The following is a 63,963-nucleotide window of genomic DNA, read 5'->3' as shown; positions in this document are numbered from 1 at the left end:
GTTGTCCTGTCATAGGGTTGGTGTCACATGAGTGGGTGATGTAGATATGAAAACTGCCGGCTAAGGTGTGTGTGTGGAGGTTGAGTGTGTGTGCTGTGTCCACTGCCTGCCACGCCTCCTTCTCAAACTCTCCACTGTCTCACCGTAACCTCTCGCCTCTCCTCTCTCCCTCTCTATCCTCTCCCTCCATGATCTCTCCTTCTTTGTTTCTTTCTCTCTCACTCTCTGTCTCCCTTTCTCACCTTGTCTAGCCCTCTCTCTTTCTCCATATCTCTCTCTCTCTCTCTCTCTCCAGTTGTCTCCCCCGTCCCCTCCCTCCTTTCTCTCTCCTCTCTCCATCCGTGGTGGTGATTAGGGATGCGTGGTTTAGCTCACTGAGGTCCCTGGCTAAATGTTGACTGACCTGTAACATGAGAGAGGACATGGAACACACATACAGTATATACACACACACAAACACACACACAAACACACACACCCAAACACACACGCGCACGCGCACACGCACACGTCCACGCCCACACACGCACAGGCACATGCACTGTTACAGGCAACGCTCACACTACAGTGATGCACACATACATAGCAGTATATGGCCAAATGTGTGATTATATTAGCCTGCAAGTCTGTGTGTGTGTGTGTATGTGTATGTGTGTGTGTGTGTGTGTGTGTGTGTGTGTGTGTGTGTGTGTGTGTGTGTGTGTGTGTGTGTGTGTGTGTGCTTCTGCCTCTAGGCACCTATCCCTACAAATCCCTTTTACAGGATCCTCTTTTTAAAGTCTTGCATTCCCCATTCCCCATGCCCAGTGTGTATGTGTGTGTGTGTGTGTGTATGTGTGTGTGTGTGTGTGTGTGTGTGTGTGTGTGTGTGTGTGGCCAGCAGTGGAGCTGCAGACAGAGCTGTGGCTTCAGTGCTTAGTTCCTAACTGAACAGCTTTTTAGTGGAATCCTGCTTTCAGGCTCAGGCGCCTGTTGAGCCCAGCATGTTTGTTTTCCCAGAATGACCGGACTCACGCACGCCAAAATTAGCAAAACTGCTAAACAGTGTCATCGGTAAGCCTGGGGTTGTATTTTTCACAACAAAATCACCATGAGAAACATGGTCTGTGGATGTTATTGTATTCATCACCTAGATGGGTTGTAAGACAAATGGGTCAAAATAGCAACATTTTACCAATTTATTTGCCTATAGACCCTTTCAACAAGAAAAACAACAACAATGCTTGAACGTTCAATTTTGTTCCCAGTCAACTTCCGCTTCATTAAGATAACATATGGAATGTTAAAACAGAAGCCTTGTGGGAACAACTATGATGCTGATAATGGAACTCTCTTGAAAAGGTCAATAAGAACCTCTCATTTCCATTTAGAACTATGCTAGCTCAGCGCTTGGCAGTCTAACAAATGCAATATTTTAGAGATTTCCCAGTTTTCTTTTTAAAGCATGGTTTCATTTGCATATTCATCCACTATGTTAAATATTTCCCCCGTTCCCAATCTGCTTTGAGGTGCTTTTTTATTTCTTGTAACACTCTCAAAGATCCACATACTCCCTTTGGAATGATTTGCCTCTCATGTGCCCTCCATACATGTGTATTTCTCTAAATATAACTTGCCAAACCCTTGGGTAGCTTCCACAGAGGCAACTCAGAGGTGCTCCAGTAACCCCTTCGGCATATGAAAGCAGAGGTGGGTAGCCCGATTAGTGAAATTTACTGTCTTAAGCGCACAGGTAGAATCACCAATACAGGGTAGGACTCTTACTTTCTGAAGTCAGGGTTACCTGCTGTACCTATGAAAGGTCCTGTGCGTGCGTGCGAGCGTGTGTGTATATGTTTGTTTTTGACAAGAAGGCCTGCAGACATGTACTATGAGCCAAAGTCAGCCAAGGGCGTGTAATTACACTATTATGAATAGTTGATCAACAAGGACATACATCCAACACTAATTATTTTTGCATCAAAACAGATTAAGTGACTAAAGTAAAAAGTAAAGCAAAGTAAAGTAAAAAAACAAAAATTAAGGATGATCTGATGTCCTTTATTCTGTTTTAAGACAAGAAGCATTGTTTTGAGGCAAAGCTGCAGTGAGTCTGCTGACTTGTGAGTTTCAGTACATTAAGCTGTGGGGGATGATGAATAGGCCTGGCCTCACTTCCTGTCACTAGGCGTACACCTGCTGGGGCAGTGTTCACTGGGGAAAGACATAAACTAAACAAGATGAAGATTGACTGCAAAATATTATTGATCCGTTGCCAAACTGCTTTTGAAGTGCTTTTGAAGTAGTCTTGATTGAATCATGGAGTTGATCATTTGTGACGATTGGGAGAATTAACAGCTTCAGCAAGGTTTGCTTGTTGTGCATTGTAAAGGCAATTGGTTTCATTCTGAGATTAACTTCCGTCAAAATCACAAGTGAATTATACTTCACAACATTATTTACGATCGATTTTGTTGAAAAGTTTGATGTTTTGGTTGCCTGTTCCTTCAGTAATTCTCCCATCTTTATACATTTCGAAACAACTTTCTATTTTCTTTTTGGCACCTTCTTTGCTATAATTATCCAAATCCCTTTCTTGTCCCTAACAAGATGATCAATGGAGGTGTATGTCCAGCTTACTGACAGATGCTTTGAGAGCTTTTGGATAACTCTGTTTTGCTCCAGTCCCTGGAAATGAACCTTGTCACCCATCTTTCACGGCTACACATTTCAATGGCTACCCGGTGGACCTGAATGCTTTAATCAATATAGAAGACAGGGATGGTTGGTTTCCGTTGTTCAAAAGAGGAAGAGAACTTAATTTGATTTGTTATGTTGATTTTATTCCCCCACACGCAGGCGATTTATCAATGGTAGCATTTCTCCTCTGTGTCTCTGTACGAATAGGAGGGTGCAACTCACGTCTAATTACTGAAATTAGTACCAGCCATACAAGTGCTTGGTAATCAGCTTTGACAGAGCCTCTTATATGTTTGTCCTTGTTTCTATTCTGGACCTTCCTTCGGTCAGCCTTTGAAGTGAGTGAGCCGAAAGCGTGGCGCAGTAAACAAACGAGAAAAGGAGAGAGTGGGATGGAAGGAGGGAGAGAGAGAGATGAAATTAAAAAGAGAGAGCAGGAGAGGGGAAAGACATCGAAACAATGAGGGAGGAAGGGGAGAGAGAGTGAGAGAGACAGAGAGAGTCATGTATCTCATGCTAAAGAAACTGTGTGCAGGAGAGAAAAAAATAAACATGATAATCTGGTTTAATACTCCAAACGTTTCATCTTGCACTCTCTTTTCTCTGGCTATCACACAGTGTACATCTCTTCTTCCCTTTTTCTCTCTCACTCTCTCTGTTATGCATCTCTTCAGTCTATCTTTCTTTCTATATCTATAGTACACTGTTCATAATTACATAGCTCCAACAGATGAAGGTATGAGGGATTAGGATGTAACAGATTTTTAATAGTTGCCATTCACACTGGCCAGAAAGATTTACATCAACATATTTCTGAATAACACATACTGCAAGGATTATCTCCTCCACTCCAAGATCCCCGACAAAGAAGCAAAACTGAAAATCACCCATGTAAACGTTCATAAGCTGGAGAAAAGAAAAACACAGCACTGTTGAAAATGTTCAGCCACGTAGTGAAGTTATCCATGGTATTTCCTAATCATCACCGCATCTTAAATCTTTCTCAATAATTACATTATTCTCTATTTATCAACAAAGCACTTTTTGATGAATAGATGTAAAAAAATAATACACTAAAATGAGAAAGAATACAAATCTAGAGGAAAAATATAAAAAAAAAAAACTGTAGCATGTACCATTTGACAAAAAATATGACAAAAAAAATGCTTTTTTAATTGATTAAAAGTTTTTTTTTATTCATGTTAGGGGTTTTGACACTAAGATTTAGTCTGCACACAAACACCACTGTGAACAGATGCTAGGCTGATGCTATCCTCAGGCTTCAGCAATTACAATAAATGGCACTTTCAATAACGAGCAAGCTCGACGTTACGTTATGTGTCTCATAATGTGATAACACCACTGATTCGTCTTTGTGAGGAGGACCATCGCCTTAGGCAAAGGGTAAAACATGTTATGTTATTGTTATTGGATTTCATAATAATAAACGATAACAATGAATGACCACACATTCCTGGTATTGTGTGTATGTGTGTGTGTGTGTGTGCCAGTTCTACTGTGCTATTGATGTGTTGTGGTAATTTTACTGAGGTAAAGGATGCTGTTGTTGTCCTGAGAGGGATCACCTGAAACAGTATTCTCTACCCTCACCACTAAACCTGCTTTTAAAGTTTATTTTAAAAACAAAAACCTAATATACCAGCCACACTGCTGCTACAATGTCAATGAAAAAGAGAAAAAAAACTTAAAACTTTGGAAACTTCTCTTCATAGACTGTACGAAAGAACTATTATCACAATACACAGAAGTAAAATATCTTCAAAGCTGAACATAATATGCGATTTTACTCTCACGAAAAGTTTCAAAAATGGCTGGCGATTGGGCAACAAAAGAGGCCAACCATCATCCAAATGATGCCTCACAGCAAAAAAGAAAAAAAAAATACACATAATAATAATAATAATAATAATAATAAAAAGCTAGTAAAAATCCTTCCCCTTTGATCAGCCAAACTGTTACATTCATGATGAGAGGAGCAAAAAAATGAATCTATGAATCTATTTGTGGTTGTGTGTGTGTGTGTTTGTGTGTTTGTACAGTATGTCTGTGTGCGTGTGCATGTGTGTGTGTATGTGTGTGATGAACATTTCACTTCTCTGCTCTGTGTGTGGGCGATTAGAGTGCTGAACGCCTCATTGCACAATCAATACCAGCAGTTCATCAGCAACAGCGGGCAACCAAAGGGGCTTTTTCTTTGGCTGCTTCCAACAAGACAACTTGATCTCTGTTCTCTCTTTTGTCTCACACATTATGCAGTGTGTGTTTGTCCATCCATTCAGCATACTCAAAAACACACTCTCTCACTCATAGACATTCACCTACATGCAAATATGTATAGTGAACACGCTCAAATGCACATAAACACACAAATGCGCTCACACACACACACACACACACACAATTCAAACAATATTTTACTTTACACCTATTTTAGCAACCACCAATGCACATACATGTCTCTATAAGAGAGAGAGAGAGTGTGTGTAGAGATTGCTCTTTAGATAAAATGTGTGATTTTCTGCGTATGGCTCGCCTCTATTTCCTTGCTTTTAAGCACGCCCAGTATGATCTGCATTCCCCGTATCATAGCAACCACTGTCCTTTATTTACATGAAGCAACTAGCCACATTTTGAGATCTGACAGATTGGTCCACCTACTTCAAAGAGTCGGGGGTGGTTTTGTAAAGGTCTCCTTCCCCTAATGGTCTAAGCATTTACACAGCTTGACAGCTTTGGTCCCAGAGACGTTGTAAAAAATATTGTTGTTGAAAACTAAATCGAGCGACAGGCAGAGAGCGAGAGAGGAAGAGAGAGAAAGAGAGGGAGAAGCACCTCTTGTGCATGTCGGAAAGCATGGCCGACTTTCTGGGAAGAGAAGGAAGGGGAAAAAAAACACTGGCGAGGTCTCCCAAATATTTGGTAGTCAGATGAGAAGCGTTGGGTTTTGTGGATAGTCACAGCTGCTGGGGTCAACACTCACTCCTCTAAGCCCTTTTCGTGTGGCTCTACTGCCAGTATTTATTTATTTATTTTTCTCCGTTTTGTTTGTTTGTTTCTTACACATATACAGAGAAACTCTGGTCCGAACCAGACGTCACCAAAGAGATAAGAGCGAGAGAGATAGAGAAAAATAAAAACAAGCTCACTGTCACAATTTTTTGTGCTTCAACCAAAAAAAAAAGAGGCCAGGAAACATAACCATGTAGCAAGTAAACAGGCGAAGGTTGCAGGATGCAGTTTCTCTGTCTGAGCAATAGGGATGGGATGCAGAGGTGGGCAGACACCTTGCAGCGGGAAAGTTGGAGGTGGCCAGACATCTCCCGGCCGCAGGTTAAGTAGCGTCAGGTGGGCAGAGCCGTAGGACACTCGGTGGGATCTCAAGCTACGGGGGAGAGATGAGGAGGGTGGCGGGGGCTCTCGCAGGACACGGAGATGGGGGAGGCCAAAATGTCTAGACACCCCCCAATCTAAAACTAGAGGGGCAAGCCGTCAAGGATGTGGGCTCTGGATGGGGACGAGAAAGAGAGAGTCACAGGATGGGGGCAGGGATGAGGAGAGAGGGGGTGCGGGTGGGGGGTGTTTTCCAGAGGTGGAATGCGGGCAGGGGGCACAGGGGGATTGGGTAGGGGGTTGAAGCGTCTTGTCTCACTCACGGTAGAACACGTATTCGGTGTAGCTGGTCCAGATCTTGTCGTCAGTCTGCTCGTGGGCGAACGCGCAGGTCCCCGTGGAGTTGCAGGCCACCATGTGGAAACCGGCGTCGGCCAGCTTGTCAAAGGCCTGCTCCAGAAAGGTGAACTTCAGGTAATAGCGTGACGTGTAGCGCTCGGGCGGTCTGTCAGGGTCGCGGCTCTCGTTGAGCGTCTCGCCGAACACCTCCTTGGCTAGCGACGTCTTGCCGCACACCATGATGCGCGCCACGCGCCGGAACTTGGCGTCCGTCTGGCTGTCGCGGCCCAGCGTGTACGAGCCGCGGTAGCCGATGGTGATGAAGCCGGAGCGCTTGCCGTCGCCCGAGCTGGACGCCAGGGTGGCGCACGCGGCGGCCGCTGCAGCCGCACCCAACGAGGCCAGGTTACGTGCCGCCACGTCGGCGCTCGGGGAAGACTCCTCGGGGTCGCTCTGGCACCCGTCGTCGCCGAGCGAGTTCTGCTTGCTGATCTTGGGCGCCAGCATCTTGACGAGCTCGGGCAGGTTGAAGAACTCGGCCTCGCGCTGCAGACGCCCACGCTCGGGGAAGTGGTCGGGCAGCACCAGCTGCTGGTCCCGCATGTAGTCCAGGATGTAGCGGAACAGGAAGCCGTCACGGTCCACGAAGAAGCGGCCCTTGGTGTCACGTGCCAGGCCCTTGGTGCTTTTCTGGCTGAACATCTGGCACAGGAGCGAGTCGGGCACGCTGATGAGTGTAGCGTAGCGTGTGATGTACACCTGGCCGCCCACATTCAGCTCCACAATCTCCGGGAAAGGCACCTCCTCCCCGGGCAAGCCGCTGGAGTTGTCCGGCAGAGCCATAGCTGAGGCGGTGGTGTGTGCGTCAAAGTGTATCCTCCCCGCAAAGCTTCCCTCACACTCCTGGACAAGAGAGCAAGGGCCACCCCTACTGCCCCTGTCTCAAAGCTCGCGCACTGCTCCCTGACTAATGTACAATTTTACGTGCACAGCTGTGGGCGACATACAATCTAGCAGCCAGCGTTTTTTAACAGTTTTCCGAAGGGAATTGTGGCTTTAAGCTATTTTCCTCATAAAAAAGGTGGGTGTAATCGCTTGAGAGAGAGAGAGCCCTAGGGTACAATCCGATAAAAGGTGCTTTAATGCAGCAGGCGCTCCCGGTCCAGGATGGGATTTTCGAGCGCTACGGTTCGCTGTGGCACGAATGTGCAAAGCACAAACTCGACTCTAGTTAGGATCGGTCAGCGAATTGTGGCTTCTTCATGCAGGGCAAATACTAAACAAACCGTCGCAACTGCTTCAGCGCTGACTCGACTATGTTGATAGCCTAAAATACACTAAGATGAGGAGAGTTTCTAAACCGTGACTGTTTTATCCTACTGCATAGCAAGCTTTAACCTACTACACTACTCACCACAGTGCACTCTCCAATTTTGCTTACTGCATTATTACATCGTCAAAGCAAAAGAGTAGACTGTCATTTAAACTATCACATTGAACGAGGTAAAGAAGCGTCGGTCAGATGGTAACTTGCCAGAGCTCTCCTCCGTATCACGGTGTGAGGTATAAGAACTTGTAGAGCCCGTAGGAGAAGCAAATTGTGAACATGTAGTGTCCACCAACAACACAATACATAACGATCTCCCAACCGTCCATTGTTGGGATATTCTCTCGCCCCGTGAGACAGCCAAACCTCTACACCCTCCGCGATAGCGCGTCTCGTTTCTCGCACTCCGAGCAATGGAGCCCGTAATAGTCCTCTTGCAAACTCCACCTACGTGACAGTGACGTCGCTTCATATCAATCCTTCTATGTGGCTGATGTTTACTTCCAATCCCAATCCGCCAACAACGCTGGCCTGGCCTAAATATTCTAAACAGGGACACACACAACACCCAAAAACATATTTATAAAAAATCATCACTATCAAACTAGAATCAGGCTCAAATTGTGTTGATGACTTTTACGCAAAAATATTACGGAAATAATGCAAATAATGAATTATTAATGCAAATGCCTCAATATAGGCTACCAATTTAGTATGTCGGTGTTGGCTTGATAAAATGAAATTGTTCAGAAATTTTAATTGGCCACGTAGGTTTGTTCTACAATAGTGACACCTTGCGATAGTTGGAAAGCAGTGAACAGTCAAGGTGACATTACGGTAGCTGCATATCGAAAATGCTAAATATTACATTTAGGCCTAATGATCAAATTTCAGGAGATTATAATAGTCAGTGAGTGAATGAACAACTGTATTCTTTTTATATACATTCTGAGTTTACCAAAACTGACTAGTTGTTGCAGAGACATGTACACACTGTGCCCAGACCCCAGTTTAATTCACTGACATTTGCTTGGAAGTCCAATTATAACCCGCCCCCCCAAGCCCCCTAATATATTATGCATAGTTCCTGCTGTATATAGCTTTACATTTAGAGTACATGTATTCATGACCTTAGGTAGCGATTATTACATCAAGCAATAGGATGAGAGTGCAGAGGTTCTAAGTGTAGTAGTGTAGAAGGAGGAGGTAGAGGTGGGAAGAAGGGGTGGGTGGTGGGGGGGTAGAGGTGGGAAGAAGGGGTGGGTGGTGGGGGGTTATGGTGAAGTGTGCAGACAGCAGACCTGCAGTGTGGACATTTCACGAAAACCTCTTCCCTAATAAATAACCAGTACAACAAACTATATTTGTTTTTTCTTTAATCCTGTTTACAAACAGCCAAAAACCAACCATATCAAAACCATCTTTGGTGGAAGTAACAAGGCTGTCTGTCCTAACATTCACCAATAAGGGATCAAAAAGGGTAAGCGAGAATATAATTAACATTTCACAGGAAGCACTCACACCACAGCCTCTACAGGGGTCACCATAGGTCATGTCGGAGCCAGCTGATTGGCTGCCAGAGGTCGCTGTCCTATCCGTGAAAGTACTTGCCTCACTCGAGGACAGTCTCCAGGGCAGAGTGAGTCACACCCCAAGTGAAAATTATGATCTAGCAGAGTCATCTCTCCTGTCAGTGCAGTCTGTGATTTAAATGGCCCCTTCATAATCCCCAGCCCTCAACCCTCATGTTTTTCTGTCTGTCCTCAGTTGCATCACTCTCGTCACCGACACTTGGATTGCTCATTTCTCATTATGTCAGTCAGTATATGCCGCAAAGTAACAAACAGTTCAATGAATATGTACAATGAATTGTGTAAACAAAGGCTATCTCTCTCTCACTCTCTTTCTCTCTCTCTCTCACTCTTTCTCTCTCTCTCACACACACACACAGACTCTCTCTCTCTCTCTCTCTCTCCCTCATCACACTCTCATCACTGACAGGCTGGCTGATGTCCCACAGGTGCAGCTGGTTGGCAGCCCAGGCTGAGTCCCTGTTCAGAGGATAAAAACAAAAGACAAGGTTTCAGATGAATAAAAAAATAGACTATTCACCTGGCCATGTTCCAGAGTGTTTTTGTCCTCTTTGAGGGTAACTGTCATTGTGGCATACACAATAATCACAACAGTGAAGCATGGAAATATCTGCTTTGCATACAAACTGAATGAAGGGCAAAAGCTAAACAGTTGATCTCCATAATTCAACAGACTTCTCTATAAAGCTGACAGGAATGCCATAGGCTACCCTCTGCAGCTGCGAAGCCCAGAGAGGAGATGGATGGTGTAGCTAAACTATGACAATATTTTGAGAATATTCCCCAAAGATTCTTGTGTTTTCTTAACAAGAGGGCCGAGGGTCACTGTCCCCAGCCCTGAACATGAATTTATTCTGCTTTCCTCTTTGTGTTCAACGTGAAAAGCGGTGCAGTTTGGGTTATACACACACACACACACACACACACACACACACACATCCTTCCCTCTATCGTCGGCTGGTCACATTTCTGCACAGGCCTCGTAACCTGTCATATCTCATTTTGCACAATGATCCAAAGCCGGATCCTTGCTGAGACTAAGTATAGCCCTCACATGAAAAAATAATTCTGTGTTATACATTTCCCCTCTCAGGGTGCACCGAAAGTCTCTCACATGTGCATTGTGCACCTCCAATACTGTGAAACTGGAGAAGTCGACGACTTGCTGGTATATTATCTTTCTTTTTTAAAGCTGTGACTCAGTGATACCATGTCTTATTAAAAATGGAAGAGTGGGTTGTGTGAAGGAGGAGAGGGACAAGGAGGCAGCCAGAACTAACTGAGCTGTAGTGCTGAACCAGGCACTTTTCCCATGGGAAAGCACTTCCTTCAGACTGTCAGTGTAGAGAGGAAAAGGGAATGAACTTCCCCAAACCCTGAACTCAAATAAGAGAAAAAGACCAAAATAAATGAACACAAACAGGACATTTGCTTACAATGCTTCAATGTGCTGTGTGCCCTTTGTGTGTGTTGGAAAAGCTTCATAAATAATAATACGTTTTACTCTAGACATACACATTCAACAGTTAGAGCCCAAGCTATTTATCGGACAGACATCATCAATCTGTGGATAGCTCTAATCTTACAGAAGGCTTAAACATAGAAACGGTTTGTCACATTCTGATGTTGCATCAGAATATTAACCTCAGTTGGCCAATGACACACTGTTCCATGACTTGTAGTAGGAGGTGATGGTCTCCCATGACAACGCACAACCAGGCACCAGAGAACAAACTGACAGTGTCAAATGTTGTTTCTGCCATCTACTGGTGTCTTCCTGTATCAGTGGCAGAAGAACACTTTTATGGCCAAGGATATTTCAGTAGGTTCACAGACTATGACAGAAAATGTAATTTATGCAACCTAGAGTTCTTCAAGGCCTAGCGTGGTCATAGTTCATAATTGCTCTCAAGTTTTTTGTTCAATTTGACATATGAGGCTTTAATAACCGAAAGTCCTCTAAAATCCACACATCCTGGCAAAATTCCTTGCTCCAGACCACCAAAAACACAACAGCTGTTTTTCAAATCTTCAATTTAGTTCTACTGAAGATGTGGAAAAGGCAACATAGCACACTTTTTCACATACCTTTAAAGAACTTGGGATATTCAGAGAATGTTCAGAGAAATGCAAGCGCCATTCTGCCAGGAAGACTCAATTCTATGTCACTTATTCATTCATTAGGCCTACTGCTGATCAATCACCAGTCTACATTGGCCTTAATAATGAATCGGCTCATGCACCTGCCCTGTTGCCTTCAGGTGCCGATTTCCGATGTAGCCACCTTTCCTCCCTAACCACCACCAGTTTGGCCCTTGTCCAGCCATCCGGTGGGTAGGCTCCACCCCTGCCATCTCGTTCCGGCAGGATCTGCCAGGTGTCTCGCTTAGTGACCTGGACCTAGGACGGGGGCTATGCCAAATACTCTTTTATTGTTGCTTATTGTATTTATTAATTTGGTATTCATCCATTTGCTTATGTCTTTCTCTATGTCTTAAATCCTTCGATGGATTAATCCTAGGACGGGGGCTATGCCAAATACTCTCTCATTGTTGCTTATTGTATTCATTAATTTGGTATTCATCCATTTGCTTATGTCTTTCTCTATGTCTTAAATCCTTCGATGGATTAAAATATTCATTAACTTCAATCATGTCTTCCTGGGAGTACTGAATGCAACCTTGAGATTGTCCCAGAATGTGAGCAGGTTACTCTGGTCGACATGTTTATGTTCACATTGCCTTTGCTTCAGGGTGTGGCCAAATGTATAGGCTAAATCGAGTTCAGCAGTGAAGCACTGGTAAAACTATGGTCGTGGAATAGACTTCCCATGATGCCTGCCCTTCTTCATCTTCATGTCCCCAACCATACATCTTCCAACCTACACCGTCAAGTCTTTACAGTGCGATTTAAACTTTAACTTAATATTTTTCAGGGGCGGTTTCCAGGACGAGGATTAAGCATTCCAACAGGAAAGTGGAGGGGGGTGGGGGGGTGGTCCTCTGATTTGTGTAGCCAGCCAGATAAAAGATAAATAACCCATTAAACCTCAGATTTGTATTATAGGCCTCTCATTTCTTTTTATGAAACCACATTGAAATAGGTGAAACAGTAGGCTAATAAATAATAGGCAAGTCGTTTTGTTAATCAACTGGACCCATCTTAACCAACCTGCATGTGTTACAGAGCATATGAATATCAATCAGATATCACTGGCACTGATTTCTTCTTCTCAGGTTTTATTGGCTATGATAGCTGTAAAATAATAATAATAATAATAATAATAATAATAATAATAATAATAAAAACTACCCTAAACGGACAGGAGTCAGAGATTACTAAATCAGAGACTTTATAGAGGAACATATATATATATATATATATATATATATATATATATATATATATATATATATATATATATATATGTTCCTCTATAAATTATAGCCTTACAATTATAGCCTGAGCCAAAGATTTAGTCAAAGTTCTTTCCTCTATCATATATATATATATATATGATAGAGGAAAGAACTTTGACTAAATCTTTGGCTCAGGCTATAATTCATAGGGAGGGAAAGTGAAAACCAGCGCCCCAAGTGGTTACGTTCCTATCGAAGAGCAGCTCCAATGTTAAGTCCCATAGACCTATTTTAAAAAAAATACTGTGAAGCCAAATCAGCGATCTTATCCACCAAAAATATTTTTCAGTGTCTATACAGTAATAATCTTCTAACTGTGAAAATGTCAGAGCTTATTTTTCCTTATTTTAAAAAATCGAAATTGCTCCTTTTGTTTCATAAACGAACTACAAAAAAGCCACGTGACTTTACCCTTCCACGTAGCCTGGTTAGCATTGCCACTTAACACTTACTGCCATGTGAGTAGAAGCACAACACCAGTTATCCAGACATAAAGGTTATCACCACGCGGTTTACATCACCTTCCGTTATTACAAAAATATGTAAGCCAGTTAAGCAAATTGCCGTATTGATCAGTTAGAGATTAAGCGCCCAAACATGTGACATCACATGCAACTGTAGTTTGTTATCACCATGTTACGACAAAAACTCAAAACAATTCAACTGATCCTAAAAATAAGGTATGACCACTTGAAGCAATAGAGGTTACCCCAGTGCCTAACATATGGAAGGCATTAAATTAAGATCCCAATGTGCACCGAGATATATTTTTTCTAAAAAAAAATCCCATCCCCTCCGCTAAACTCTAGGAACGCAACCACTAGGGGCTAGATGGCGATGAGATTACTTTCCCTCCCTATTCCGGACACGAAAGAGTGCTTATTTGACGTCACCATACTACAGGGGTTGGGCTAACAGGAAATCTCGCGCGCAACTGTAGAGGAGCGCGTGAGGACAACGATGGCGGAGAGGTAGGAAAGGTAGTAACCTTTTAAGGGTTTGATCATTTGAGAAGTAACATCGCAATCTACAAATTCGTAACTGTAGGATTAGAACAGTGTTGGATTTGATTGATTTGACATTCCCGGCAAAAGCAACATCAAGAAGATGCCGAACATCAAGATTTTTAGCGGTAGCTCGCACCAGGACCTTTCCCAAAAAATTGCCGACCGACTTGGTTTAGAGTTGGGGAAGGTCGTCACCAAGAAATTCAGCAATCAAGAAACATGGTGAGTGTGTAATGCATGACATTATTTATTTTACTGGACCATCAGGAGTTATCATTTTACAGCATCGCTTGCTGTAGAGGCCACAAGTGTTGCCATTGGGTACCAAGAGGCCATGTGGGTAATGGAGTTTACCGAAGAGAAACCAACACTGCGAGTGGAATGGTTGAAGCATGTGCCACCACAAGTCCCATAATGCAATTTGATTATACGTCACTGGTTGGTTAAGCTCACGAGTTTCATGTGTTTCTCTGATGCGTGGTCCAGAAATGTTTCATCATTTTCAAACATCGTCTTTTTCCCCACTGCCTGTCAAAGTTTAATGTTAATGTTAAATTATATTGCTTTTAAAACGGAAATCCCACATAGTTCAATTAAATGATAATGGTGTTGTGTAACAAACAGCTATTAGAAGTTTCCAGAGCTGGAAAACTAGACAATGACTACATTTCAGGGTTTTAGAAACAGAACTTGCGTAAAGCATAATAACCACACCCTTACATGCTTGGTTGTATGTAAATCTACAGTCTCATATCAGGTCTTACTGAACACACACATGTAGTGCCTACCAAATGTAATTTGGTTACATGCAAAACATGCATTTGTGATAGTAAGAATTGCCCTAACCACAGTCAGATGCATACATTTAGATGTTAGTGACATTAACTACTAATTATGCTTTATTTTTCCTTCAGAGTTATAATATAACTACACATTCTTCAGACCTTTTACTTCTTTCATACACATATATGTGTTTGTGTCAGTGTTTTATAAATGGTTCTCTTTGTGTGGCCAGTGTGGAGATTGGTGAGAGTGTGCGCGGGGAGGACGTTTACATCGTGCAGAGCGGCTGTGGCGAGATCAACGACAACCTGATGGAGCTGCTGATCATGATCAACGCTTGCAAGATCGCCTCCGCCTCCAGAGTCAGCGCCGTCATCCCCTGCTTCCCCTACGCCCGCCAGGACAAGAAGGACAAGGTGGGGGTGAGGGACGTTCACCTGAAATTATGCCCCATCCACCACACTGACGTGCACTCCTGTCCTGTACACTCAACTGGGTTAAAGTGAAATAAAGGGCACTAAACGGAAAAGGGATAGGGGAAAAAGCTCTCTGCACTAAGGCACTCCTAGAGTTAAAATGTCTCTATTTCACTGACACATCCTAACTGGGCAGTTAAAAAATGCCCATGTCTAGTGGCTTGTACCTGGCTTTTATTTTTCCTGCCCCTCCTTTATTGTACTTTCCCTCCCGTGTACACCAGAGAGCTCCTGCAATCACATCAAGACACTATAGGATAGAGCTCATCTACAGCCTATGTTTTAAATAGAGGAGAGTCAAACAGTTTAAATTACACAGAAGTAGAAGTCTAAAAAATGGTTTGTTGGATCACATTGGGTTGATTACAGGCATGTGTTTTCTGTAAGTACCTTACTTGTCATTATCTGTAGGTATGGATTATTTTATGTGTGCTATATGTTTTCATGTTGGTTGACCATGAGTCTAGAGGTCACAGAATGTTTTTGCAAGCGCTGCCTTCACTCCCAGGTTACATCATGGCATGCAATGTCTTGTATTGGGACAGTAAGATTGCTCATGAGTTCTCTATGATGGAGAAAGGCCTGCAGAACGTGTGTGTGTGTGTGTGTGTGAAAGTGAAGGAGACAGAGATAATGGTAATGATGTTACATTCTTGTGGACATTCATGACATATTTCTGGATAATAGTTTCTTGTTTGTTAGACACTTTATTCTGAAAACAAACCAGCACAGAGTGAACCTGTCCTTATCTCTTCTCGTGACTTGCTGGAAAACAGTTCAGCCCTTTCACTGTAGCGCAGCTGAGTCCATTTCAGATATGCACAGGAGTGGCCGATCAACAACCAAACCTATTTACATTACACAACAGGATGCAGGATACATGGACTATGCCTAGATTGGCTGACGGCAGTCACAAAGATGCCACATGTTGTACCCCGGATCCATAATAGTCCTCTTTCTGAGTACCACATGTGCTGCCAGCAGCCTTAATGCCCAACCAAAAGTACAAAATCACCAATACTGGAAGTTTAAATGCACACAAGTGCCTTGCAGTTTGTGGCCGTCTATATGGAGAAGCTTGGAGGAGGAACTCTTTTTGGCGAAATATTCACAAGGTGTTGTGGTACAAGGTCTCAGCTCATTAATGGACAATCGTACCCACAGATTAATGAAGGACTTTGTTTCCCTCTCTGACGAGGGGCTGCAGGATAACAATATGTTTCATTGTCTAAACATAGACAAAAATGCTACCAATGTTTACATTTAGAGTGCCCCTTTAATGTAGCCATACGTGCTTCCTCCATGTATGAAAAATGTGTGCTCTTACTACACTCAACATCGGTCTAGGTTATTTAAATGAAATTCAGTTATTTTAATTCCAGTTGGGTTCAAATTCAACAGTTTTAGATGGCTGTATATTCTGGGAATGAGATCCTTATTTAGTTGTTGCACTGCTGGAGGTGATGGGCTGGAGTTGCCTCTAACCAGCCGTCTGTCTCTATTTAGAGTCGAGCTCCCATCTCCGCCAAGCTGGTAGCCAACATGCTGTCTGTGGCCGGGGCGGACCATATCATCACCATGGACCTCCATGCCTCTCAGATACAGGTAGGCCGCGCTGCTACACTCCACTTGATGGAAACTCCAATTAGAGGGACATTATGCAGGTGGTTATATGGTTTTAAATTAGGCTATTTTTAAGGTGGCTTTTTTTTAATAGGATCCTCATATACATGTTGTTGTATGTTATTGTCATATAAAGAAGAGATGCACACAAATCACCGTTGGGCACCCTGCATTTGAAACTCAGCAGAAATGTAAACCTTTTTACAGACCTACTTTAGGTAAAAAGGTCAAAAAAAATCACCACAATCTGTTGAGGTGCTGGATTAACAAGTAACTCAAAAAAAGTAAAGAAAAATCCACACACTCAAGTCTTTGTAAACAAGTTACTCTATGTGCAAGCTTTCGGTCAGATGACCTTCTTCAGGCAGCGTAAAAAGTGTTTTTACTCTGCCTGAAGAAGGTCATCTGACCGAAAGCTTGCACATAGAGTAAAAAAACTTGTTTGCAAAGACTTGAGTGTGCGGATTTTTCCTTACTTTTTTTACAGACCTACTTTTACAACCAGAGTATGTTGCCATAGTTCAGTTCAGTTAGCAGGGCAGGTACCAACTATGCTGCTGTTGGTATGGTGTTAAGCTAGTCAAAGCTTGTTAGCTATTGGCTAGTTTTAGACAGAAAATTCTTCTTTAACTGTCAGTATTCTGTAGAAGGCACTCCCATCTCAGCATAGAGGAAGTGATCAGGCTGTCTTTCAGACTGTCTGTCAGGCTAAAGTGAGAGAATCCTTGTGGTTTCCTGTGGCTGTTATTTGTGTAATTTATATCCTGAAAGATTCAACTACCTGCCCAGACATGCTGCCCTTAATACCTCGTCACTCGTGTGGGAAGTAAATGTCAACATGGCAAAGCTTGTTTGAAATTAAATGTTATTGTTTATGCCTGCATTTTTTTTTGTTCAAGGATATAATTTTTTAAGCAGGGTTCTGTCCGTCCTTATACAAGGTTCTATCTGATAAATGAATTTTCTTTAACCTTTGATGTGTAAAATAACAAATGTTATATGATGTCTACTATGTTGTCTTTTTAAACCACAATTTTGACCACACATCTTTAGCAAAGGAGCACTTTCACTTCTGGTTTTGCATCACAATATGGAGAAACATTTAAGGCACACTAATCTTAGCGGTCAGATTTAAACGACATGAGTGCCAAAACACAATACAGAGCAAGTACTGAAATAATATCACAATGTTTGCGCATCTTTATATCCGAGTATGTTGCAATCTGCAATCTATTGTGCAGGGCAGTGTTCTGAAACACAACAATATTAGCTTTTGGGGATGGGGGACAAAAAAAAAAGATTTAGTGTAAATCCTTTAAAGGCTTTTAATCTTGACACTTAGTTCCCAGTGTGCTTCTCCCCTCACGTATCCAGGGCTTCTTCGACATCCCCGTGGACAACCTGTACGCAGAACCTGCCGTGCTTAAGTGGATCAAAGAGAACATTCCGGAATGGAAGAATTGCACCATTGTGTCCCCCGATGCTGGAGGCGCTAAGAGGTTAGCGCTAGCTTTTCTCACCTCCTCTTCCTGTTTCTAACACTGTCGTCCCTCTCTGCTTGCCTTCTGTGTGTGTGTGTGCATGTGTGTTTGTGGGTTGGAGCATGATGAGTTTCCATCGTCACTGTGAAGTGTTTCGTTTTTTCCTGCCTCTAATATGTTTTTCCGCTCCCGCAGGGTCACGTCCATAGCAGACCGTCTGAACGTGGACTTTGCCCTCATCCATAAGGAGAGGAAGAAGGCTAATGAGGTGGACCGCATGGTTCTCGTCGGAGATGTGAAAGACCGCGTGGCCATTTTGGTCGACGACATGGCCGACACTTGTGGCACCGTCTGCCATGCTGCTGACAAGTGAGTGTGTGTGTGTGTGTGTGTGTGTGTGTGTGTGTGTGTGTGTGTGTGTCTAGAGCTCATGTGGATGCATGTAATGGTGTCAGCAAGCTTGACTGTGTGTGTGTGAGGTTGTGTTATTATCAGTGGTCTTCTACACACTAGGTCCTGAAATATTCAGTACACTGCAGTTGCTCCACTCATTCCTCCATGTTTTTATTGTGACCGATTCTGTAATGTTTCGGTGAAATTTGATTCGCTTAAAACGGTGTTGGAATGGGGAGTGGGGCAGTGATGGTGTAGTGGTTTTAAGAAACTTGGGTTTCCAAGAAAATCGTGGTTTGATGCCCGCCTGCCCCTTGTGCCCCTGAGCGAGGCCTGAACTCTGAGTTGCTCCAGGGGGACTGACCCTACAACTGGTCTCTGGATGTTGCTTTGGATAAAAAGAGTGGTAACCCTGCTTATAATCTTTCTCTCTCTCTCTCTCTCTCTCTCTCTCTCTCTCTCTCTCTCTCTCTCTCTCTCGACAGACTGATTTCAGCTGGTGCCACAAAAGTTTACGCCATTTTGACCCACGGTATCTTCTCGGGTCCAGCCATTTCACGCATCAACAACGCCGCCTTTGAAGCCGTCGTCGTGACCAACACCATTCCTCAGGAGGAGAAGATGAAGCACTGTCCAAAAATTCAGGTGTGCCACTCATTACCCACCTAAAACGGTCCTGTATTACGTCACTGTCTGCAGGCTTCAGCAGATTTCAGCAATTGGCTAGTGAAGAAACATTGGACTAAGTTGTACATATATTTTTTTTTTAACCCAGTCACAAACAGAATGTTGATGTTCTCCAGTCTGTGAATAACTAAATCTATGTTAAAAAGATTTGGAACTAGTGGCTCCCACAACCTTTTTTCATTTTAAGGCCTATTCCCTTTCATGGATGTAAAATATAGCTGATGTCCAGCTAACAAGTTATTTTCTGTGTTAATATGTGTGTGTGTCTTCCTCAGGTCATCGACATCTCCATGATCCTGGCAGAGGCCATCAGGAGGACTCACAACGGCGAATCAGTCTCTTACCTCTTCAGCCACGTTCCCTTGTAATCTCTGGTCTCCTCTGCCCCTCACCCACACTAACACACACACACACACACACCCACACTAACACACACACACACACACACACACACACACACACACACACACTAACACACACACAAACACACACACACACACACACACACACCTACACTCTACCCCACTCCCTGGAGGTCCTCTCTCTATCTCTCCGTACCAGAGTTGTCTAAGGCTGATCCGATATCCTCTCAACTCGTCTATCCCAAGCTCACAAGATGGCTGCCCCATCAGGCAGACTGACAGAGCGGAGGACATGCCCATCCCCCATAGTGACTGTATCTGTGAAACAATTTCCAAACAAAGCCTTCTTCGACGAGAATGGTCATATCCAACATGCAGCTGTTACAAACTCAAGTTATTGAGTTAAAAAAAAAAATATTTAGGTCATTTCGTGGTGATGTTACAATTTTATTTATCGGTTCCTGATTTTTAACTGTAGCTTTGATAATCAAATCAGAATGGTCAAAAGTGTTAAAGTCATCAACAAATTCATACTGGCCAATAGGGACCTATAATTAACACCACCCAAATGCCTGATGGAGGAATGTGATGAAAGGCAGTGAGTGAGTGAGTTTTTTTCTTTTCTTTTTTTCTTTCCCTTTTTCCCCACAAGACACAAGCTTGTCTGAGGGCAAGAACTTCCTGGAGAAGAGTTGATGTGCTGTTTTTATTTTTAATCTTTTTTTTGTGCATTTTTTGTAAAGAGATGACATTTGTATGGACACTGGACAGTAGTTTTAGTCACAGTTACTCAAAGAGGTCACATCATGGAAGTGCTTACCTTTCTGGTTCATTTCTGCTTTTTTTGTATGTGGCTGGTTTTTCTTCTTTGCGGGGTTGAACGCTCCATTATGGATTGATAACTTTGTTCTTATTAAAGAGTCCTGATGAAACCATCAATATAGTGGTGAGAGTTGTTCTCTGTCCCTTCCTAAATGTGATCTGAGAATTCTTGTAAGGTATCGGCAATCTCAGGCTAGTCACATTAACTTATTAATCGCAGGTATGGGTGTCCCTTGATGGTGATCAAAGTGTGTTCAAGTTATTGTCTAACAAGTAATCTGTATGGAATTCCACTTTTCAACATACTTGGCACTGATTTTGCACACAAGGGGTACCCAGTTAGTCTAAAACTGATGAAAAGGGTCATGATCCTACATGCAACAACGTTACACATTGCAGTACTAAATGTTCAGTGTGCCCATCTCTTGTATAGGTTCGATGGGTCTGGGATATCATGGAAATTTAGTCTATTTTAAGTCAGGAGATTTGGTCATAGTCATGCAATATCAGGGTATTTGTAGCATATTTAAAATGTAGTTAGCATTTATCAATAATAATATTTTCCATGCAGAACTTTTTTCTAGAGTTAATTCACATGTTTCCCGCAATACTCTGTCCATTAAAGGTCATGGAAATGCAGCTAGTCTGGCAACCCTGATTGTAAGTGATTGTAGGATCAAAGTGAGTTATGACACTCAATAATGAGATCAGTAATACAAATGTAAATGAAATCAGTAATGAAACTGATTATCAGATGGCTAGATTAAGAACCAAATGTTTTCCAGTTTTCCCAAATCAACAAAGCTAGCTAGCTAGGAGATGCAGTGTGGAAGAAATGTTTTCGAAGTGCATCCAAGTATCTTCATGTGAGAAGATGGTCGATGGATAGGCCTTCACTATCCCTCATTATCTTATAAGATGGGAAAATGTCTGGTTGAAACTTTGGTTACTCACATATGGGGAACTAGAGGCATGATTTTAGTATGACATGGGGACTTATATACAAGCATGCATCTCCCCTTTAGTATGACATTCGGGGAATAATAGCAATTCAATCATCATCGCAGTATGACAGGCCTTTGAGGAACTCGATCCATGTATCTCCGCATGATATAGTCATGCATGTATCTTGTTCCCCTGCTAGAGCTGTGTCTTATGAAAGTAGAACTTGGGGTCTGTGATAGTTGTGACAGGTAAGACTAGTGGTAGGCCCTAAAGTAGAGAGCCATTTCACGTGAATAGTGTAGGCTCATACATAAACGCCATTTATCATTTGATCATTATTAAAAGTGTTAGGTCAAAGTTCTACAGACCATGTTAAAAAAATAATTCAGGCTATTCACTAGGCCATATGCTAAGAGCCTACATTTAGTGTTATTTTTTGCAGATATAGTCCTATCGGCTTCGTCCTGTGTATTAAAAATTAGGCTAATTAGCAGGGCACTCCGACCAAAATTGTTTTGATTGGTTAGTGACGAATCGGTGTCGTCAGTAAAACGTTGTATAAATCCACCAATGGTAATTCTGGAAGAGGCGGGATTATCTCTGTGCGCAGGGTGTGACGGCTAACAGTTATGTGGCCACAATCAGTGTCAGCTATTTTCATTTTCATTGTAATGTGCTAAAACCGGTAATCTACATCGGATATGTTTTGACATAAGATTTTTTCAGCGGTAGTTTATATTGTGTAGCTGTAGCCTAATGACGTGACAGTCCTGAAGTAGCCTGCGGTGCATCATTTCATTCAAAGACCGGCAAGCAGGTCTTTCATCTTTGATAAGCTTAAAACCAAACCTTGAGTCTCCAGCATAGACTAGGCTATATAGGCTTAACATTTCCATCGACTTTATACTTGGCCGATTAGTGGCATACATGGAGTAGGCACATTTTAAAAGACAGTGTGTAACCTGCAACATAGGCTATAACAAGTGCAAGCTATCGTTTCTCGCATGCATGCATTTCGCTTGAACATCACAGCAGCAAGATGCAAACGATTATGGGCCATAGCATTTGACAAGCTCCATATGGACTATGAAGATGTTTTAGTGGCCTATATCTAGGCGGCGTCAACAGGAAACAAAAATAATCGGCGCAGGAGCAAGATGATCTAATCGTGGCCACGGCAGAGATTCTGGGCGATTTATAATAGACCTAATTCAAATGTTCATTAATCTGGTCTGTTGTTGTTTGTGTTGTTTCACTGTATTTTTACTATTACTGAATTGGTTGTGTACCCCTGCCTTTTCAGCAGTGTAGCGACATCTAGTGCACCTACAGTCAGAGATGGGACAGGAAACTGTGAATGATGGTGATGCTGCGACCGACACGAGTTCCGCGACACGTTTCCGTAGTTACCTGCATGGTGGTACATCCAGCCTTGTATCCACGCTGACAACTATTGCAACATTCCCTCTATACAAGACAGTGTTTCGCCAACAGCTGCACAATACGCTTGTACGAGAGGCTGTGGCTCAACTCTATGGGGAGGGGTTGCGCAAGCTTTACCGCGGCGTTTTTCCTCCGCTTTTAGTCCGGACACTCCAAGGCACATTGTTATTCGGCGTTCAGGACACCCTACAACGTCGTTCCTCTAACCTGGTTGGGGAGCACCTCCCCAGGCCAATGCTCCAGGCCGCAGCAGGTGTGGGAACTGGCGTGGTGGAGGCTCTGGTATTCACCCCGTTTGAACGTGTGCAGAACGTGCTCCAGAACGGCAGAAACGACCACCGCCTCCCAACCCAGTGGAGCGTCCTGGTGCGTTTGAGCTCTGAGCCGCTTGCCCTCGGGTTCTACCGAGCCCTGCTGCCCATTATTGCCCGCAATGCCCTGGGCAGCGGCCTTTACTTTGGTCTGAAAAACCCAGTGAGAGATGCCTTGGACCGGCAGGGTCTCTCTCCCATGGCCTCGTCGTTCACCTCAGGTGCGGTCAACTCCCTGGTCATCAGTCTGCCACTTTACCCGCTCTCGGTGCTGGTGGCCAACATGCAGGCTGGCGTGGGGCAGGAGGATGCCAGGGGCGGGCTGAAGGCGAATGCCCGCAAGCTTTGGGCGGCTCGTCAGCGGAGCGTAGCGCTGCTGTACCGCGGAGGCTCACTGGTCATCCTGCGCTCCTGCGTCAGCTGGGGCATCACCACGGCCATCTACGACCGGCTGGAGAGAGGCTCGTGAGACAAAACCACACCTGGTGGATGAGACAAAGAGATGCACACCTGATGGGGGGGGGGGGGGGTGGACGCAGCCCAAGACACACCAGAAGTTCTTACCAGGAACACATCAGGCTTGGCCTGGGGGAGCAACCACTCCAGTGATGACGGCTGTCTGGGCTCATTGTCTTTGTCACTTTTCCTCTCTCTCTCTTCTTTTTTGCATCAGATAGAGAGGGGGGTGGTGTCCAGTGGTGCTCCAACAGAGCTCTGCTCTTCTTGTTCAGCAGGGACATCAGGACATTTCTGGACTTAATATATCTCTGTTCTTATACCTCTGTAGTTACTGTTCTGTTCATATACAGTATGCATAATGTACTGTAAGGCATCCTTTGCTGTAGCCTAATTTATCCCCTGAATCTGTAGAGTTGGAAATAGGAGGGACGTGAGATGCATCATAGGATGCAGAGGTTTTTATTTTATTTTATTTATCTATACATTTTCATAGGAAATTGCACCTATATCAATGGCTATAATTATAAACGAGAAAAACAAGGGACAGGTGTAAAGAACACACTATAGCTTTAAGCTGGAAGATCTACGTATTGTTAACATTGCATGTGCGTTGGACCAAAGACTGACCAGGCAGTGTCCTTTATTTTCAAAGCCAGTATTTATAGATGTGAGAGATTATTACACAACATGCCATTTTCTTTCCATGGCTGATGGTTCTATGACTATAAACAACATTGTGTAGGTTAATTATAAGCCGTGTGGTCCTGCTGAAACCTTATTTGGGCCCCTCATTATCCAATACAAGGTTTCATTGCACATACCGTCAATGATCGTCAGATGGTGCACTGTGTTGCTGACATGCTTATCCTGTTGTCATGCATGTCTTGACCACGGCAGTGAAGAATGTTATTCTGTGTTTTAATATCAACGTTTTTATTTGTTATTAAAATTCATTAGGGAAACAGACCTGATGTGGGACAATCAGGAATCCCCTAAACATACTCAGGAGTCCACATGACCACCACTGCCATATTTCCATCTTGGAAGTGCTTTATTTCATCTTAATATAATCTTAATTTATTTAATCTTTATCTCTGTTCTGTGGTGAGTGTATGCAGGAAGCATCTAAATGGATGCAGTAGGATTCCAACTGCAGGCAGCCAACTGTCATTTATCAATATCCACAAACTTGAAGACATAATTTTTGTATGTTTCTACATGGAGGTAGTATCTATCAGAAAGGATGTTAAAGAATGACAAATGTTCTTTCTCAGGCTTTAAGTTTCAGTTAGTGTTTACTATTATATAATTAAACAGATACAATTTAGGCCTTGATATAACCATTTTATTTTACTTTTAATGACAGGAATGTGTAAAACGTTGGTCTATGTTTACAAAAATCATATGCTATATCTTTATACTAAAATGATTATGAAACTATATTAAACACCCATTGTAAACACTATCCTGTTAGTTTGCATCCATTGTTTTGTTCTTCTGGCTACCTTCACTATGAACATTCATTAATACCCCTTACATGACTACAGTAATTTCCTGTGTATTAGCCGCATTGTGTATAAACCGCTGGACAGTGTTTTATGCAAGTTAAAAAAACAAAACCATATTAATACCATATTAATTACCCCTGTGTATTATTTCATAGATAAAGAAATTTTGCGAAACCAATGTATAAGCCGCGGCTAGTTGGGAAATTACGGTATACATTTATGTAGAAATTAGTCTGGATGTGTTGTGTTCATATTTGTTGATAGAGTGTGGCACTGGAACGACATGCAGGCCTCTTTGGATCAAGTGTCAATATGTGTCGACTGATAAGTTTCAGGCTACTAACAGTCCATCACTCAAGACAACAGGCCTGGCACCACAGCATGTCTCTCAGAAAGGTTCGGGGATGGAAATTGATCTGCAGTCGTGTGGGATGGTATTAAGTTGCCTCACCTGTCAAGTGATGGTATTGAGGAGCGAGGCATTCTAGTTTCCTGGACATAGATTAAGTGTAGTCCTAGATTAAATGAGAATTTCAGTAAAGATCTCAACTCAAAAAGAGCTTTCAGTCTAGAACTGGCTTAATCCAACGGTGCCTTTCCCATTATTGCTGTAGACACTCTAAAGCACATAGTTCTTCACTGAAGCCATCTAGGGCTGTCTGGAGAGGGGGTCCTCCACCAGAGATGTAAGTACAAGTGGAAGAGACAAGAGCAGGTCAGCTGAGACCCACATCCCAGACATCAGCTCACCTGATGCCCACCTGCCCGAGTGAGGCCTGAACTCTGAGTTGCTCCTGGGGGACTATCCCTACTACTGGTCTCTGGACGTAGCTTTGGATAAAAGCATTAGCTAAATTAATTTTAAAAGAAAATGTGACTCTGCTCATGAATATTCTCTCTCTCTTCCTCTCGACTGACAGCTAGTACTACAGAAGTCTACACCATTTTGATCTATGGCATCTTCTTGGGTCTGGCCATCTCACGCATTAACAATGCTGCCTTTGAAGCCGTCATAGTGACCAACACCATTTCTCAGAAGGAGAAGATGAAGCACTGTCCGAAAATTCAGGTGTGCCACTCATCACCCACCTGAAACCTTCCAGCGTTATGCTACCGTCTGCAGGCTTCTCACAAATGAGATTTTAGCAGGTCATTTCGGACAAAATTTAGAATTTGTCATGATTTTAATACAATGAAATGGTAAACAAGCTATCTGTTGAGACATGGAAATCACCCCAGCGGTGCTGCTATTTAATAAGGCACAAACATAACAGTGGTGAATGAATGTGAATTTGGAGAGTGTTTGGCTAAGCTTCCACAAGGGGCCAGTGTGACTGCAGGTTTTCACTCCAGTCAAGCAGAAGCAGACTTACTGTAAGACAGAAAACATCAATAATGAAACTGATTATCAGATAGCTAGATAAAGAACCAAATTATTTTCAAGTCAACAAAGCTTAGACATGCAGTGTGGAAGAAATTGTGGATGGAAACAATTTAAGATTTCAAAGTGCACTGTTTCAGAGTGTAGTATCTCCATGTGGGAAAAGAGGATACATTATATCATGGCATAGAGCCAACAGAGGATACATTATATCGTAGGCATAGAGCCAACATTGGGGGGCAAATCTATTCAACCCATCTACAGTATATACCACACACTGCCTGCAGAACATTTACTGACATGGGATGGACATCGCCATAGGTGAAATCCCTGCTCAGATTTTATGTTAGGCCATTTTCTCAAAAATCTCCAGGCCACCTGCAAATAAGTGTGTGTGTGTGTGTGTGTGTGTGTGTGTGTGTGTGTGTGTGTGTGTGTGTGTGTGTGTGTGTGTGTGTGTGTGTGTGTGTGTGTGTGTGTGTGTGTGTGTGTATGTGTATGTGTGTGCGCGTGTATGTGCACACATGCGTATGTGCATGTATTATGACAGAAACAATGTCATCCCATAAGCCACAGAGTTCCTGGAAAGAACAAAATCAGTTTTGCCTCAATTTTTATAACCTTGCGTGGGCCTATATTCACAAAGGTACTTATTGGTACTCCAAGTCACACTTACATTTTGTTTTGACTAAAGGTTTTCTCTTAAAAGCCAATCAAATATCTGCTGAGACTAATTTAGTAAGGGAAAATGACAGCTCATGGAGAAATGCTCAGTTGCTATCGTTTCTTGCACAAGCATGCTTGCAGTGACCATGATTGGAAAATGAATGGCCATGCATTACAAACTTGTAGTGGTCCAGTCATACTGAGATGTCTGTCTTCCATCATACTAAGTTTGGGTAGGCTAATCATTTTTAGGATATTATTACCCAAACATGGTCCTTCAAGATAAGCCATTTCTGTGAGTATAAAAATGATAACAAATCAAGGATAAAAAAAATGTATGAAAACAGGAATGTAGCAAAAATATTCCATAGGTCTCCGTCAAGTATCGGATTTTGTGTCATTCTTTTCAGATATGCCAACACCCACAGCCAACTGTAAATGTGTGTGTGGATTAGTTATGACAGAGTGTGTGAATTAGTTAAGACAAATGTGTGTGGAATAGTTATGACAATGAATGTCATCCTAAGCAAGCCACAGAGTACCTGGAAAGAACAAACCCTGTTTTATCGGTTTTCAACATTAAATGTCCCATCAACAATTGGTGAGAATATGAACAGATCCTAACTTTACGTGATAGGCTGCTGTCTAGTTACGTAGGCCTATATAATTTATTTTAGTTGACTTATTGTTAAGTTTAGTTTGTGATGATCTGAAAGTGATTATTTCAAACAGTGGTGAGTGATAGGCTATTGTAGTATAACCATTTATGTCTTTATGGAGTGGGGGATACTTACATCATAAGTATATTCTGATGACCGCCTAGTACGGGGAACTAGAGGTATCAACTTAGTATAACATTTGAGGAACTAGAAGCATGTATCTCTTCTAGTAAAGTAGAGAGCCATTTCACACAAAGGAAGTGCGTAGCCTATATAGGCCCATTTACCATTTGCTCATTATTAAAGGTGTTAAAGTTAAAGTTAAAGTAAACACTACACACATTCAAAATTCAAAAAACAGTAAAAAAAAAAAATATTCCGGTTACTCATTACAATTGTGTTGATAAATGTTCTTCATTGGAAGTGTGTTCAGGCTTATTGTTGGAGATATAGGCTAGGCTTAGGTTCTATATAGCCTACAATTTGGAAATAGCTTAACAGGTCGCTCCGATCATAATTCTGCCGCACTAAGGCAGAAGGTCGTAACTTCGATTTTGGCGAAAATTAGTTTTTGTCATTATTAGGACAATAAACATACGTTTTATCATGTAGACAAACATCAAGTTTCAATTCGGTTGTTTCTTGGGAGAAATAAGATTATATTTTTGCCGTAACTTCAAAAAGCCTAGGGGAAACTGTGGCAGAAGCCCGTAACACCTTTCACGCTGCTAACACTCGATTGAAGTTACGGTTGGGAAATTAAAGCTAGTCTCAAAGCAGGCAGCTTTAAATTGCAGTAATATTAAATGACCAAATAAAGGCAACCGATCACATCCTAATCTACCTAATTTGTGTGGGAGAACTTTGTTTTATCATCTGCATTTGGTTAAGTTTCCATTCTATCCAGGAATATGTATAGGCCTAGGCTACAGTGTTTAATCATAATTTTGAAAAGACCTACACACATCATCAAGTCAAAAGTCAAAGTCAAAGTCAAAGTCAGCTTTATTGTCAATTTCTTCACATGTTCCAGACATACAAAGAGATCGAAATTACGTTTCTCACTATCCCACGGTGGAGACAAGACATATTTTACCAATTTTAAGTCCACAGACAAACATAACATTCAAGTAAACAAAAAAAGTAAGTAAATAAGTAAATAAGAGGGCACATATAATGAAAAAATAAGAGCAGCAAAATTTGGTTGAAATTGTGCATAGACAGTCAATAAAATAAAATACTAGTGCAAAGTCAGGCCAATAAGAGGCTGAGGTAGTTCTGTTTGACCTAAAATGTTTTCCTGATTTCATTATAATAATGCAAATACTGCAAGTAAAATCCCAAGAAATATGAATTTTTATGTTTTCACTGAAACTTTTCAGACATTAAGATGCTACAATGGGATGATTCTGAAATATTTTTGCTGTTCTAGGCTGGTTATCAAAATAAACAAGCCAATGAGTCTAAATTAGTGCCTCATATCCAAACAGAAAAATATGCTTTATATATATTAAAACATCAAAACACTCATTCTTAATTCTGACATCTGTCAGAAGTGACTGTCAGTGTGGTAGACTATGAGTATGAAATACAGAAAATAAATGAAAAAACTATTTTCATATGATGTTGATAAATGTGAAGTCATTTTATTATAGTGAGTCCAATAGGGTTAATATTGCTTACATTTTAAGTGAAAGTTATCATTGTCATAACATTGTGCTATAAAAAAGAAGTTAAGGTATTTTGCCTTAGTGACCGATTGTCATTTTGTGGGCAATACTAAGGCAGAATACAGGTAAACACTACAAAATGTGAAAATTACAATATTATACCTATTACTCAATTGTCAGGACATTAAGATAACTTTAAAGTCATTTTTCTCAGTTTCACACTCTGGTGAGTTAAGGTCTTTTGCCTTAGTAGGGCGTATTGTTTTTATCGATGAGTCTATTCTTAGATTCGAGAAGATGTATGTTGCCACCATCAGTGTCGGCTATTTTCATTTTCACTTACTTAGTTCACATCCTGCCCGCAACAGCCAAATGATTGGCCTGCGCTGTATGTGTGTCTAGGAGTCTACTTCCTAGTGCGTCGATGTTCATTGTGCGTGTTTGCAGCGCTTTGCATGGAAAATTCACCGTCAGAGTTGAAGGTAACTTTTTAATTCGTCTTAAAGTAATATAAACACCTTTACGCAAAAACACAGCACACTGGCAACGTTAACTTTACTATGACGTGCAAGCTGTAAAAACACCAGAGTTCATGCTTAGGCCTAATTTAAAGGCAATCGTCATATAATCAGTAGAATTATGAATGTATTTAGCCTACATTATATTTGAACAACCAGTGAACTCCTACTGATTATAAAGATGCCCTTTGATAGCAGCTTGTGCGTGCGTAAGAGTCAAGCAAGCATATGAATGAACAAGATAAACATTCTTTAATTTAATCTTTGAAGTAAGGTAGGCTATCCGACCGAAGTAGGACGAGGTAGAGGCAGAACGGACATGGTAGATAACGTTGAATAGTTTGCAGGCTATACAGTAGATTTCATTATCGCAAAACCCAAATCCGTTCTTTCTACGTTTGATTCTGAACTTGTTATCTTGCTAGAGTTAGATAATCACAAATTATTTAAGCACTGTCGCAATTTTGCAGTGAATGAAAATGCTTTTGGTTTGAGTCATATATAGAAATTTGTGAGATTATTATTTTTCATTTTTTCATTGTGTATGAGTGTTTTCATCCTGGATGCTTTGGCTCTTGGCTTATCATATTCTCATTATTTTCGGTGGAATATCTCACAAACTTGCAGTTTACTCCACAAACAACAGGTGTTTGGAGTATTGTATAAATGTATAATAAATAAAGACTGAAATATCCCATTTACATAAGTATTCAGACCCTTTGTTATTAATTGAGCTCTGGTGCATCCTACTTCTATAATTGGTCCTTGAGATGCTTCTACAACTTGATTGGAGTCCACATGTGCATAAATGAATGGACATTATTAGGAGAGGCACACATCTGTCTATGTAAGGTCTCACAGACTCACAGTTCATGGTGTATGTCAGAAACCAAGCCATGAGGTCGAGAGAATTGTCCATAAACCTAAGAGACAGGATTGTGTCAAGACACAGATCTGGGGAAGGGTACAAGAACATTTCTGCAACATTGAAAGTGTCCAAGAGCAAGGTAGCCTCCATCATTCTCAACTGGAAAAGATTTGGAACAACCAACAGTCTTCCTATATCTGGCCGCTCAGCCAAACTGAGTAATTGGGGACGAAGGGCTTTGGCCAGACAGGTAACCAAGGACCCAATGGTCACTATGAATGAGATCCAGAGTTCATTTGTGAAGATGAGAGAAGCGCACAGAAGGGCAACAAACATACCAAAATGTGGAAAACTTGAAAATGACAGATTTAATTCAAATTATCTTGCTGGTCTGCTTTTGTTTGTTCTGTCCCAGTGTATTTTATTATAATAACTGACTTGGTTGTGTACCCATCCCTGCATTTTCAGGAGTGCAGCGTCATCTACAGTCAGAGATGGGGCAGGATACTGTGAATGATGGTGATCCTGCCACCAACACGTATCCCGTGACAAGTTTCCATAGTTACCTGCACGGCGGTACAGCCAGCCTTGTATCCACTACCCTAACAACCTTCGCAATATTCCCGCTATACAAGATTGTCTTCCGCCAACAGCTGCACAATACGCTTGTACGAGAGGCTGTGGCTCAACTCTATGGAGAGGGGTTGCGCAAGCTTTACCGTGGCATTGTTCCACCGCTTGTAGTCCGGGCAATACAAGGCACATTGTTATTTGGCATTCAGGACACCCTACAACATCATTCCTCTCATCTGGCTGCGGAGCACCTCCCCAGGCCAATGCTCCAGGCCACAGGAGGGGTGGGAACTGGCGTGGTGAATGCTCTGTTGTTCACCCCATTTGAACGTGTGCAGAACGTGCTCCAGAACGGCAGAAATGACCACCACCTCCCAACCCAGTGGAGCGTCCTGGTGCGTTTGAGCTCTGAGCCGCTTGCCCTCGGGTTCTACCGAGCCCTGCTGCCCATTATTGCCCGCAACGCCCTGGGCAACGGCCTCTACTTTGGTCTGAAAAACCCAGTGAGAGATGCCTTGGAATGGCAGGGTCTTTCCCCCATGGCGTCCTCGTTCACCTCAGGTGCGGTCAACTCCCTGGTCATCAGTCTGCTACTGTATCCACTCTCGGTGCTGGTGGCCAACATGCAGGCTGGCGTGGGGCAGGAAGATGCAGAGGGTGGGCTGAAGGCGAATGCCCGCAAGCTTTGGGCGGCTCGTCAGCGGAGCGTAGCGCTGCTGTACCGCGGAGGCTCACTGGTCATCCTGCGCTCCTGCGTCAGCTGGGGCATCACCACGGCCATCTACGACCGGCTGGAGAGAGGCTCGTGAGACAAAACTGCACCTGGTGGATGAGACAGAGAGAAGCACACCTGGTGGGAGAGATGCTGAAAAGCTCACCTATTGGAGGGAGGTGGCTGCAGCCCAAGATACATCACCCAGTACTGTGGTACTAGCTGTAAAAGTGCATCCATAAACATCTATTAATGCAAATGTACTGTACATATAAGACAACAAATACAGATATAGCTCACAAATATAGCTCTGGAAGGACTACTTATTGTTAACATTGCATGTGTGTTGGACTAAAGACTGACCAGGCAGTGGCCTTCTTTTTCATAGCCAGTATCAATTTGTGTGAGAGATTACTAAACATCATGCAGTTTCCATGACTGATGGTTCTATGACTATTAACACCATTGTGTAGGATAATTATAAGCCATGTGGTCCTGCTGTTCCTTCTTTGGGACCTGCATTATCCAATACAAGCTACTTTGAAGGATTTTCTGATGGTGCACTGCTGACATGCCTATCCTGTTGTCATGTGTGTCTTGTAACAGCAGTGGCTCAACTTACCCCATGTCAATGACATAATTCAGTTTTTATTTGTTTATATAACATGTAATAATAATTCTGACACTGACATTGAAGGTCATTCCTTCCAATGACAATCAAACTTTATAACTCTTCACCTGTTTGCCGCAGTAATGTGGCTGGTGACTGATGTGATGTGACTTTATTATTATTATTTATTTTCCTTAAACTTTTTTTACTTTTATGTCTGTATTTGTTTACATGTACAGGACTGTGCTGTTGTGACAGTAAAATTTCCCTCGGGATGAATAAAGTATTTCTTATAATATATAATTGTAAGTTCTTTGTTGGTGCTACTTTTATATGAATACATTATAGTTTATTCCATACAATCACCATGAGCTCTCACAGACATTTTTTATACATCAGGTGCTCTTTTATAGATGTGAAAAAAGGCACCCCATTGAACCAGGGGTTGATGCAGTCCATGTACAAGACTCACACACACACAACTTGTTGCATCTCTATGCCCCTAGGCTGGCCATTATCCATTGGTGAATCTCTCTCTCCAAGGAGACATAAGGAATTTTGGCAGTATTACAAGATCAACCTGCCTCTGATTGTCCATATGTAGCCTACCTTTTAAAGATGCTTCTATAATCCTTGACTGCTGTGACGTAGTTTCAGGTGAGCATTCATAACATAAATATCTCTGATTCGGCACTGCTGCGACCAGCCTGACTATATCTCTTCGCTGTCTCTTTTGGCTGAAAACGCTTCCAACACGCTTGCCTTCCATGTGCTGCAAGTACGTATCAGTTAGAAATAGAAGAGGCACCTATTTTTCACACGAGAAGCAAGCGTGTTGCAGGCGTTTTCAGCTAAAAGAGACAATGAAGAAATGTATTGATTGTCATGCTGGGCACAGCAGTGCTGCATCAGAGCCATTTCTGGTATGAATGCTGTGATAGATCCATTTTAGACTGTGTTGGCCAGACCTGGGCAAATTAAACAATAAGTTTTCAGTGAGTGAGCCAACTCTGAAGAAAGGCAGAGTGTGCCACAAAAATGTTGCTATCTTTGAGTAAGCCTTTAAAATAAATAATAGAGATATTTGAAAAGTAATAAATAAAAAAATGTATGTGAGTGGATGTCAAGTTCTTGTGAGGTTGGATGTTGTACCTCACCAGGTGACATCTGCAGTGTTTTTGTGTTTGAATATATTTCACCTTTATGAATCACATAGTCAGATCTTATCTTTTAGGCTACATGTTTGTTTTCAAGAAATGCATGCATACACACACACACACACACACACACACTATACATGCACGTACACTCAACTATACATGCACGTACACTCAACCACACATGCATGTACACATCCACACATCCTGTAGCTTACTATAATATTTCAGACAGGAAACTTTACTTATAAGTGCATGCTTGGTCTTGGCAGACTGTCTATCTGCTTAAGATTCAGCTGCTATTAGAGGTGTATGAACTATTAAACTTTACCTTTAATGTCATTATTATTACATTGTCAGTGGTGTAAGCCTAATTGGGTCACTCCAGTCAAGCAGAAGCAGACTAAAGACAGAAAACATCAGCAATGAAACTAATCCGTTTCAACCATATCAGATGGCTAGATAAAGAACCACACGAGTCAGCAAAGCTTGGACATGCAGTGTGGAAGAAATCGAGGAAGGAAACAATTTAAGATTTCAAAGTGCACCTGAGTGTAGTTATCTCCATGTGAGAAGAGAGCTGATGGATACACTATAATGGCTGTAGCATTGGACAGCAAATCCATCCAAACCGTCCATATATCACACACTGCCTGCATGAAAACATTTACTGACATGGGATGGACATCGTTCTCTAAGAAGAGGGAAAAGCAGTTTGCAGTAAAGCTAAACACAAGGTCGTCTATTGCAGGAAAAAATAGCGAGCAGCCTGATAACCTAATTAAATGCTCGGTGGGCCGGATTAAAGTGCGGGCAGTAGTTTGCCCATAGCATTTGGGCAGACATGTTAGAAGTACACGTTCCATACTCAAGTAGAAGTACAGATACATCTGTAAAAAAATACTAATAAAAATAATTCTGTAAAAAGTATTTTAAAAGTAGTGATTCAACTTCTTTACTCAGGTAAAAGTAACAACAGGCTCTGAAATGTACTTAAAGTATAAAAGTAAGAATCCTAGCCTTTTTGAAGGACTATTTTGTTTCTGTTAAAAGAAGCAGACTGTAGCCTACAATGGTATAGGGGAGCGCGGGGCACAAAGTAACGCGGGGTTAAATGTAACACGGACTTTTTCCCTATTTGCAGGGGGTTGATCGAGGCATGCTATTGGTCAGTTAATCACACTACTATGAGACGGTGTTCCACAAATTTTCAGTCAGTATGGACGTGTTTCCACGTAGATCTGCAGCAAAACGCCTTTTGAAGACATCAACGTAAATGTCTAGCTTGTACTTGTCTTTCCAATACTGAGTTGTGGGTGCAGCTCACTGACTCCAATCTTGTATCATCTTAATAACCGTCTTGTAGGCTAAAAATGAACACCGTTTTGAAACATGTAGCCAACTCATAGCAGGAGCTAGCTTATTTTATAACAAACGTGACCCAGCGGGGTTAGTTGTAACGCGCTGTTACAACTAAGCCACTCATACTGTATAATGATGTTGCAATACAAAAATATGCGCGTATTAGTGTTAGTTTAGTTAGTTTTTGTGATGTTTTGCATTTTGCCTCATGTGTTTTCAGGTTTGAGGGCTTTTCTTGGCAGGATTGACCTTGGTTAGACTCTTAGCTTCCATTGGCGCATATTTCTCATGTTATTTCTCCGTATAGAAAATAAAGTCAATTTTCGACACACGTCTGTTGTTAGTTCATGACTTATGTATCATAAATAGTCAGATCCTATTCTATCATACACATTCAGATACATTTATTGAATTAATTTAATTAAAAACAGCCTTTGGGATGAGTGTTACAACTAACCCCGCATATGGGGCAGGTTGTAACATTTCACCTATCGCCACTCTCGGTGGAATTGTAAAAGAACAGTAGCTCCTACAAACAAACTTCCAGTGCATATGTGTAACAGAGATATGTATGTTGCTTGTTAAAAAGTATAACTAGTGAAACTCAAATGATTTTAGAATTATTTAGCCATAACCAAAAAGTGTTACTTTGTGCCCCGCGCTCCCCTATTCCCATTTAACTGTAACCTCTTAACAACTATTTAATTGTCCCTATGGCACTTCATAAAAAAATCAAGCAAGCTTGTTACCAGGGCTTTGAACCGATTTTTTCCCCCAATCGGTTCGTTCCGAACAGAAACGGAATTATAACGTTTCCGGTTATGAGTTCCACCAATAAATTGACGTTCCCGAACCGGTTAGAACAAAAAAATACTGTTCCCGGAACGGTTAATTTCGTTCCTGTCAGCTGTTTAATGCTATAGAATTATGTCACATCTTTCTCATCCAGCTTAAACCAAATGTAATAATATTACAACCATTATTACATAATAATAATTATATTATTATTAATAATAATAATTAAATAGGCCTACAATTATTTCAAATGTGTAGTTTATTGTTAAAAGAGAAAATTTCCACACAAACGTAACGACATTATTAAGACACATGGTTATGTCACTCGGGCAACAACAAATTGCAACTGTCGTCGGGGGAAAGGCCATCCACTAGACCTAATGTTCGCTAGTCCATTATTAACGTGGAGTCGACAAATATAGCTATTGATATTGTGTTTGGAATGAGCGTTTTAATTAACGATGGATCGTAATTCACCTCTTATTTAAGATGTGGAGTGGAGACTTTGTAATCCATCGCTCTCTCTCCATTCAGTCAGCGAATGTCTGATGTGATGTCACACAGGAAGTGAACCTCAGCTGTCATGGTAACGTGCGCAGGAAAATAATGACTTTTTTTTTTTTAATTCAAATTCAAATGTTTATTTGTCACATGCATTATACAGGTAGCCTATAAATGCAGTGAAATGCTTGTTCCACTGACTCCAAGACTGTGCAAAGGATATATATATATATAAAAGGGAGAAGAAATAAAGAAAGAAAAGTGCAAAGTGTTTAGGCTATGCTGGTGCTCCTGCTACAATCCTCATTTAGAATCCTGATAGCCTGTGGGTAAAAACTTTTCCGCATTCTCTCCGTGTTGGACTTCAGGCAGCGGTAACGTTTCCCAGACCGTAGGATAGAGAAGAGGCAGTTGTTGGGGTGACTGGGATCCCTGATAATTTTTCTTGTTCTCGACTGACATCTCCTTATGTAAATTTCCTGTATGTTGGGTAGGGCACTTCTAGTGGTACGTTCAGCTGATCTCACTACTCTCTTCAGAGCTTTACGGTCTAGCTCAGTGCTATTTCCATACCAAGCTGTTATACTCCCAGTGATAACACTTTCAATGGTGGTTCTGTAAAAGTTCTTCAGTAGTTGTTGCGGTACCTTGAAGTACTTGAGGCGTCTGAGGTGGAAAAGACGCTGATGACCCTTTTTCACCAGTGAATTAATGTGCTTGGTCCAAGTCAGGTCTTCAGTAATATGGACTCCAAGATATTTAAAACTCTCTACCCTTTCCACTTGACAGTCATTGATCATAAGTGGTTGATACATCTTATGCTGATCACGCCTGAAATCTATAAACATCTCCTTGGTCTTCTTCCTCTTAGTTAATTAGGCAACGAAAACTTTGAGGAACGAAATAAAACCGGTAGGCCTATTAACCGGTTACCATTATTTTAAATAAGTGTTCCTGTTCCAGAACATAAAAAATAATAACGTTTCCGGTTTCGTTTCTGTTCCCTGTAAAATACAAAAAGTTCCCGGTTTTCGTTTTCGTTCCTTGAACCGGTTCAAAGCCCTGCTTGTTACCTACTACCAGAATAAACTTCCAGAGAAACAAAACATTCTGTTTGAGGTAAGATCACTGGTAGAATAGGCCTAGTAGGAAAATAATTTTCCAAATCTTTTTAAAGATCGAAAAGCAAACAAAGAATATGATATCTTGATGTCTGTATACATTCTGATGAAGCAGTGAATTCGACGAATACGTTTTCCATTATCATTTAACTATTGTTTTGGCGCTGCACCTTAGGTGGCAGGTCCTACAGTTGCAAAGTCAATTCCTTTTGCATCACTATAGTCCCATTGATTTAGATTAAAATCAGCCTTGATGTCGGGAAAGCATACAATGTGCCAATGAATAAAAAAAAAAAGATAATTCGCCGCAAATGCATTAACACAAACGTAACAAGACTTTCAAAGAGAGGCTACCCATAGGATTTAAAATGCTTTAGATTGGATATTTACTCATGTAGACAGACAATCTAATATCCTGCTTTGGGTTTCCACAAGTTTTTCTCAATATCTTTTCTTCTTGAGTGTTTCTTTTTTCAGAGTTTTCCCAATGCCTTAAAACAACTTGTTTTTATCCTTCTACAGATATATAGCCTATTGAATGGGTAAAGCCCAAACAATGACGTTTTCAGATGGCTGAATTTTTGACACTTTTGAAACAAAAGGCACACCCTGATTACCCATAACGAAAGTAAACCTGGGGATCTGTCACTGTTATGAAAGGTTAAGTAGAGGATGGGTAGAGTAGTCATTTCACGGAAGTATGTATATATAGGCTAATTTCTCACTTGCTCGTTATTCATCAGTTGTGTCGATGTTCAGTGTGTGTGTGTTGCCTGTGTGGTGCGCTCTGCATAAGGAATTCATCGTCAAAGTTGAACAAGGTAAATGGTAACCTTCTAATTTATCTTAAGCAATATGGCAAGCACATTTACACAAACGCAGTTGGTAACGTTTACATTACCATAAGGTGCAAGCTGTAAAAAAATATATGCAGATCAACAACATCAAGAGTTCATGCTTAGGCCTAATGAACAGTAATCGGTAATCCGTTGATAGCAGCTTGTGCGTGCGTAAAAGTCAAGCAAGCGAATGAATGAGCATAAACATTTTCTCATTTCAACGATATAAGGTAGGCTATCCTACCGAAGTACAGGAGGAGGTAGAAGCATGGTAAACATGGTAAATAATGTTGCATAGTTTGCAGGTTACAGTATATTTCATTGTTGCAAAACCCAAATAATTTATTTCTACGTTTGATTCTGCACTTGTTTGCTAGATAGAGTTAGATGATCACAAATGATTTAAGCACTAGCCTGGTAAACAAAACTCATTCACGAAGTGAAGAGGCTGATGTGTGTGAGAGAGAAACAGAGAGAGAGAAAGTATGCAGTGGAGGGTATAATAAGAGTAGGAAAGAGATGGAGGAAGAGGGAGAGATTGAGTGGGCGATGAGGGGTGAGTGTAAGAGTAAAAGAAAGAAAGAAAGATGGATGAAGGGTGAGGATGTGAAAGTGAAAGATATAAAACCATAGAGAAAAAGAGAGTAAATACAATCAGAGGGCTACAGAAAGGGTGGGAGAAAATAGAGAAGAGAGGGAGGGAGAGGGAAAAATTAAAATCTTTCTTTTGCTCAATATCTCTGTACACACTAGGTACAGTAAGTCATATTTATGGCTTGTTTTTCCACCCACCTCTACCTTACATTCACTTTTTGGACATCACAGTCCTGAAGCCTATATGGTGCATCTTTTCATGCAGGCAGACAAGCAGAGTTCTTTCCTCTTTAATAACTGTAAGACCAAACCTTGAGTCTCCAGCAAATATAGACTTAACATTTTCCATTGGCTCTATATTTTGGCCTGTAAGTCTAGTGCAAGTCAGTGGCATAGATGGAGCACATTCCGTAAAGTCAGTGTGCTGTGTAATCTGCAACATAGGCTACAAGTGCAAGCTATTGTTACTTGCATGTATACATTTTCTTTAAAGGTCACAGCCACAGGAAGGAAACGGTTCTAGGCTATAGCATTAGCATATTTTAACAATCTCTAAATATATTATTTTATATGCAGGTGTTCTAAAAAAGGCATTAAAAATAATCGGTACAGTGGCAAGAGCTAATCTTGGCCACACCAGACTTTAACTTTGCCTTCTGAGAAATTGATGACAGATTCAAATAAAATGTTCTTGCCTTTAAGCTGCTTGAATTCAGCTTTTGTTTGTTGTGTTCCAATGTATTTTTTATAATTACTTACTTGGTTGTGTACCCATCCCTGCCTTTACAGGAGTGCACATCAACAGTCAGTGATGGGACATCAAACTATGAATGATGGTGATGCTGCGACCGACACAAATTCTGCAACAGGTGTCCATAGTTACCTGTATGGTGGTACATCCAGCCTTGTATCCACGCTGACAACTATTGCAACATTCCCTCTATACAAGACAGTGTTTCGCCAACAGCTGCACTATACGCTTGTACGGGAGGCTGTGGCGCAACTCTATGGGGAGGGGTTGCGCAAGCTTTATCGCGGCGTTGCTCCTCCGCTTTTAGTCCGGACACTCCAAGGTACATTGTTATTCGGCGTTCAGGACACCCTACAACATCATTCCTCTCGCCTGGTCCCAGAGCACCTCCCCAGGCCAATGCTCCAGGCCGCAGCAGGTGTGGGAACTGGCGTGGTGGAGGCTCTGGTATTCACCCCGTTTGAACGTGTGCAGAACGTGCTCCAGAACGGCAAAAACGACCACCGCCTCCCAACCCAGAAGAGCGTCCTGGTGCGTTTGAGCTCTGAGCCGCTTGCCCTCGGGTTCTACCGAGCCCTGCTGCCCATTGTTGCCCGCAACGCCCTGGGCAGCAGCATCTACTTTGGTCTGAAAAACCCAGTGAGAGATGCCTTGCACCAGCAGGGTCTCTCCCCCACGGCTTCCTCGTTCACCTCGGGTATGGTCAACTCCCTGGTCATCAGTCTGCCACTTTACCCACTCTCGGTGTTGGTGGCCAACATGCAGGCTGGCGTGGGGCAGGAGGATGCCAGGGGCGGGCTAAAGGAGAGTGCCCGCAAGCTTTGGGCGGCTCGTCAGCGGAGCGTAGCGCTGCTGTACCGCGGAGGCTCACTGGTCATCCTGCGCTCCTGCGTCAGCTGGGGCATCACCACGGCCATCTACGACCGGCTGGAGAGAGACTTATCCGGATGAGACAAAACCACACCTGGTGGAGAAGCGCATCTGGTGGGAGAGATGTAGAGCAGAGCACCGGTTGGAGAGGGGTAGACTCAGACCAAGACACACCACCCATAACACAGCACTAACTGTAAAGGTGCATCCATCCACAGCTGTTCTGTTATTATGGGAGTAAACCTTTAAAATAAATAGCCTTTAGAATGGATAATAGAAATATTTAAAAAGTACTAAATAAAAATGTATGTGGAATGATGGCGAGTTCTAGTCACCTTAATGATCCATCGCACCAACTGTCATCTGCAGTGTTTTTTGTGTTTGTGTATGTGTGTTAATCTGAAAGTGCACATCCACATATTTTCTCTCTCTCTCTCTCTCTCTCACAGAAACGTACACTCAACTATGCATGTACATTCAACCACAAATGCAGGTGTACATTCACACCCTGTAATGAAGACTCAAAACTGCCTCTACTCTGTCCCTCTCCCCTTTGTTATTACATGAAAACAAACAATCAGGTTACAAACAATAATATCCTACACTTTCACATCCCGTATTATGGTATTCTTCTCACAAAATGAATGTTAGAAATATAACTGCTTTTGTGGTTGAGTATCTAAAAATGCACACACAAAGAGAAACAGAAACTAACCTACAGTACACATGCACGTACGTATACACTCAACCAAAAATGCACGTACACATTCACACATCCTGTACTCTAGTATTCATCTTTTAATGTGTATGTCACTTAAAAAGCAGTCCTGGTATACTCATTATAGTGAATCCCCATGGAGCCAAAATATTATTTTTACTTAAATATTACTCATCTTAAGGTAGATATATTTATTTGGCAAAAGGATGGACAATCAAAAATCAACCCAAGCTTAAGGTTAGGTTGTATAATTATGCACTCTTTGAATATTTGGAAACAGGCAGGGAAATGCATGAACATTCAACTCTCCACCAGCGCACAGACACCTCTCTGGCACAACTTTAAACTCTTGACAGGTGGCAAGCCATTTCAAAATCCATTGTGATCCTCCCAAGGCATAAATGTATTCACTGATTTATATGATGATAATGGCCTACGTTCATTTCAGAATCTCCTAAACTCATTCAACTTACCTGCTTCGTCATATTTTGTCTTTCTTCAGTTACGTTCTGCACTCAGAGCATATGGGGTACCGTGGGACCGACCACCAAGATCCCATCCAATGTTATAATGGGCTAAACCTTCTAACTGCTTGAATGGCAGAGTCTCTTTTATCTACACTGCCTTATTAGATAACTCTGCCAAATGTCTATCCATAGAGAGACTAGGGAACTCTCCACATTCAATCAGGACCTAGACTGGGAGACAATTTGGCTCAATTTATCTTAGTGTTACAAAAATGTAGCTCCCCATCTGATCCACTACAAAACTATACATAGAGCATATGCAACTCCACACAGAAGATTTCAAATGAAACGGGTTCCTAGCTCTACTTGCAACATTTGTAATGTCTTACCTGGCACATTTTTACATATGTTTTGGGAATGTCCCACAATTGCAGAGCTATGGATGTTTGGAAATTTCAAAGCTCCTGAATCTTAATATCCCCAGAACAGCCTTTTAAATGATGATTCGGACCTTGAATATTCTATAATCCAAAAGAAAATGCTAAGGGCAGGTTTCACAGCATCTAAAAAAGTTGTTTTACAATTATGGATCAACCCTCGTATACCATTTAAACGTTTTTGGCTAAGTTATGTAGATGATATTGTCAATTTAGAATATCATACTGCTCGCGAAAACAAGGCCAAGGTATCCACCCTACATTAATATGCAGGGTCAAAGATCTCATACCTCTTGTGTGATGAGTTGCTGCATTGTATAAAATACATGTTGCTGTTGAGTGCTCTTTTTTTCTCTTTCTCTGTAAATATCTGTTTTATCATTTTGCATTTTTAATCTCTTCTTTTTAACACGATTAGGTGTATACTTTTATATATTATGTATCATTTTATTATTTCATGTAACCGTATTGCCCTAACCTGACCCTAGCCAGATGAATGTCGTTCCGCTTAGCTCCGCCTAGCTTCACTCACATCCATCTGGGACCTCTTCCATTGAGAGTGATTTCTGCAACCGACTTTATGGTTCAGCCAATCAGGACGCAGGGCGGGAGTTTCATAGATGTGACATAGCGTAGAAGCGACTGTGAGACTGTTATCAGCGTCACGGGTTGGCTTCGATGTGAGTGGTTGAAGTAGCACGTCAATAGATGACGGACAAGTGTCTTATTCAATCATATGCAAGCATTTTTTGATTAGGCCCAGCCTTCTGAAGCAACACTTCAATGGATCGGTTCCAGATGGATGAGTGGAGCTAGGCGGAGCGAAATTCATCTGGCTAGGGTCAGGTTAGTATTGCCCCCCCCCCCCCTGTTTATATAACTCAAAAAACAGTTGATCACAAAAAAAAAAATCAACCCAAGCCCACAGCAACACCATACATATTTTTCAAATAATAAAATACATAATTTCTTGCTTTCACTTTCCTCTGTCTACTTCAAGTCACTTAGCTAACATTTATATATCTTATTTATCACTATTAATGACCAGCACTTACAGGTTCCTTTCAAACAGTTTTGATCTACAATCGTGTTGGATGGTATTAAGTTGCCTCACCTGTCAAGAGATGGTATTGAGGAGCAACTAATTAACATAAGGCCTTTTCACACAGAGATCACGCTAAATTTGCGGGAAGAGGAGACGTCTTTTTGCCGCAACGTGTGTCTGAAAACGAGGTGAAAATTTGCCGGCCTGCTGATCTGTTCACATGATGCGGCATTTTGGGAAGCCAGGAGGCAGGATCAGCTAGCAAATTAAAATGTGACGTGCAACAGGGGGCGTGTAGAGTGATAGTTGTAGCCCTTATTATGCGTGGGCCTTCAGATGCAGCAGGTGTGTGATTTCCAAAACCATGGCGGGAGAACCAACTGCACTTTGGTTAGCTTGCATTTGCTTTGCTGTTGCTTAGAATGTTAGATTCTTGCATTAGATGTCTTCAGACATTAAAAAGTCATTTGTAAGGGAAATTGAAGAGAAGTTGAGTTTGAGTTGCCCCCTGCGTTGGCCGTGATTCCCCTTTGCAAATCAGAGGTTCACAGGCTAGGCAAGGTGGCCTTGGTCAGTGGCGCCACCAGCCGTAATCCTGTACGCACTGTGCGTACAATTTATTCATGAAATCATTCAATATTACAACAATAAAATAGCTTGTGTACTGTCTTAACTGAAACATGCTTCGCGCACAAATGATAGCCTAGGGCAAAGAGAATAGACATCTCAACATAAGGATACATTAGAAGATGATGATTGGTGTAAACTTTGTCACACGACGTGATAAGCAGTTCTGGCGCTTAAAAACGCAACGTTCCATTCAGTCATAAATCATTCAAGCGTAGGCCTAGTGCTCGTCATGAAAAGAAAACAGCAGCTTAATATTTTTCAGGTGTTTAACAGTAGGCCTAGGCGCACTGTTAGCAGTTATGACGAAGGCAGTGAGATTATTAGGCATTGCATCCTGTCACTCTGTTTGGAACATCGCAGTTCGGGTTGATAAGATTCAGTTAATGCGAGTATGGATCGTCTCAAAGTTTGGGACAACCAAACAGCAGTGTAGGCAAAGCAAATCCTAATTGTTAGGTTACCATAGCTGTCTTTTCTCTAGGCCTAGGCCTAACGGAAATCAAGAACATAAGCTCATTGGTTTCTTTTTTCTTTTCTTTCTTGTTCGTGTGTTGGGTAGTGAAGCGATAATGCATTTAAAGCAATGTTCATCATGTGAGCCAGAGCCGATATGGCCAGAGCTGCTGCTCTGTAAAGGTATTTCTGTCCCACCCAAATTTGATGAACTACTTGCGAAGTAGCCTATTCATCACAGACATCACATGTATCACACGAAAGAGCTTTTAAACAATGTTAGTGGTTAGTTGTTGTGGTAAACGGTTTGCGAAGAAAGTAATCATATTTTCTGCGCCCGTCTCCCTACCCATTCATCTTGGTGGAATACTTTGCGAACTTTCCCTCAACACATGACAAACCATATATCAGAATAAACAGCAGACATTACCGAACACAAAGGTGTAAAGCATTCCCCTGCAGTTAGCAATTCCAGAGTAATCCGGTTTTAAATTTGCAGCAATGCATGTCTCCAACTTTGGGGTTCACAATGTGTTTAAATTGTTCAAACATGATTTTATAACAGGCCAAATACAAAACTAGATGTACCGCAGAGCGGTACAAAATATGACCGCCGCCCAGTCCAGCACATTTTTTCCACAAAAAGAAATCACGCTGAAAGGCCTATATGATTCTAACTGTCTCACTAAATTGCATTATCCACACTCAATTCTTGGTATCTGCTAGACAACAAGTACCAAAACATGATTAGTTCATAGATTTCACATGTAAAATTAATTTTATACAACCCCACCTCCATCTTGCCTGTTCATAATTCTGAGAAATTCTTGATTGTTTGTGTTATGTTTATGTTATGTGTGTGGGTGTGTGTGTGTGTGTGAGTGTGTGTGTGTGTGTGTGTGCATGCTTGTGTGTGTGCCTGCGTATGTGCCTGTGCATGCAAGCGTACATATGTCTACTGTGTGAGTATGTGTCATACGTATGATTACTGTGAATGTATGTGTGTGTGTGTGTGTATCTGTTTGTGCACATGTGTCAATGGTCATCCTAGGCCCTACAGTTCTCAAGATATTCACAGAGAACTGTGTCTGCCCTACCCTCCTTTCGGGGGGTCCAGTCCAGCGGGGGGGGGGGGGCTACAGATCAAAATGAAAAATGACGGTTCCATGCTATCCATGTGGGGGTACATGCCCACCAAGTTTTGTGTACCCCGGTCTTTCAGTGTCCCGGGAATCCTTGTTGGTGTACGTCACTAAATGAACACATAAATTATTTTATTGTAAGGCCCCCCATGAACGAAAGTACACAAAACTTGGCATGCATTCGGAGGGTGTCATAATGATCCTACACTTTTAATTTCGTGCAGTTTTGACCTTGTCAGCCAGAGATATTGTGATGAAAACACCTAATTTTTTGCTTTTTAATTTTTAACTAGGTGGCGCTATACATGAAATAAGTGGTAATGGGATGGGTTTACATGCCCCCTTAAGACCAACATACATAAAAAAGGTGGACCTCCTAGGCCCTACGGTTCTCGAGATATTCACAGAAAACTGTCTCCGGCCACCTACAGGCCAGTTGGTGTATAGTAACATAAATTAATTTATTGTGTGGCCCCCCATGGACGGAATTCCACAAAATTTGGCGTGCATACAGAGGGTGTCATAATGATCCTACACTTCCAATTTCGTGCAGTTTTGACTATGTTAGGTCACAGATACCTGTGATTACAACACTTCATTTTTACTTTTTTGTGTTTAACTAGGTGGCGCTATACATGAAATGAGTGGTTATGGAATGGGTTGACATGGCCCCTTGAGATCAACAAAGGGCAAGTTTCAAGAGTGGGGGATGGAGTAGAAGATGGAGACAAATTCATTAATATGATTTATTTTCGCGGAATGGATGTGCAGGACTGAGCGGCGGTCATATTTTGTACCGCTATGCGGTACATCTAGTTTTACTTATTTTACACTATGCTGCACTTACTACAACCTTTTTGCATTGTTTCAAAAATTAAGCCATTTGATCCTCAACTCTAGGTTCTTGGGCAACATGCATTGTTGAAGTTCTAATCATGCATAGCGCACAAGCCCATTGACATTCTGCCATCCTTGCATACGAAAACTGTCACTGAGCTAGACGAATTCTGTGGGCAGGTCTCAACTGGGCGAGCTCATAAATAGTAATGAGCTCAATCAATTCCACGTCAGCCTGAACAGCTTTTGTAATTGGCCTGATTTCTCCGCTTATTTCTTTTCGGTGGCTAGAGCTGACAGAGGAGGTAGCAGTTAAATTTCACATTCACGACATAACACAAACACATATGGACCTAACATATTTTAAAAATACAAGTAAAAATGGTTTTGTGTGGCAGGGCAACTTTAATGACTTCTCCAACACCTACACCACTGCTTTACTGGCCTACACCTTCAGTCTCGCTGGAGAAGAAAACATCCGAGCTGAGCTTCTGAAACACTTGGACAGTGTAGCAACCTCTGATGGTAGGACAGAATTTACACTGTGCCTGAACAGACACACATGAACCAACAGTTGAACCTGCTTCCTTTATCTCATGTGACTTGTGTCTTCTCAGGGAGTCTCCTGCACTGGTCTCAGTCCTCATCAGAGCGAGCGGATTCTCTGGCGGTGGAGACGAGCTCTTATGTGCTGTTAGCTGTTCTCACCAAACCCACACTGACTGCTGCTGACTTAGGCTATGCTTCCGGGATTGTCAACCGGCTGGTGAAGCAGCAAAATCCATATGGAGGCTTCTCTTCCACATAGGTGCTCCACACATTTTTTCCTTTTTGTCTTCTGTTGTGTTAGTGTGTCTGGTCTTTCTTCCAGCTTCAGTATTTGCCCACACTGAGAGTTTGTGTTCTCTCAGGACACGGTGGTGGCACTGCAGGCTCTGGCTCTGTACGCCACCAAGGTCTTCAGCCCTCATGGCTCCAGCACAGTGACAGTGCAGTCAGCAGGGGGCGACAAACACCAGTTTGATGTGAACCAGCACAACACATTACTGTACCAGGAGACCGAGCTGCAGGACGTTCCTGGGAAGTACAGCGTTGAAGTGACGGGCTCTGCATGTGCTTCTGTGGGGGTCAGTGTGAAAGATAACTTCTTTGTTACTATACTATTGATGATTGATATGCTGTTGGTAATGTTTCTTGTGTAAACCCTCTTCTATAACAGGTGGCTCTTTTCTACAACATCCCCACTCCGACTGAGCACTCAACCTTGAGCATTAACACTCAAGCCAAGCCTCTGACCGAAGCAGAGTGCAACAAGGCCAATGGGCAGGCCTTCACCCTAAAAATCACAATCCAGTATGCAACATCATGCTGCACCAGTTGTTTCTCTTTTCTTTATAATGTTGTAAGGCCCGTCTTTTGCCCAAACCTTATGCATTTCTAAAGAATTCCTTTTGCAGTCAATTTACATGTGTGGATGCCTGCGTTTGATCTGTATTGTCTTAGCTGGCCATGGCCAAAGATCCCCAACACCCGCTCATGCATAAAGTGTGACCATTTGTTCCTTGTTCTGGCCCGACTACTGAGAGATAACTCCTGGGCCTACTTGATGTCTTGTGGTGAGATAGGCCAACCTCATTATCATACAGTATTGCTCTGTAAATATGTGTTGTGAATAATACATTCATGTTTGGTCTTGAATTAATACTTGTAATGTGGGCAACAGTCTGATTATGGTTTTGGTACAATTGAATGTATCTGTGCATAGTTGTAGATTAAGAATTAAACTGTAGCATAAAGTTATGATATCCACCTGGGCCACACCCATCCACCTCAGACAACAAAGGCTCTGATGAGTCGGGGGTGGCCCAAGTGAATGATAAAAGTGGAGGCTCTGGTCCTCCTGGGGTCTCTTCTCTTCCTCTTCTCTTCTCTGCTCTGCTCTCTTCTTTCCCATCTTGGGGCTCTTCCTCTCTCTCCCTCTTTCTCCCCTCTTCCCCTCTCTCTCTCTGTCTCCCTTTGTCTTTCTCTCCCTCTCTTTCTCTCTCCCCCTTTCTCTATCTCTGGGTTTGTATTGTTTTATCTGGTGTATCAGTTATCTCTAACTTGTCAAGTTTACCTCTGTGAATTGATTAAGTTTCCGTTGTTACCATTTGCTACTTTGATACAGTAGACCATGTGAGTTTACTTGTACATTCAACTGAAGTGATATGGGTTACATTTACCTTTAACACTTAATGCCTATTAAATTGTTCATTTGCCTACCAATCGGATAACTTCAATTCTCGTAGTGTGCCATGTCATTCTCCTCCATAGCTAATAAGATAGTTACTTGGTAATTGATTGGTGATACAAATTATTGATTAAATGGAGTCAGATCAACGAGTATGTAATAACATCATTGCCACTTAACTCTTCACCCTACTTGTCCACACAAGCTCCTTTAAGTGATGATATAGCTCGACGTCTCTGTTACTCGAGCCTATATATATATCATTTATGAGCGTTCTTCTTACAGTTTCATTGTAAATGAAACCAGTTCTTTATTAAATGTATTCTATTCACAGTCACTTTAACTTTTTTTGTGCAGGTATAATGGACCACTGCCAAGCACCAACATGGCTATAATAGATGTGACAATGTTATCTGGTTTCACACCTGACTCTTCCTCTGTAAGTAAGTTGTCCGTCCTGAGTCTGTTTTAAAGGGAGGCAACACCGGGCATGTAACTGTTTCTAAAGCATCTGCTGCAACAATTAGCTTTCACTGTAATCAATGGAACTGGATACACCAGAAGTGACAGCAGTGCGTATGTTCGAAAAAATTACAGCAGTCTTCTAAAACTATTTTTACACTTTTGCTTCACTTGCGAACCCAGTGCAGCCCGGATCTTAGTCATTAAATCAGCTCCTGTAAAGGTGCTCATTACAGCTTTGTCTTTCCAGCTACAGGGCAGCAGCATATTAGTGGACCGAGTCAATAAGAAAGATGACCACATCCTTGTGTATCTGTCAGAGGTGAGAAATAAACAAAATTAAATCACGACAGTCTGTACAAAACCTTACCCACCATGTACTTTACATAATTCCTCACGGGTTTGCCCACAATGCCGTGCATGATTCTGATGACCTTATGTTCAACAGGTTCCAAAGGATATTCCTATTCATTACCAGCTGACCATCCGACAGGATGTCCCAGTAAACAACCTGAAGCCGGCAGTGGTCAAAGTGTATGACTACTACCAAATCAGTAAGAATCCCTTATAAACCAGAATAAAGTGTGAAAGCAAATCTAAAAGTTTCACTCATACTGTAAACCAGTAACACTACCTTATAAGACAGTGTTAGGTCTACATGTAAATACAAATGCAAGACTCCCTTAGCCTGGCGAGCCAGACCCACATTAAAATGTAGGGTCTGGGCACTCACCGTTCGCAGTGCTCAGGCGCTGCCTGATGCACACGCGTCCAGCTCTGCGGGGCCAATGGTGGCGCTTGCTCCAATTTCTGCCTCCCTTTTTTCGCCAATCACCTTGCAGCGACTGCTCATTTCTTACCAATGGAATATTCGCTGCTTCATTTCCTGCCAATCAAACGCCGCACCGGCTCTTCCATTTTTGGCCACTCATGTCATCCAGCGCGGTCTGTCATCTCTACGAATCACGGATCCAAGGTAGGCTAGGGCATTTTTTCTATTTTTTATGAATTATTAAATTTATTTAGTTTAGTAATTAGTTACATTTCTCAAACTAAGACTATGGGACAGTGGTGGTATGCTGCAGAGATTGTGATTGTCATTAACTAGCATTAGTATAACTGTTAACGTAAGGTAAATGATGTAGTTGACGTTAGCTTGTTGTTGACGTTAGCTTGCTGTCTATGGATGGTTAGAACTAGCCAACATTAACGTTAGACAGCTTCTTTTTGTTCTAATGTCTCGCTTCTCACATTTTCTCACAATTTGCCAGACTCAGATATTTAACGTTGGCTCAACAACGTGTGAGTGAGTCATATCACAATGTAGCCTACGATTGTAAAGTTGTTATGATAACGTTATAGGCTCTATATCATACGTTGTTAAGATAGTTTATAATGTTGACAGTCATATCATAATTGTAATTAAGAAGTTGTTACAATTGTGCTCTGTTTAAAAGATGGCATCAATGAAGAAAAGAAGACATCGTGCAAGGAGTGGTATGCCAGACTTAAAAAGTAGGCCTATGCCAACACAGGGACCTGGCCCGCCCTAAGGTGAAAAAGTGGCATGGCCTCTATTAAAAGGTTAGTTTACAGTACTCTGTGTTCTGTAGGCTATTGTGTTAACAGACTCACTGGGTCAATAGGACAAGTGAGCTAATAACCAATGAATGAAAACCAGTGTAATTCACCTGTCTTGTGTCTTAGTATGCACAGTATGTATGTCTGTGTTACAGATTGAGAAATGTCCGGCGCAGCTTAGGGGCCAGACATCACTTTTTATGGGTCAGGGTCAGCAGACATGTGCATGTGGTTTCCACTCTGCTATTCTGACAGCAGTATTGATATCTTTGGTGACGATTTAAAGTGATTATTTTTAATTCCTCAGCCTAAAAGTGCAACACCAGCTCTCAAGGCCACGGGTGTCACACCATCAGGTTCAGGTCTGACCGCGCATAATGCCACAGGTGTCACACCAGGAACTCCCTTCCGCTGCTTCACCTGGACCATCAGGCACCTCCCCTTTCAAGCCCTTGAAAGTGCTTGATAAACTGGTGAGTCAAGTCCTGCCAAACAATTTTATTGTATTATTTTCACACCTGCCTAATATACTTTTAATACTTTGCATTAACATTTTACCTTTACGATCTGGTTTTACTTTGCTTTGGTCAGTGATACTCAATATTTTATTCCTTTTCAGTTAGGTAAAAAACTTGTATGTCTCATAGCATCCATCTGTCACCACCAACACCATCTCTGCTACACCCCAGCCCTCATCTCCCAGCCTCTTTTTTCTACCCCTGTGACCTGATCGCTTGTAGCACAGATGTACTCTGAACCTTCAAGTCCTGTGAGTGTTTTCTTTATTGTGTAAAGTAGAGTGATTCTAACATTATTCAACTCTTTATTTGCTCTCGTTGTCTCTCACACACACACACAGACATACAGTCACTCACTTTCTTTGTGTGTGATAGATAGATAGATAGATAGATAGATAGATAGATAGATACTTTATTGATCCCCAACAGAAAATTTGTGTGTGAATCAGACTTACATCTTGCTGTCATGTGTCAGGACCCAGCTGCATCCTCCATCCAAGCTTTTGGACATTGACCCCACTACACTACTCCCTTCTTTGCCCTCCCTGCCGCCTCCTCCATCACCACTGGCCCCACCGCCTCCTCCATCACCACTGGCCCGGTCGCCTCCTGCATCACCACTGGCCCGGCCGCCTCCTCCATCACCACTGGCCCCACCGCCTCCTCCATCACCACTGGCCCGGCCGCCTCCTCCATCGCCTTGTACACTGGCCCTGTCGCCTCTAACTCCTTCTCTGTTGGCCCAGCCATCAGAACTGGTAAGTAAGCTATTACTTAAGACTGAAATTATCCTACATTACTCATATAACTAAACTATGTCAAACTACAGTACATGTATCTAAATAGTAATTCATCATATGAATATGGTTGTCTCCCTCATAACTTTTACTCATTATGTTTTTATTTACTATATTATTTCAGGCTGTAGACGAACATAACATGCCAGGCATGGACAAGGTGGACAGCCCAGCTGAGTTCCTGGTGGATCTGCGTCATGAGCCATCCTTGACCCTTACCAACCAGCAGGCTGGCAGAATTGTAAGTCTGTGGCAGAACCTGTTGCCATATGACCAACGTGTGGCCTTTGCCGCACGGCACCAAGAATGCCCGGCTCAACCAAGGACGGTTCCGTTCTCCTAAAAAGAAAAAGGACTTCACTCCAGGAGTGCCACTTTGCAGAGGATTGCCTACTCCAGCCTTTCCCTACGCCAGTTGTTTTTACCCTCCCTCAGAGCCCAGCCACAGGCACTGTTTTCCCTTTCACCTGCTCCCTCAGTGCATCCCAGACCTCTATCCCACAACAGCCCTAACCTGGCCCACAGAAACCCACCTCCAAGGCCAAGTTTAATAAACGAACAGTGGAGGTGAATTCATGCCGGAAATGTGGACAGTTCTGGACAAAGGCAACTGGCCACAGTCAGTATAAGGGCACTATACAGCCCAAATACAGAGCCTCTGTCAAAAGAGGAGTGGCTGAAAGAAATGAAGAAAAGTAAATTGTAAATGTGTACACTACTTTTTTGAAGTTGTTTAGGGTTGTTCTCATGTTCTGTGTGTGTGTGTGTGTGTGTGTGTGCGCGCGCGCGCGTCCGTGTGTGAGTGTGACCGAGTGTGCAAATAAATGCATTTTAATTGGTTTTCATTGTGTCTTCTGCATTGTTTTTTGTCAAGAGGTATTTATATTCTTATACAGATTCTGCATAGTGGTTTAAGTCAGATAAAATATGTGCAATATCTAAAGTATTATAATTTATTAAATTATACATTTGAAATGGTGTGATATTGTAATTTATCTTATAACATTTGTTACAAGAAATAAGGTGCAGGTTGAAAAGAGGCAGCTTTAACACATTCCACAGACAATAAAATGAATTGTAAAGTAATTATCACAAATTACTGACACATTGTCAAAATTATATTAATATGCTCATTTCTATATAATGCGGCGTAGGCTACTATACGCCCATTGTTTAGAACTGCTTACTCTGTGAATCTGAGTGTTATAGCTCATCTGGGCATGAAGATAAAAAAGTATGCGTACTGCCCCTAGTGGTATGGCGGCAAATACATCCCAAATATCTGAGAATTAATAAAATACACTTTGCAGACATTTTTTTGATGATTAAAATGTCCGGATATATCCACCTGCTTCATTCACACTCCTTTCTTTCCCCTTTTCTCTTCTTTTCCTCTTCTTCCCCCCTTTTCCCCTCCCTTTCTCTTCTTCCCCCCTCCAGGTAGACAAATGTTCCCCTCGCCAGGCGCTAGGGGCGGGATAATCAGTTGTCTTTCAAATTCCCTCTGCACGCAATAGGACGCAATAGGATATTTGTTTTCAAGTAGCAGGGAATTCAAGCCAAACCGTTGCAACTCTGCCATCAATCATTATGTTAAGCCCACCAAACGACTCTATACACGATTTCAATGCCCTGATTAAGTTTCGATTTCTGGAGCTCACAAGTCAACGGAGAGTTGCTAGACTAGCCCTGGCAGCAAATGCGCGTCTAGATTTCTAGGCTAAGACTCCCTTGTAAACCAGTAGGACTACAATCTCTAATTTAAAAGATGAGCAAAGTTTAAAGATTGTAATTAAGCAAAGTCTGAAGTGAACTATAGCTATCGTGTTGAATGTGGGAGCATTGAGCTGACTCATCAATGTTTGCCCTTTTACCCATGCACGTCTTACTCTTACCCATAGTGTTAACATTTTTATGACATTGATAGTTAAATCGTTTGACTTAAGACTGTTCTCTTTGCTCATCACACAAATTAGAGCCCATATTGTTATTCGCAGCTGATTGATGATGAAATCTGTTTCACTCAGGTGATGAAGCAGAGGCAGAGTATAGCTCCCCGTGTGCGTAAGAAGAGATCCTGGTGGATTCAATCATTCTGGTGTGTGTGTGTGTGTACTTTATTTTGATTTTGTCATCATGACAGACAGTAAATAGACAGAGATTACATTGCATTAAAATGTCTAATTCATGATGTCTGAATGCCAATGTTATGAGGACTTTCATTATGAACACAACTATATGTTAACAATAAATATTTCCATTCTAACATGCACTATATGGGCAAAAGTATCAGGGATTGAGGTCAGAGTTCTGTGCGGGCCAGTCAAGTTCTTCCACACCAAACTCACCCTGTCAGGATCTAGCCTGGGGCCTGTACTACGAAGGGAGCTTAACCTACCCAGATGTAACCCAGGGTTACTTTGTTAAACCGGGGTTGACAAAACCTGGTTATCTTTAGTGGTGTTAATCGGTACTACGACGCTGATTATGAAGTTGATTTGTTGAGCCGGGGTTAACCTCATTGGAGTTTGTGCGCGTTCACATAAAAGGGGCGGGTTGCAGCGCAAATCACCACTTTCAGTGATGACACGTTTATCTTATTTTACGGATGGGGAATGCACAATTATTATGACAAGTTATGAGGAATTAAAACCCACTCTACGACAAAAATCAAATACGTCGGCAGTGAACAAAGCAAGCTGGCAAGGCTGTTGGCAACGTATTGCAGATCGATCCTAAATGCCTAAAAGTAAAGTTTTATTTCCACATGTTCTTCACATACGGAGGATTAATAGCTTGCGGAATGTATTTAATGAGTTGAAATAATTAAATTACTTATTTTGAGTTCATAGAAATGCCTACAGATGCAACACAATTTAGAAGTGGGCATATAGATTAATAAGGATAATTGAATGTTTAAGTAGCCCCATTGACTGATTTAGTGTATGCCTAATCCTGTGAACATTTCAGATGCAACACCATTGCCAAACGCACATGGCAGCAGGTGAAAATGAAACACAAAAACATTATTCAGAATAGTAGGTTTATATAGTTATAGCTTGCATTAATATTTCTTAATTATGAAAACATGTAGGCCTAGCTTATAGCATTCACTTGGCCTCTGTTTTACAGCTAACAAGTAACAGGTGTCTTCGAACACTACTGTAGGAGGAAAGGCACCAGAGTGTTTTACAGTAGCAGAGGAGTTGGCCATCGCAAATAATAGTGGAAGGCCGATTATGTGTAGCCTTTATGTGCAGGGTACAGTAATATGACATTCAATTCAACAAGTTTGTTAAAATGGTGATTTTTATTTATTAGGCCTACTGTAGGCTATGTCCGATTTATTTTAGGACATACAGTATTCTTGCATCACCGATTGAATACATGAATGTCCACGTACGGGCATTGCTATGAGACGTCTTCCTAGATCATCTGACAAAGATAACGAATTCCCTCGGCTGACAATCTATATCTTCATAGAGAATATCGTCCGGGTAGGCTATATATATTTTCTGGCGGTCTCTAAAACCCCTCGCCCTGCGAAGAGAGTCCCTCACGATTTGCGCTCCAATGTCGTATGGATCATCCAGGTACGCCGACATGTCTCGGGAGAAATTGTTAGTGGAGGGGTGGTACTTATAAAGGGTGTGGTTAACGGAAACCTCGGGTTAACCAAGAACATAACCTGGTCGGAGCAGGTTTGAGATGCAGCGTAAATTGCCATGGCAGCATACCTCGGTTAAAACCTATCCACCTTTCGTAGTACGGGTTAATCGGGAAGTTACGCCACACGTGATCAAGTTACTCTCGAAGTTACCCAGATAAACCAGTAACCCCGCTTCGTAGTACAGGCCCCTGGTGGCCATTCTGTGTATTGTTTTCTGTTGTGCTCTGTATTTACCTGTCTGGTCTTGTGTCTTTGTCTCCACCCATTGCCTTATATGGTCTGCACTATCTGTCTTGTCAGTTTCCCTCCGTTTTTGCTCACACCTGTTCCCCGTTATTGTCTTGTTGGTCTCGTCCAGTCCTCTGCCTGTCTGTTAATTAGTCTGTGTATTTCTGCCCCCCTATTCCTCTGTCTTTTGTCGGATCTTCTCTCTGTCTTGTCGTGTTTAAGTCCTGGATGTTTGGAATTCTGTACGTTTTGTAGTTAACTCATTGAATGCCAAGCTGTTTTCGGGAGCTTTGTCCTAGAGTGCCAGCAATCTAGACCATTGTTGATGATTTTTGTACAGCCACAGCATATTCTGTGTTATAGCTATGAACACGTAGCATAGCTTGATTAAAAGGTGAGACTTTAAGCTCTTTAAGCTCTACAAACCCTGTATTTCTACACGCCTCTGTTCCTGAGAAATCCCAAGCTAAACAGTGGCTAGTTTTCATCAAAATCGCTGTTTTTTTTCTAGAAATGGAGATATAACGTCTTTCATGAAATATGAAGTGTTGCCTGTTACTTACTTCTGTAAACATTCCGGGAAGTGATCAGCGAGACCTGGCGAGACTGCCACCTAGTGATAGACCCACGAAAATGGCCTGGTTTTGACCTGACGTGCAGGCGTCATTCGACCCAAAGCGGCAACCGAGTTATGATAAAATGTCCAGATAAAATGTCCAGATTGTGCGTTTTCATGAGTTTCACGATCGTCATATATTTCATTTCCATTCATCACAGAGTTCCCAAAATCACATATAAGGTGTATTAGAGTGTCTAGTTTCGTAATTTGAAAAAAAAGCTAAAAACGTAATATTACGTTTTTGGCACTCAACGCATGGGAAGGAAAAACGTAATATTACGTTTTTGCCACTCAATGAGTTAATAGTGATGGGTAAATGAAGCCACGAGCGCTGCTCAGCACATTTCCCTAATGTGCCGAGTAATGTGCTGAAGCTTTGAAACATGGAAGACAAGGAAAACACAGCGACATCTGGTGGTTTGCATAAATTATAGCAGCCACGGACTAGTGAAAAGAATGCCTACAACGTTCAATACAATGCCAAAGCTTCAAAATGTTCTCATTCATTACATTAAAAGTGTTGAAATAAATTTGCATTTCTGTTTGTCTCAATTCAATACAATTAAATACGATTAGGCAACATAATCCCGTCACTCGTTATCACGTGAAGATTGGTGTTTCGGTGGAGGCGTGAAATTATGTGTTATTCCAGTCAATGATCCAATTGGTCTCCCATCCACTTAACGACCGTAGTAGACACTACTTAGCTTCTGAAGCAGGACGAAGTATTATCAACCTCAACACGCTATGGACGAGAGTGAAAAGGAAACGATTAGGCGCCTAATTAAACCATACCCTATTGCCCAACTTTCAATAAAGGAAAATATTATGTCAGCCATCATTGTTAGCCTACATAGAAATTATTAGCCTGTATTGCTTTGAAATTACATGATTGAAGTTGAGACAAGATTGCAACGCAGACACGTTTTAATGTCACTGTTCTAAATGGCAAAGCTTTAGGCTAGGCCTAGGCTATTTCTTCTTTATTTCTATGTGCAAGACATTATGGATTATCGACATTTTCCAGAAAGAAACGTAAAATTCACAGAGAGAAAGCATCCTATACAAAACAGGGCTACCGTATAGAAACACAAATTGCGCCTGACTCTTGCAATACAACACAACACATTCCCACACTAGAACGGGTGCCCTGGTTCACGCACTTTAAATCAGATTCCGAAGCAGTCACGTGGGTGTGTGTCCCAAAACGAACAGTAGGGGTGAAGTCATTTAGAGACCTCAGACAAGTCCAGGAAGTGACGTCAATTCCGGAAATAAGTACATAATTTACTTTACTCCATAGCTTCAGACGTCACACTCATAAACCGAGGCCTCGTTTGTCATCAATCACGTGATTTTTATGGAAACGACACAAGACTCGAACCGGGGCTTCATCTGGCACGCCCCTTTCTACTCGACACAAGCTCTTGTACCTAACTGCGATGTGTGGTTTTCGACCATGTTAAACACCTCAAAAACAGGAAAGCAAAAAAGTAGAATAACAATAATAAATATAGCTGCAAGCAGCAATGTGGGGGCCAAGCAGTGCCCTATAGCAGGAATGGCGTTGCCATGGCATGAGCAAGCACTCACAGCAAGTTTGATTGCAATTCACCATATTCACACGGCGGCCATCTTTCTATGACGTCATGCTCAGGGTGGGAATCCTCTGGGGAAGTCCAAACATAATAGCTCAAAAACTGTCAGCTGTCCGGTGTTTGTGATTAGCCCAATTACGTATGGCAAGATGGTCCAAAAACGTAACCTATCTACCAGCCTTGACATGCCAAGAAATCGAAACATGGACAGATGAACAGGTCAGCACCTCTAAATGAATAAAGAAAAAAGGATACAGCAACTGGATTGAACGTTATATCCACGATGTTAAAGGTAAGACGATATGGCTAACTGCTAACTTAATACCACTTTATTAACTGGGTTGCACCGATAAACCTGTATAAAGGCACGGCCTTGTCTATCATTTCTGTTCAGAACAACTCAGGCTTGCATTTAAACCAGCCTGATTTTAGTAGCCATGAGACCGTTTCACGTGGATATAGCCTACTATAGAATTTTGAGCTCTAGGTAACGTAGCTTCTAGTGTTATCGTTAGCCTTAAACTGCCGACAGATTCAAGATGTAAACTTCTTGTATCACAGTAGAATACTCTGTTAGCCGGTCAGGCTGTCTTCCTAACCAAACTATAGTTTGTTTTTTTGTGTGCAACCCACGTCGTAGCTTATTTATCTCCCTGTTTATCCTTTCATTTTATTGGCTTATTTTCGCGGAGATTTAACAAAGGCAAAGTTGTCTATTAATGCAAGTTATGTTCTGCTTTCAGTCAGGGTTAAGGAGGGTGGGACTAATGCCAATATTGTCAGGGTCAGGGCGAAGGCATACCCCAGTATGTTTAAAAATGAGCCAGCTTACAGGGTACAGGCTAATGATGTCAAATTAGCATACTATATATTTTTTCCCAAGATGAACTTAACACTTTGTGTGTGGTCTGAGCAACAGGCTTTGCATAAATACTTAGCCATGAACTAGTTTTACATATTTTCTTTTTTTTTTTCAGGTTGAATTGATCAGCGGATTCAACAAACCAGCTGTGCCTGTGAAGCACGTCTCGGGCACTGCTCACACCTTGTTGGCCTCCTGTATACTCTTGCTCATTACTCTAAATTAGGATACAAATCAGTCCCCCTAACCAAATGTAAGACCTCCTTACCCCAAACTTGGCACATCCCTTCTTGAGAATTAGGCCTAGGGCCCAAAACTGTCACTCTTAAAATAAACAAGGTCAAATCCAACAAGACCTACAGTTGTCACACTTAAGTAAAAAAAGATTATGGCCATGGCCTACTTGAAATCAAATGCCCAAACCAAGAGTCAAACTGCTCATACCTGAGAAGAACAGTGGATAGAACCTTTTCCTTCAAGCATGACCATGAATATCACTCACAAGTCATGGGACAGATGGCTCTTACAGGAGCAAAATTGTTTAATTTTTTTTGTAATGTGCCAGGAGGATTACTATCTGGAGAGAGTGCACTTTGATGCTGTCTTAAGTGGCCACAGCCCCATTGTTATGTACATAAACTTTATCATTAAAAATGTATTTCTTCATCTGTAGCTACTGTGTTCACCTTATTGATGTCCATGTTGTAAGCTAATGTAGCATCAACATTAAAGCCAAAGTTTAAATGCATTACAAGTAAAATAACTACATTGTGTTGCTTTAGAATCTATTCAGTTAATTTAATTTCCAGTTAAGAATGTGAAATGTCATGACTGACATAACTCCATGCCTAAAAGATGCAAAAAACATGCCCTCTGCCATTGGCTGAAGGGACAAGAACAATGATCTGTGTCTCATAGTCCTATAAAAAATATATAAGAAGAAAATAGAAAATCGACGCCTTTTATTTTTTACTGTACAATACAGAGATCAGCACAATGTTAATGCACAAGGAAAATAAATTACTGTATGAGTTTGTGTCCAAAGTATTGCTAATACTGTAGAAAGTACTATAGTAACAACACTGTAGAAAAAGACTTCATGTTGGATAATTATTCACCCGAAATCCAGTGTAGAATGTCAAGAACTTTGAATAATTTTTGCTTCAAGCTGAAACGGGATGCCTTGAGGATGGTATTCTCCTGCGTAAGGCGGGCGATCTCCTTCCGTGCTGCTTCTAGCTGCTCTTCCAGGGACCGAGAGTTCAGCATAGTCATGGTCAGAGTGGGGTGCTGGCTTAACAACTTGGTCTGCACTATAGGAGACAATAACAAATCAAAAACGTTCAGTTCCAACTGCATGTGTATCACGTAAGTTGTATAGTATACCATGTAACCTACTACAGTGAATTTGTTTCATTAATGGAGATGACATGTTATACCCTGCTGCTACACATAGCCTATGTCTTATGCAGCAGCTGTGTGATATTTTGGAAGATGGACATAGGAAATACTTTATAAGTGTCTTACCCAGTGTCAACTCCAGCCAGGTCTAAGCTTACACTGGCATCTTCTGTCTCTCCAGCAGGTTCATTGCTGTATATGTAATAATAAAACATTAGTTCTTGCACAACTGAATAAATCAACTCTTTGTGACAGACCTAGGTTAAACATGACATTAGGAGACGTGTGAAACAATTTTCACTAACTGACCTCTCTCCCTCTATTTCGCATTGGTCTTTTATGAGTCGTTTTTGTCCAAGCGAACAGGACACTTCCTGGCAGGAGGCACGTTTTTCCAGCCTCATCATGGTGCACAAAACACTGCTCAGTAGGGTTGGGTATCGTTTCAATTTGAACGATTCCGATTCCAATTCCGATTTCTTATTTCGATTCCGGTTCCTAACGATTCTCAATTCCGATTTTTTTTAAAGGCAGGGTCAAAAAAAGTTTAGGATATTTTAAATGAGCTAGCTAACCAACGGTCTTTCTCAGGGTATCTGCACATTTTCCAAGTGCAAATTTAAAGACTTTTAAGACCTTTTCAAGACATCTAAATGAAAATTAAGACTATACCACGGCAAAAAGATATATATGACTGTTTATGCAATAGTTTTTTTTTCCTGCTAATTTTAACCCCCACCCCATTTTGGATGTCTACAGAAGTTAACAAATATATTTTGGCGAAAGAAAATAATTGTGTGTGAATTACCTTCACAGCTATAAATGCCCAATTTTAGGGTCTGGACTGCTTGCTTTTGAAGCTGGCTGTACATATTTGGTTTTGCTTACAGCTGAGGCTGTTCTTCACCTGTGTCTGTAGTAGTCTAGGGCTACTTGCCAAAGACATGTGCACTGGACTAGATTCCCTTCAATATTTTTTTCAAAGTTAACTAAGCTATTTACATATTTTAATAAGCCTACTTTATATAATTTACTATATGCATCTATTGTCCAATATGCAGCACAGCAAATTAAAGTTAATCCACTACTTTACATTTTGCATACCAGTTGTATCTAAACCAACCAAAGCTTGACTGAAACATTGTAAAACCATTGACTTGTTTTAAATTAATTAAGAGACAGGTCCTCTTCGCACGATCCTGCTGAAAACTGCTGGTTTCATCTCAAGCACGCACGTATTATGAACGCACGTATTTTTTTTACATTCGACATTCAAAACATATGCGGTTATATTTCACAACTTTTGCGAAGTAGGCCTAGCCTACTGGGAAACGCTGGCAAGCAAGCTGCTGGCAGATATTACAGGTATAACAGCCTATAGGCTATTATAACTTAGACAGATATTTTCTTCCCTAGGCTAGGCCAGCAACACACGCTGGAAAGATGCAAACTGATCAACTTAACATATACAGTATTTCCTCCTGATTGCGAAGCACTGGATATAATTTCACCAGCAGTCTTCGCGTCCATAGTTTGTGAAATGATGCTGCCAAAATCTCCAAAAAGGAGAACAAATGAGCGTCCGGCTTGAGGCTGTGCCGGACGCCGGACAGGGCTTTTAAAATCCATATGTCCGGCCTAAATTCGAACATATGTCCAACCTATCGCTAACTGGCTTACAGTGTACCAACTCTTTCTCCCGCTCATTCTACCGTAGGCTCCCTCATTCCACGTAGGCTACCTGTCTATCTCTCAGGCCTCAGCTACACCACGAAAACGCCAGGCATATTATTTTGTACATAGGCCTACTGTATTATTACCGTTTTCACACCTTTAACCAAACCCGTGAAAAACATCTTCACTCTGCAACCACTACACTTCCTCCCGTAGCCTAATAGCCTATCACTTATACAATTGCGTTTTAAATACATGAAACTGGATGGAGACATCACTCGCTCTCTTGCACTCGCTGGCGGTCCCATACGCACATTTAATACCTCTCTTTCGAAAATTCAGTTGTATTTAAGACTTTTTAAGGATCCGCGGGAACCCTGCTTTCTGAATGAAATAGTCTGACATTCTCCATGAATTTTAATTCTATGAACTATGCGCTTCTTTGTTGGTGTTCAGCCGTTTCTTCTTCCGGTCAGCGGACTGGGAATCGAAACTAGGAATCGAAATTTAAACTTTTGAACGATTCCGGGAAAATCGCAAAGATAGTCCCGGTTCCAACCAATACTCGATATTCGATACCCAAGCCTACTGCTCAGTGAAATGTTTGGCACAAACTTTTGTGTTGGACGTAACGTTAATCTCCACGAACAACAAACAGCCTGCCCGTTAGCTGCAGTTAGCCTACATACAGTGACCAGGGCTTTCCCTGAAGTCAGCAAAAGACAAGCTTACTGCTTGAGACGTGGCATTTCTATCAAGGCATCATCGTAACGTTACCATACATAAATAAAATGACATCATGTTTGCGTTTGATCTAACAAGTAGCATGATAACGTTACACAGTGGCTATCTTTATAACTAACATTAGCCTGGGGTTAAGCTAACCGGTTGGCTAGCTAGATAATTATGCACTTACCTGGAAAAATGTACCGATGTCTCTTCTAATTTTTTAAATCCACTCTCTCTTCAATCTGGTGTCTGTCAGGAACCGGTGGAACGAACGTGTTTTGTCTTTTTCACGTCTTTTGTAGTAGGAATTACACCCAGGCACACAGCAGACATATTCGTAACTGATACAATCCACAACACACACAACCGTAAAGAACTCGAACTTCCCACCCTGAGCATGACGTCAAAACAAGATGGCCGCCGTGTGAATATGGTGAATAGGCTCTGTGCACAGCGTCATGACGACCATTCGAATTTGACAGAAATTCGGCACATTGACTTCCGGTTATGAGCCTGTCGATTTAACCACCACAGAAATGGCAGCCGCCACTGGCAGTTCTTCCTTTTCCTTTTCCCGGTGTCTTTCGGATTTACCGGCAGTGAGCGTTAGCGACGTCCACAGGATCGTCGGTGCCCTGTCCCGCACCCCGACGAGTAAGAGGGACAAGGGATTTAAAATGTACATTTCTTCGTACATTCACAACTATGAGGGTAAGTATCTGATAACTGCTAACGTTAGCGCTTGCCTAACGCTACCTAGTAAAAGTACCAGCTAGTGTTTGTGACTATGTTTACTTGTTATCAAATACCAATGTTGTTATTCAACACAAATTATATACTCCTCCTTCCGTCAGTTTCCATAAAAGATCAGGATTCAGGAGAGGTGGTCGTGAGGGCAATGTGCTACAGGTCGCTGATGAAAAAAGAGAAACCTCACAGCTTGAGTGTATGGTGATGCTAAATATACTGAAATAGCAGAGGAGGCAGCTAAGCGAGGTTGGAGTGCACGATTAAGGCCTATTGAAATCGGTGCACGTGGGTTTGTGGCCAGATCTGCTATTGGCTTGCTGTCTGAATTGGGCATTTGTGGTCGAAGTCTAAGGCAGGTGGTTAGTAACATGTCCTTAGCAGCAGAACGGGCAAGCGAATGGTTGTGGGTAAGGAGAAGTTACCCTTCCTGGGGCGCAAGCTAAGGTAAGCTAACTGGCTCA

General features: G+C 41.9%; 5 protein-coding genes, 1 long non-coding RNA gene and 1 pseudogene across 8 annotated transcripts; 6 read left to right on the top strand and 1 right to left on the bottom strand.

Moving 5' to 3' along the window:
* Window positions 1-3,425: 3,425 nt before the first annotated feature.
* kctd12b (potassium channel tetramerisation domain containing 12b) lies at window positions 3,426-8,126 on the bottom strand. The gene has a single exon (XM_076292112.1). The coding sequence runs from the start codon at window positions 7,210-7,212 to the stop codon at window positions 6,346-6,348; it is 867 nt and encodes a 288-aa protein (XP_076148227.1). The 5' UTR covers window positions 7,213-8,126; the 3' UTR covers window positions 3,426-6,345.
* A 5,504-nt stretch (window positions 8,127-13,630) lies between these two features.
* Window positions 13,631-20,458, top strand: LOC143132536 (ribose-phosphate pyrophosphokinase 1). 2 transcript variants are annotated; one of them, XM_076292111.1, is made up of 7 exons: window positions 13,631-13,936; window positions 14,730-14,913; window positions 16,480-16,578; window positions 17,971-18,095; window positions 18,273-18,446; window positions 18,956-19,115; window positions 19,433-20,458. In XM_076292111.1, exons 1-7 carry the CDS (start codon window positions 13,815-13,817, stop codon window positions 19,523-19,525), a joined length of 957 nt encoding a protein of 318 aa, XP_076148226.1. In that variant the 5' UTR covers window positions 13,631-13,814; the 3' UTR covers window positions 19,526-20,458. The 2 variants fall into 2 exon arrangements, with proteins under 2 accessions (XP_076148226.1, XP_076148225.1); XM_076292110.1 differs by having other exon boundaries at window positions 14,730-14,919.
* Window positions 20,459-22,624: 2,166 nt separating this feature from the next.
* Window positions 22,625-23,536, top strand: LOC143132904 (solute carrier family 25 member 53-like). Its single transcript, XM_076292728.1, has one exon. The coding sequence runs from the start codon at window positions 22,625-22,627 to the stop codon at window positions 23,507-23,509; it is 885 nt and encodes a 294-aa protein (XP_076148843.1). The 3' UTR covers window positions 23,510-23,536.
* Window positions 23,537-29,825: 6,289 nt separating this feature from the next.
* On the top strand, window positions 29,826-32,324 carry LOC143133179 (solute carrier family 25 member 53-like). The gene is made up of 2 exons (XM_076292947.1): window positions 29,826-29,865; window positions 31,238-32,324. The coding sequence occupies exon 2, from the start codon at window positions 31,264-31,266 to the stop codon at window positions 32,149-32,151; it is 888 nt and encodes a 295-aa protein (XP_076149062.1). The 5' UTR covers window positions 29,826-29,865; window positions 31,238-31,263; the 3' UTR covers window positions 32,152-32,324.
* Window positions 32,325-37,540: 5,216 nt separating this feature from the next.
* LOC143133177 (solute carrier family 25 member 53-like) lies at window positions 37,541-40,972 on the top strand. Of its 2 annotated transcripts, none has more exons than XM_076292946.1 (2): window positions 37,541-37,598; window positions 39,823-40,972. In XM_076292946.1, exon 2 carries the CDS (start codon window positions 39,845-39,847, stop codon window positions 40,733-40,735), a length of 891 nt encoding a protein of 296 aa, XP_076149061.1. In that variant the 5' UTR covers window positions 37,541-37,598; window positions 39,823-39,844; the 3' UTR covers window positions 40,736-40,972. The 2 variants fall into 2 exon arrangements, with proteins under 2 accessions (XP_076149061.1, XP_076149060.1); XM_076292945.1 differs by lacking the exon at window positions 37,541-37,598 and adding an exon at window positions 38,269-38,421.
* A 5,758-nt stretch (window positions 40,973-46,730) lies between these two features.
* LOC143132903 (murinoglobulin-2-like) lies at window positions 46,731-49,718 on the top strand (annotated as a pseudogene).
* Window positions 49,719-49,933: 215 nt separating this feature from the next.
* Window positions 49,934-52,672, top strand: LOC143133176 (uncharacterized). Its single transcript, XR_012988482.1, has 6 exons — window positions 49,934-50,051; window positions 50,533-50,659; window positions 50,964-51,129; window positions 51,276-51,425; window positions 51,650-51,932; window positions 52,096-52,672. It is a non-coding gene; the product is annotated as an uncharacterized LOC143133176 (long non-coding RNA).
* The last annotated feature ends 11,291 nt before the right edge of the window (window positions 52,673-63,963 follow it).

This window comes from Alosa pseudoharengus, unplaced genomic scaffold (assembly GCF_046254945.1).
Source record: "Alosa pseudoharengus isolate Yale_2024_CS ecotype anadromous, Long Island Sound unplaced genomic scaffold, YU_APseudo_1.1 YU_APseudo_1.1_scf_19, whole genome shotgun sequence".
NCBI classification, from domain to species: Eukaryota; Metazoa; Chordata; class Actinopteri; order Clupeiformes; family Clupeidae; genus Alosa; species Alosa pseudoharengus.
The sequence above is the reverse complement of the archived record's forward strand: the minus strand, read 5'-3'. Positions and strand labels throughout refer to the sequence as shown.

Excerpts from the sequence above, each read along its gene's own strand:
- kctd12b (XM_076292112.1), bottom strand. The coding sequence starts at position 7,212 with ATGGCTCTGCCGGACAACTCCAGCGGCTTGCCCGGGGAGGAGGTGCCT.
- LOC143132536 (XM_076292110.1), top strand. The coding sequence starts at position 13,815 with ATGCCGAACATCAAGATTTTTAGCGGTAGCTCGCACCAGGACCTTTCC. Across the intron at positions 13,937-14,729 it reads TTCAGCAATCAAGAAACATG|TGTGGAGATTGGTGAGAGTG; the intron begins GTGAGTGTGTAA and ends TTGTGTGGCCAG. Across the intron at positions 19,116-19,432 it reads AGCACTGTCCAAAAATTCAG|GTCATCGACATCTCCATGAT; the intron begins GTGTGCCACTCA and ends TGTCTTCCTCAG.
- LOC143132904 (XM_076292728.1), top strand. The coding sequence starts at position 22,625 with ATGGGACAGGAAACTGTGAATGATGGTGATGCTGCGACCGACACGAGT.
- LOC143133179 (XM_076292947.1), top strand. The coding sequence starts at position 31,264 with ATGGGGCAGGATACTGTGAATGATGGTGATCCTGCCACCAACACGTAT.
- LOC143133177 (XM_076292946.1), top strand. The coding sequence starts at position 39,845 with ATGGGACATCAAACTATGAATGATGGTGATGCTGCGACCGACACAAAT.